At 49.6% G+C, this 70,006-nt stretch overlaps 4 protein-coding genes across 5 annotated transcripts in view; 3 read left to right on the plus strand and 1 right to left on the minus strand.

The window, feature by feature from the left end:
- LOC137153516 (killer cell lectin-like receptor subfamily B member 1B allele C) overlaps positions 1-2,553 on the plus strand; it is an 11,773-nt gene extending 9,220 nt beyond the window's left edge. Inside the window, exons 4-6 of the mRNA XM_067548969.1 lie at positions 1-92; positions 701-813; positions 1,992-2,553. The exon at positions 1-92 is cut by the window's left edge and continues 63 nt beyond it. Of these exons, the coding sequence (XP_067405070.1) occupies positions 1-92; positions 701-813; positions 1,992-2,115 (329 nt within the window). The 3' untranslated portion in view covers positions 2,116-2,553. The remainder of the gene's footprint in view (positions 93-700; positions 814-1,991) is intronic.
- Positions 2,554-6,949: 4,396 nt separating this feature from the next.
- LOC137153496 (C-type lectin domain family 2 member D-like) lies at positions 6,950-20,714 on the minus strand. The gene is made up of 6 exons (XM_067548921.1): positions 20,587-20,714; positions 14,119-14,344; positions 13,362-13,454; positions 10,877-11,064; positions 10,009-10,112; positions 6,950-7,206 (listed from the first exon to the last, which is right to left on the minus strand). The coding sequence occupies exons 2-6, from the start codon at positions 14,195-14,197 to the stop codon at positions 7,056-7,058; spliced, it is 615 nt and encodes a 204-aa protein (XP_067405022.1). The 5' UTR covers positions 14,198-14,344; positions 20,587-20,714; the 3' UTR covers positions 6,950-7,055.
- On the plus strand, positions 16,022-38,209 carry LOC137153500 (C-type lectin domain family 2 member B-like). Of its 2 annotated transcripts, XM_067548944.1 has the most exons (7): positions 16,022-16,114; positions 27,301-27,401; positions 30,531-30,605; positions 31,730-31,798; positions 34,667-34,842; positions 35,660-35,769; positions 36,926-38,209. In XM_067548944.1, exons 3-7 carry the CDS (start codon positions 30,551-30,553, stop codon positions 37,086-37,088), a joined length of 573 nt encoding a protein of 190 aa, XP_067405045.1. In that variant the 5' UTR covers positions 16,022-16,114; positions 27,301-27,401; positions 30,531-30,550; the 3' UTR covers positions 37,089-38,209. The 2 variants fall into 2 exon arrangements, with proteins under 2 accessions (XP_067405045.1, XP_067405036.1); XM_067548935.1 differs by lacking the exons at positions 16,022-16,114; positions 27,301-27,401 and having other exon boundaries at positions 29,930-30,605.
- Positions 38,210-69,817: 31,608 nt separating this feature from the next.
- Positions 69,818-70,006, plus strand: part of LOC137153464 (killer cell lectin-like receptor subfamily B member 1B allele C) — an 8,320-nt gene continuing 8,131 nt past the window's right edge. Inside the window, exon 1 of the mRNA XM_067548829.1 lies at positions 69,818-69,960. Coding sequence (XP_067404930.1) covers positions 69,876-69,960 — 85 coding nt within the window. The 5' untranslated portion in view covers positions 69,818-69,875. The remainder of the gene's footprint in view (positions 69,961-70,006) is intronic.

Here is a 70,006-nt window from a genome sequence, read left to right on the forward strand (position 1 = left end):
TGTCTAAAGAACATAAAGCCTGGACTGGGAGCCGTGAGGACTGCTCGCAGAAGAGCTCTCGCATGCTGGTGATCCAGACCCAGGAGGAGATGGTAACAAAATACAGGATCATAAACCTCCAGCTGGAGAGAGACAGGAGTCACTGAGCACAGTCCCAGTGCAGCGGGTTTATATCCAGCCTGCCTCGACCCCCCGCCTCATTTCTCCTTGTCCCCCAGTTCATCAAACGCCCACTGGGGTGTTTTCTCCCCTTCTTGGAGCCTAGCTTATGAACACAGAGTTCAGAGCAAGAACACCACAGATTTTCCAGCCCTGACGTCCCTTCCCAACTGGCTCCTGCAGCCTTTGCACCCCTAAGGGCTGCCTTGTAGCTGCACCCGGCCTTTACCTCTGTCTAGGGGCGCCTAGTCACAGGTGAGACTGAACCCAGGACCCCCTTAAAGGGCCAGCTCAGCCTGTGACCCCCAGGCCTGGTACTGGTGTTACCACGTTTGCACAGAGAGAGCCACATTTCCTGCCCCTGCCCTGGGACTCTGCCCGCCCAGGGGAGAGGGTGAATTAGCTCAGGTGTGGATGGGTTCTCCAGCTGCAATCATGGGCAGAGCCACTGTAGCCAAGAGCAGGTATGGAACGGGAGCGCTCAGGGAATTCTAGCCCGTTACGGCACATTCACCCCAGCCCTCGGCTTTGCACTTCCCAGGATTTCATACAGGATGTGATACGAGGTGCAAATCAGGTCTGGACTGGACTTAAAGTGACACCCCCGGAGAGGACATGGACCTGGGTGGATGGTTCCCGCTTGGATCAAACACTGTGAGTGCTGCCTGAGGTTTGCTATGCTTTGGGAAAGCTCTCATTGTATAACTTGCTCATTTTAAATGTACCACGTCTGTCTGTCAGAGGTACTTACCTGCCATGTCACTGTGGTCCCTGAGCACCTCACAATCGTCAGTGAATTAATCCTCACAACACCCCCGTGAGGCAGGGCAGTGCTGTTCTCCACATTTGACAGGTGGGTAAACTGAGGCACAAGGTGACTAAGTGACTTGCCCTAGGTCGCACCAGGCATCTGTGGCAGAGCAGGAATTGAACCCAGGCCTCACAGGCTAGCGCCCAAACCCCTGGACCCCACTTGCTCTGTCACACCCCTACTTCCTCTGAGAGTGGGGGGAGTTGACAGTCACCGTGTATAAGAAAGGTGCTGCTGATCCCACCGCTGCTAGGCAAGGAGGGGGGGGGGCATCAGTACAATGTTTGCTAGGGCAGTGGTGATGGGGGCACCCCATGAGAGGTGATCCCTAGGACCCTGCAGTGCTGTATGGGCTGAGCTGGGCTCCTGGGTTTTACACCTTGCCCCAGGCCTTTTGACTCCCAGGGTCAGACTGCAGGGGAAAGGTGCTGATATCTCCCAGGCACTAGCCACTTGTGGGGCCAAAATGAGTCGCCGCTCCCAGGAAATTGGGCCAATCCTCATCATGTGATAACCACTCTCCTTTCTCACCTTCAGACAGCCTTGACATTTCATTTATCTTCAATAGAGAGCTGAGTGGACATCCCACTGTGATGCATGTGGCAGTTTGCTCTCCCAGAGCGATTACTTCAGGCTCTCTGCAAACTCAGGCAGACTTGCTGCATTTGTTAGAGCTGGGTCACATTGTGCAGGTTTTCTTCCAATCCATAAGGGCCCGAGAGTTTGTTTCCAAAGGAAAGTGGAAACGCGGGAGCACAAGAGGGCAGCTTCTCCAGAAAAAGCACCAGTGGCTGACCCACTGTGATTCAACCCAGGTCCTTGCGAGAGACAGCCAAACTCACCCCCTCTCGTCCTGCAGTGCCTTTATCAACAGAAGCTCTGTAGGAAAATTACAGAGGAAGGACAATGCTGGGGAGCCAAGTTTCCCGTTAGAGTGACGGTTGAGGAGAAATAGCTGCTGCTGGGGCCGTCTCTTGTTAAAGGGAAGCACAATGACAGTGACTGTCGCTTCTTTCTGCAGCTTCCAAGTCTTGGGCTCTGCTGAAGGGAGCAGCTGTGGAACACTGAAAGGCAGCCGGATTCACTCTGAGACGTGCGATGCTGAACTCAAATGGATCTGCCAAAAAGAAGCTGTTGTGATATAAGCAGTGGGACGCAGGATCTGGATTTGTAATGCAAAGTGCCCAGCTTTAGTCTCACACGGGCTAGATTGCGGCTTTAGGCAGAGCTGTGAGGCAGGGCAGAGTATAATGCACATCACACCAGGACGCAGCGGGACTCAGGCACGCTCTAAATCACAGTTCCTCCTCGGCTTCCTGCTGACTCCTAGGTGCAGTAAAGGGACTGGCACATTTCCCCTAAACCAGCTGTAACTTACCCCCCAGCCGCCCCTTCTAAGTCCCACATTTGGGGTTTTTCTTAGAGCCCTGGCTCCTGGAATCCTGCGAGTGGGCCAGTCTCAGCACTCATGGTTTTCTTAGGATGGGCAGACAAAGGGGAGTCTTTGACCCTAGCAGAGAACGCTAGAAACCATGCCTGCCAATGGCTCACCACCCAGACGGGCAATAAAAAGAACTCAGCGTTCAGCATTTTTAAGTCTCGTGATTTTTAAGTGGATCTCTCAGTTTTGAGGCCTGACTCATTTGTAACTCGTGTTTATCAATACAGCAGGTCACCGAACACGCTGCCCGCCTGCAGGGAGGGAGCAAACAGTCACACCAGCTCCGCTTACTGCTGTGCAGCTGGAGCCAACGTCCAGGTAACCCCGGAGAGCTGCAGGGCACTGTTGTTATACTCTGCGGGGCCCAAGGGCTCCACTACTCTATAGGTGCTATAGAGGCAGAGCTACGTTGCCACGGTAACCCCCAGTGTAGACACAGATGACAGCGATGGAAGGGTTTTTCCATCGCTGTAGGAACTCCAGATCTCTGAAATGCAGGAGGTAGGTCATTGGAGGCATCACTCCAGACTGCTACAGGTCCATGGCCAAATGCTTTGGTGTTGGCACGTCAACGGTCAGCCCCTAGGAGTGGAACGCTGGGGGGCACTGAATTCTACTGGGCATAAATAATACACCTGAAATAACAGCTGGTTTTGATTGACCCCGGAACAGCTGGGGAAGCCCAGGGGTGGTACTCACACCCACAGTTTGCTCATCACAAGGAACACACGAACGTGTCAACTGCCGAGGGTACTGCCGCCTGCTTCTGCAGGCCTTGCTCAACCACAACGGTAGGTTTATGAATGCCAGGGTGGGGTGTACCAGGAAGTTGCATGGTGCCAGGGTACGGAGGAGATGTGGCTGTCTGATATGGCAGAATCCATCAGTGCAGAGCTGCAGGATCATTCCCTTGAACCAGTACATAGAGATCCTGTTGAGCAGGCACGCTGACACGTGTCTTGACCCACATGGGTGCTTCCTTTGATGACGCAGATTAGGAAATGCAGATTGGGACTGTGAATCCATAGTTGCTTAATGGCCCTGGCTTTGAAGTCAGCAACCTTCATTTCCATTTTCAAAGCTTCAATCTCCAATGGGTAAACCGAATGTGAGAGCCAGAAACAATCCTTCCTTAGTTTTCATAAAGTCTGCCCATCAAGTAAATTTCTCATTTTAACACACATTATTGTTCTGGGGTTAGTTTAGTGCAAGGATACCAATTGCAGGAAAATAATCGGCAAACCAATACTGTTACTTTTCTTTGCACTATTTTAACATACAAGTGAACTGATACACTTTGAGCTTCACACTCGAGAGAATTGTTCTGAGACTGTGACCTGAGCTGGCCTGTCAGCATCACAGGGCCCATTTGGGGAGGCTGAAGGCAAGCTGGTGCTACTGACAGAACTGTTTGAATGCCAGCGGTACTAACGCCAGCCATAGTGTGGCCTGCTGCAGCCTGCACAACATTTGTGGGGATCAGGGTGAGAACTTTCACCTGGAGTGGGCTCAGGACATTGCTGGGTCGCAGGCTCAGTACAGCCAACCAGAAATCCTCCCTGTCATCACTGGGGTTGAGTCCCGGGGAGCAAGAAAAATAGAGATGTCTTGTGCATCCCCCTTCTTGTATCAGAGGCTGATATGTATGAGGGAACATGGTGTTGTGTAACCGACATACCTATGTGCTACTGCTTTTCTGTGACTGTGGAGGCTGATGCTTTCCTAAAACCTTTGGGTACACCTTTCTGGCTCCCCTCCCTATCCCCCCAAGTGCACTCACACCAAACCAAACAACAAAGTAGCGAACACTGAAAAACCTTTGCAGGTATCCGAGCTGTGTGCCAGCAGTAGGAATGGAACGAAATGCTTGTTCGTCTCACCCGTGGAGAATGCATGGTGCGGATTGTACAGGGGGGTAGAGGAGTGGAATGAGCAGGGTGCATAGCCCTCTTTGAGTGATTCAGAGCCCACCCCACTATCCAGTGCAGGACAGAATAGCATGAAGACCAGGGGCCCTGCTGATGATGCTAGAGCTAGATCAGGAATTTGGTGGCCAGCCTTGTGAAAACAGGGTTACTTACCAGTAACTGTTGTTCTCCGAGTGATTGCTCATGTCCATTCCAATATAGGTGATTAAATAGCCATACCTTGGAGGTGGGTAGGAGTCAGCATTGAGCTGCTCTCATCAGCACAGCTCTGCCGAACCCCATGTTCTCAGGGGACGCCTGAGCTGGCCCTACGGGGTGAGCTAAGGGGAAAAAAGTTCCAGGAACCAGTGTATGGGGTGCGCACTCACCTATATTGGAATGGACATGAGCAGTCACTCCAAGTAGAACACATCGTGCTGCTGTGCTGTCCTCCCTCAACCTTCCCTCATGGGTGAGAAACCATATGATCTACCTGCACTTTCTCCCTTTCTCACTACAGGGGCTGGGGTACCCAGCCTGTGAGGCACCTTACCACCAACTCCTCTTAGCATGAGGGAGCCGTGTCCATGGCTGGCTGGGGTCAGCTCTGACATCACCTGCCTCTGGCAGCACAAGCCCAGCCTACACACCTGGCTCTCTGCACAGGTTACGATGGGCATCCACCAACCCCCCACAACCTCTGAGCATCCCCCCCGCGTGCTCTGCTCCCTTCCACCGAGCAGCCCACAGCAGCTTTTAAGATTCGCCTCAGGACAACCTTTATTTAAACACAGCACTTAGAAAAGAATACATTTATTACTGAAAAACCGAGTCAAGTGACAGTGAATAAAATATTGGAAAGCAATAGTTACATATAAAACAAAATCATGCTTTCCTGAGCAGGGGTTCTCCACTTTTTTTGTGACCTGAGAGTGAGGCCACCAACTCTTGCCCAACTGGCAATTTTTCCAAAAATTGTTAATTAACTGTAGGGGAAAAAAAATATGTACAGGGTTTTTTTTTGCAGACTCAATAAAATAAATATATGTACAATTCTGAACTACATTTAAAACTGCTTTTACATAATAAGTCCAAAACGTTTCTGCCAATATGTACAAAATTTCTTTCACAAACAGACAAAAATAATCAACAATAGTAAAAAACAATCTCTGGGCCGTCGCTGTTGTCTTATAAAATCGGTTTTTGGATGATATAACAGCCTGCACTTCTGAAACTCACCGTGGTGATTCTGTTCAACTTCCCTCCCACGAGTGCTATCGTGACATCACATTGCGTAAATTCTGATTTCATGAATTTCTCCCTTACAAACAGAGCACCCTGCAACTCGCTCAAAAAATCAGAAACACAGGAAACCGCATTTCCCACTGATGCTGAAATGTTGGTTCTTCCTTCCATGTTCTGCTTTTCTTAGCAGCAGATGGATTCTCCGGGACCATCTCTGTATCATCTTCAGGATCATTTTCTGGCACTGATTATTTGAAAAACTTGCTGATGTCCAGTTGCATTTTTAACTCTTTCAGCTTCTGCCACAAACAATCTTAACCTATCCAAACCCCACCGTGATCTTGCCATCGATGACGGCCAAGAGCCGCTTACAGAGAGAGCTACGGTAGCGTGAGATGTGAACATAGCGATTACCAACACATACGCTGCAACTTGAAAGAAAACCAGGCCTACGTAGTTCAGCTCTGCACGCTCTGTGCTATAACACCGAGAAGGAAATGAGCGCACACTATGATTTATGGCAGTTACAAGGCAACCTAACACTCAACATCTCAGCCATTTGTTGAGGCGCTTTGGAGGCTCTAAGGCTGCAAAACAATCTGCTGGTGGCTGCATTTGAGAAATGCTGTTCTAGAGCCACGGTTCCCAACCTGGGGGCGCGACACCCTTGGGGGGACACCAAAGATTCCACAGGGTCCATGAGGCTTCAGTAACATTTGGGTCATTCGGACCCCCGAGCTCTGCACTGGGTGCAAGTCTCAAGCTCTGCGCTGGCAGGTGCAACCCCTTCCAAGAGTTCCATGCTGGCTGGAGCAGAGGAGCAGCTCACCCCTAGCCCCGTACTGGCTGGGCGCCCGGCCAGAGAAGAGCAGCACCGCGCCAATGGGGGCCTGGAGCAGCCCTGGCCAACCTGCCACAGCCTGCCTCCATTATCCTCTGTCCATGAGGGATGGGAAGAGGCAGGGCCACACAGGGTGGGCAGCGGTGGCTGCGCCAGGGAAGGCTGAGTTTTTTTCTGAGGTAAAGGTAAATTATTAGGATTGTGTAATTTAGTGGTGTTATCAGCATCATGTGTGTTCATGGCTGGTGAGGGGGCAGGGCAGGAGTGTGGGGGGGGGCAGAGGAGCCGTGTGCTTTACCTGGTGCTAGCTAGGGGGTCTTTCACTCAGAAAGGTTGGGAACCACTCCCTAAACTAACAAGACCTTCCCTTACATTCTTTCCCCAGCATTTCCAAACAGTTTGGCTGAGATTCCCTCTCTGAAGCTCAAGCTCTCAGAGATGCAGAGAAAAGCTTGAAAATGTGACCCTGAGTTTAAAGTCAAATACAAAGAATTCACAGTTTAAGACACACACACACCCACCCACCCACCCTTGAGGGTCCCCACAGCCTGAGTTTTAGCTCTTCCTTGAGGTAGGCCTGGCTGATCAATGGGGACGTGGCTCATTCAAGTAGGTGTGGGCTGTATTAGTACAATATCTAGGAGACTCTTATCACAAGTTCCCTTCCAGTGCAGTCCCTTTTCCTGTCACATACGCTTCAGGTTTGCTACAGATCCACCGTCTTTCTATGTAGCACCGTGAGCTGCTAACTCCATTCACATCATTCAGATACGCGCAGTCACCGCCTCCTCTTATTGGGAACCTGCAACACAGAAGCCAGGGAGCTGGAGTCAGACAGAGGCTAGGCAGTTCACACCAGGGGAGCCATTCCCCAGAACGCAGGCCTGAGTGCGGAGCAGCTACTCTCAGCCCCTCAGGATCAGAGGGGAGGAAATAATGTGGTTCAGACCAAAACTGATGTTTTTTGGTTTCTCCCCCCAGTGAAATGAAAACATTCATTTCAGGTCACAAGGCACCTGAAAACAAAATGAAACACTGAGGAAAAAACTTGTGTTGCATCAAAAGAAACATTTCATTTAACCCCAAACCAAGTATTTCATTTCTATTCTGGGTGTTTTTCCCCTTTTTGGGTTTTTTTAAAGAAATAGCTAAATTTGAAAAAGAAAACATCAGTTCAAAACAAAAAGTCAAAATGTTTAGATTGGAAATGGCCAAAACAAGCCATTTCACTTATTTTTCCCATTCATTTTTCCCTCCAGCCAAAACTATTTGCTGAACTCCCAAGTAGTTACAGTGCCCCCAAAATGCATATTTCAGAGCGTTACCAGTTGCTGGGGAAAATATATGGCAGCAAATAGCTATAACCCAGCAAGTGAAAGGGCTAGACCAGGGGCTCTCTGGACAGAGTTCATCATCATCATCTACACCTTAAGGGCAGAGGCCTGTCAGGACAGGCTGCACCGGGGAGGGCAGGAGTGAAATGCCAGCAGCACCGGGGCTGCACCACAAACCCAGCAGCTGTTGTGTGAGGACATCAGCTCTTGCAGTGCTTCCCGTTAGAGCTGGAGCCACCACTTCAGACCTGGGTGACAAGCAGGATCAAGGCAAACACCCACATGGGGATCCCCACATTCCCACTCTGGCTAGTGGCAGGGATCACATATAGAACAGCCGTCTATGAGGGGGCCACCACCAACCTCAGTGGGCAGGGTGGGGTCTCCCCCTCCCCCAGGCCAGCAGTCTGTCTCCAGCTGGGTTGGGATCCATCCCAGTCAGGGGAGCACCCGCCCACCTGAGCAGAGGACTGTGTGGGATCCCCTGCTGACACCCTTTAAGTCAAGCCATGAGGAGGTGGCAGCAGAAAGCTCCCCACAGAGAGTCCTCGGCTGGGCTGGGCTTGGTGGAGCTCCCAGGCCAGCAAGTTTCAGAGATAACATCCCATTGAGATGCATGGGGCAGCTCCCCCTTCTGAGCTATTGGCTCAGGCTCTCTGCTGACTCAGGCAAGCATTGCTGGATTGGTTATACTCACATCACATTTCCCAGCATTTCTCAGCAACCACAAAGAACAGAGACTTCTCTTTTTAGATGTGATTCTGTTGCATTTACATGACTCCAGGATGTAGGGCCCAAGACACAGACGATAGCGTCTGGACCTCATTCCAATCCTGTCTGGGTATACAGAGTTATGTATCTAGATTTATATTGGGTACCTAACTAACAGTGGCCTGTCACAGTTTTGGAAATATGTATCTGCAACCACTCCTGGGTTCCTATTTGTTTTGCGACAGATTCTTTGATAGTGAATTAGTTTATCCATTGCTAGCAGGGTCCTGGCACAAAGTCCTATGTCTGGGAAGGTGCAGCAGGGCCAGCAGCAATGTAACGCCCCTGGTGGGAGAGTGGGGGCTTTGCAGAACCGCTGACTGTTAGGAACCCTCTATGCCCAGCAGCCCACAAAAGTGCTGGAGAACGGAAAGTTCCCAGCAGGACAGAGAATTTGCGAAAGGGACAGGTTCTCTAGCAAGAGGGGCAGACCATCGCCAGAACCAGACTGAGCAGGAGGAGTGGGGAGCAGGAGGGACCTTGCCTCTTCGAAACACTGAACAGAACCAAGATGACAGTGAAAGAGGAAAATACATTCAGGTGTTCTCTTCCATTGATCTGGAACTCTTGTGCTTTCCATTGGGTATGTGGGGGGGAAGGGGTGTGTGTAAGAAGTTCCTTTGCAAAAGGAACACATTCCTTGCTTTTACCTGTTACATGCCCTTACAAGAGTTACTCCGGAGTGGAGGGTGGAGTTCTAGGGACAGCATGCATAAGCTACTGGGAAGGTTTGGGAGAGTTAAGCACTGGTTTGGGGTCCTACAGTGCCTGGACTGTACCCCAGGAGTGTGCCACAGAGGCCCATCTGGTTGCCATTCAGACCCAGTGGGGCTGGAAGCAGGTGGGATCCGAAGGTTGGGTCCAATACAGCAGAATGGGGACTGTCCATCAGGGAGCACTCACCCAGCGCTCCAGTGGCTGGCCTGTGTAAGGGCTTGATCGGTCAGAAGGGTTTCAGGGAAGGAAGCGGGTTCTTTAGCTCCAGCGGCCGAGGTTCAGGCTTCTAGCGCTGAAGATCCAGGGTTCAAACCCTGCTCCTGGATCAGGCAGAGCTGGTTTTGTGATCACACTCGAAGGCCACTGAACTCCATCGCGGGGTGTTGTCTGGGCAGCCACCACTATTCTACCCCAGCCAACGGGAGCCCAGGAGCCCAGCCCCTGTGAGCAGCAGGCTCCTTCAGTGTCCTGCCAGGTTGTGGGTTCAGGGGCCTCACTGGCCAAGTAACTCAACCCTGCTGCCATCCTCCAGCAGGACCCGGACCCAGTTCAGGGCACCTCTGACCATGGCGGGCCCAGCACCAGGCCAGCACCACGCTGTGGGGAGGAGCTGAGGGTCCTGGGGACACGTCACTTCCCCACGTCTCTAACGCACACAGCAAGCAACCGGAGCAGGGCTGTGTCTGTCTGCTTCACTCACACTGAACGGTGCAGCCACCTGAACTCAACAGCTCACACACCACAATCCCCTGACCCAGGCATTAACAGAGGGGGAGACTCACAGGCCGTTGAATGCGGTGCCATCGGTCCATTTCCAAGGCTGTCCCTGCTCCCTCTGGAGGCCGATCCAATGGTCATGGACACCCTTATAGCGCAGCAGGAAAGTCTTAAAGAAAGCAGAGGGACGGCCTGGATCAGCCCCAGCTCTGGTGCACCCCCCAGGGCTGTGTGCGGCAGAGAATCCCAGTCACACCTTGACGGGCGCTCAGGTTATTTACAGGAGGGGCGGGGATTTTCCCCTCCCTCTTGCAAAGCACCAGGTCATCCAGACAGTAAGTATTACCCCCCCACTTCACACAGCCCCGCCCACATGCTACCAGTCACCTGCACCCCAAGTTCACCTGGGCTGGGGGCAGCTGCTGGGTCTAAGCTCTTGGCACAGACGTCTCCTCTCACAGAGCAGCCGCTGCTCCCCATAGCGAGGTACCAGGACGAAGAGAGTCAATCTGAACCGGGACGGGTCAACACCAAGGGAAGGCCCCCAAACCCCATCCTCAGGCCAGGGGCAGTGCCAGAGGAGCCCCCTCGTCCTCAGCTGGCTGCTCCTTTCCCACCCCCAGACCAGCAGCGCTGGCCGTGCTCAGTAACACCCCACGCAGGCAGCAGGCCGGGAGATGCTGGAGCCAGCGCTGCCCTAGAGAGGGCTGCCTCCCTGTTTGGGGTGAGTGGGGATCCCTGGGATCACACCCAGACACTAGGGCCCCGGGTCCAGCCAGGGCTGGGATTCAGCTGCTGGAAGTTCATTCGCTCTGGGCTCCCAGCACGAGAGGAGTCACAGCTGCTCCCCACCCCACAGGGCAGAGCCCCGATTCTACTGCAGCTGTCAGCGCTGTGCCCAGGCCAGGACACGGCAATTAGCGAGTCTCTCACCAATTCCTGCAAGCTGCCGATCCCAGCCAGGGAGGCGCCCAGTGAAGAGCAGTTGCTCTGGCAGTAGGTCCAGTTCCCTTCCGCATCTGAGAAATAGTGGCATTTCCTCTGGTAACCGACCCAGCCGTCCGGGCACGCGGGGCCAGCAGGGGGGCCCAGGTCAGCTGATGAAAGCTTAGCTAGCAATACTGAGAATGAGAATGTAACACGTGGGGTAAGAATTGCACCTAGAGCTGGGCATTTGACTGCTACAAAAGTAATTTGGTCAATTGACCAGTGAAATAGGGCAAAAATGATCAAATATTGTAAAACACCAATTTACTAGAACAGTAACAGAGAAGAGGAAGAGTTTCTGGTCTCCAGTAAGTTTAGCTTCAGATAGATCCTTAGGGCTAATTAAAAAAAAATGTACCTAACAAATATTGTAAATCAGAAAAAAACCCCACAAGCACGGCTCCAAGACGCAATAGAAAAGGCAGGCTGCCTCCTAAACCAGAGAGCTCTTGTTGGGTATTCGATAATATCTGACTGGGGCCAAGGCTTGCCAACCCCACTGGGACCCACAGCCAGGCACTGGCCAGTGCAATCCCACACAGGCTGATGGAGACGTTTGACACAGTAAATGTGCCTGGCAGGACGGGTTCCAGGGACACCCCCAGCCTGGGAGGGACTAACACAGCTCAGAGCATTTCACCAAGGGCACAAGATCAACAACTGGACGTTCAACCCAGCAACAAACAACGGTGAATAACTGGGGACGGGAGATAACTTTCACTCAAGGACATGAAATGGTCACAAGGAGGCGCCAGCAATAGGAAGTGGCCTGTTAACGCACACCATTCTCAGTGTAACTCACCTGTTACCTGCAGACTTCTCTTTCCCCAAATACAGCAGCAAGAAAGAACCTTGCTGGGAGCCCTCAGGGCAGCGTAACCCTTTCAGTGCCATGACAGAACAGCAATGGGGGGGTCGCCCATAATTGACACCAAAGGGATATTTGAAAGGCCAGGTCAGCTGGTGACTAGCTAGAGGCAGAGTTATGAGATGACTGTGTGTAAGAGCTGTGAAGCTGTTCTAAACCCTGCAAGAATCGCTCCTGCTCATCCTCAGCCCTAGAGGCATTTGCTACTGTTTCCTTTCTGTGGTTAGGAGGAGTCGGACTCAAATCCCTGCAGACATTTTCAAGCACATCATTTCTTTTGCACCACGGTAACTCAGTAGCTGGTTTTTAAGCCTCCCCGTGTGGCTGGTGCTCAATGAGGAACAGATGCTCTAAGAAGAGTTAGGAAACATGGCAGCTGTGAGCATGTTACCCTGGGGATTTAACTGTGCAGTGCATAGCCGCCCACCCCCCAACCCCAGGGAACTGACAGCAGAGAGGTCAGTGATAACCGTGGGTGACACAGGGTTTCTCCCAGCCATCTCCAGCTCAGACGCCACGTGTTCTGCGGAGCTCCCTGCACACGTAGGGGTGTGACCAACCCTAAGCTCGTAGGTCCCACCTTACCCAGTGCCAGTGCTGCCCATTGCAATAGCTGCCAGTACAGCAGGGAGCTGGGTTCAGGGCCCATCTGTACCAGAGCCATCTGCACCAGTGTAATCACGGTGCTGCAGTTACATCAGGGCAAACACCTGCTGTGGCTGCGCTGGAGCAGTGCGGTCACTCAGTGAACTGCACCAAGGGAAGCTCCTTTCTGCACCGCGCAGCACGTCTGCTTTAGCGATCTGCACCAGCTCAACCGCACGACGTCATGACATCAGCACCAAGGATTCCTAACGCCGGCTGCCTGGATTCAGTCCCCTCCGCCAGCTGCTAAACGCTCCTGGGGTCCAGTGAGCAGATCCCAGGGCAAGAGATCACTCCCACTCTGTGCCCATGTCCCAGCATCCCCTTCCTCAGATGACTGGCAGATACGGCAGGGTTCAAATTCACCAACAGCCGCCCTGTGACCTCGCCTAGCTGTCTGTGCAGACTGGGGCAGTGAATGGTGCTAAGGGGCCCTCATGGCCAAGATCAGTGACGGGGGGTTTCAGCGCTGCATTGACGGAGGTGACGACCATTGAATTCTCTGGCTCATTTCAATAACTCTGCAGCGCCTGCCGCCCACCCACCGGCATGCCCTGAAGATGCGGGAAGCCCAGGCTGCTAATCTCAGTGCGACACAGGGCAGGCAAAGGGCTCATTGTTGTGCTGTGCCTTGTCCCATCAGACACCCTGTAAGTGACTGCTTCATGGCGCACGGGAAAGGTGTCCCAAGTGCTCAGAGATCTGCTGGTGGGAAATAATGTCAGTCAGTGCATCCGACAGAGACAGCCCAGGTGCAGGGCCTGTGAGGGGCAGAAGGAGGGTCTTGGAGGAACATCCCCCAGGAATCCTCTGTCCCAGGGCAAAAACAAACTAACTAGGGGGAGAGATGGCAACTGTGGTTAGCTCCAGATGGAAAGGGATGTAGGGAGAGCGGGGCAGGGAGGGCTGAGAACTCACCTGCCAGGACAGTAGCGGCGATCAGAGCTGAGGATACGACTGCGAGGGCGACTCCGAGGGCAATGGTACATTTCCTGCAGTTACCATAAGTGGCTGAAAGAGAAAGACCCGTCAGGCAGGGCTGCGAGGACCCGTCTCACTGACAGCCCCAGGGCTGGAGCTGCCCGAGAACATGCAGCATCCTGTCCATTGCTGCTTCCGTCAGAGGCTCTGGGAGAAGAGCCGGGGGGCCAGGCAGGCTGGGGCTGGGGAACAGTCCCCCTTTCCCCTCAGCCCGGTGCCCTCCCCTGGCACCCCCAGCCACGCTGGCACCAGGCCTGGCCAGCTCTGGGTACAGAGATAAGGACCCGTCTGTTCCGGTGGCAGGAGTTCAAGCTGCCCCCCCTCCCCACTCCCGCTGTGCCCCTGCAGAGCGCTGGCTGTGCCCGCGTTGCCAAGTGCGCCTGTCACCGCACCCTGGAGTCTCACACTGGCCACACACAGCAGGAGGGAGGAGACAGAAGCAGGCAGAGGGGCCAGTGTTGTCACAGGGGGTCTGACACACACAGCCCCAGAGACACCTGCCCAGCCCGGCTGTGTGCACCAGACAGCAGCTGTGAGCCAGGGACCGGTGCCTGAGAGCCCCTGGCACTGATCCAGTCCCTGCTGCCCACAGACGGGGGTCGGGCACTTGCTGCTGCCCCTGAGAGCATGGCCCCATCTGGGGCAGTGTCAGTGTCTCTCTGCAGCCTGTTCCCAGCCAGCGACGCCCCATTACCTGGCTGCCCTCCAGTCTGCAGGTCTCCATCGCTATTAACAGGCACTTGGTTGTAAGTCGGCCGCATGACTTCCCCCATCGTCTCTGTCAGTGACACTCAGGCTGAAGACGCTGCAGGCGCTGGGCTGGGATCGGCTCCTCTCCCAAGTAATTGTGTCCCACCCAGGGGCAGCAAAGCCCAGCCGGGGCAGAGGTCCTGGTGCCAGCTCTGGACTCTCCAGCCAATCTGAAGGCAGAGACAGACCAAGCAGGACAGTTGGTTGGGGTTGTGTGTGTGTGTGTGGGTGGGGGTGGGGGGGATGGGGGGATTTGTGGTTTCTCTTTCCCCGCCTAGCAGCCCAACCCCCTGCTATGATGAACCCCCTTAAGCCCATCACCCCCTCTACCCCCAAAGGGCTTCAGAGACCTGCTCTGCTATGGAAACTGCCCACCAGGACTGGCCCTCCTGTGACAAAGTAAGAATTTTCAGTAATGTTTTATTAAGCCTATGTCTGCCTCAGTTTCCCTCTGTACCCTGCATTGTTACCCAGTGGAGGGGAAACGGTTAAGTTTTCTTTTGGGGGCAGGGCAGCACACGAGGCGTGGGTGTTACCTGAATGTCTGGGCTGCAGCAAACAGGATCACTAAGGAATTGGTTGAAACCAACCCAGAGCAACAAAGGGCCAAAGAGAAAATGGAAAAACCTCACTGAGCCCAGCACTGACGCTGGCCAACCCCGCCCTAAGGAGGTTTTCCTCCCGCTTCTCGGCAGAGACGCTGAGCCCAGACCAGCCTGAGGTCGAAGGCCTGAGCCAGGATCAGCAGGGATAAAGTGTGAGCCCCTGGAGGACGCTGGCTGCCCTCTGCCCCCACTGACTACGCAGGGGCTTGCTAGTGGTTTGCTCTGGCTTGCCCAGGCCGGACGCTGCTTTAACCTCGCTGTCTGTCTGTCTGCCAACCGAGAGACTTCCAGGGCCGTGCGCAGGTGACGAACAAACCCTGCCCTGCCATGAAAACGCTGCCTGTGTCACTGCCAGTTCCTGCGCGGTGCCTGCTCGCTGGAGCAGGACAAGTCCCTGGGCAGGAGTCTAAGGCCTTGCCTAGGCCAGCACTTCTGCCGCAAAGCTTCTGTCGCTCGGGGGGGGGGGGGGTGTTTCACACCCCGGTGACACCGTTTTGCCGGCAGAAGTGCAAGTGTTCGGTGTGGGCTAGCAGGGCTGGAGCCCAGGGGCTCAGGCTTGGAGGCAGTGAGGGCCTGTGACTACCGAGGTGACCAGATGGCAAGTGTGAAAAATCAGGATGGGGTGGGGGGGCAATAGGCAGCTGTGTAAGAAAAAGCCTCCAACAGCGGGACTGTCCCTATAAAATCGGGACATCTGGTCACCCTAGGCCTACCCTGGAGGGAGGAGACCCCTTAGCAGTCTGGCAGCTTGAAGGGCTTCCTCAGGAGATCGGGTAAACGCTGCATGTCAGGGTGCGCAAGACGTTGTTACGTGAAATCAGCTTAGCTTGACAAGAGCGAGGCCCTAGAGACAATTCTAAGCTTTGTTAGCAAGAGTTTAGCCTCCCAGGAACCAGACTCACAGACTGGCTTCTGTAAAGTCTCTAAAGGAAAGAGGAACTGTCCCAGGTCTGGAAAGTTCCCTAAACTGAAAATAAAAATCTGCTGCCCCTGTGGTCAGCAGAATAATCCCTGCTTCAGCAATAAAGATACGCAGTGTCAGCAAGACGACTAACTGTTAAGTAATAAACAACTAACGCCACCTTATTGCAAAAAACCCCTAACTAACAACCAATAGACTAATGAAAAACCAGGATAAGGCCCAATCCCCACAGGGATTGAGATGAACGTCACCTACCCTTAAGTCAGGCTAAAAAGTATAAGGCCTTGTGACCCCTCCCTGCCTGAGACTCTCCGTGGATGCGTGGAAGCACTAGCGAATGCCTCGGGCAGGACGGTTCCCTGGTCGCCACTCGCTTAGTAGAAGGAAGAAGGGGTCTTCTCGTTCTTGTATTGGTAAGCGCCTTCCTCCCCGCTTAGGTAAACCGGGACATAAGCGTAAGACTCCCCGGTATGCCTTGTTTAGGCTAATGGGCCCCCAAACCTATATTGCTGTGGGCGGCCTCTTGGCGGGTCTTCGCATTGCTCTCTTAATTGCTAGGTGCTGTTATTGTGCGGTCAACAACAACAACAACTGTGGGCATTTTCCCTCGGTGTCAGACGCCCGCTCCTACTTGTCATATACTATTTTCCGTGTTGGTCATAGATTGTGCCCTTATTTTGCTCCTTGTACTTGGGTTAGTGCTGAAACTCCTATGGCTTTATTGTCGAATGTTTCCCTTTCTTCTCTTTTTCACTACCTCCTTTAGTAAAGTAGAAGCTAATTTGAAATCATTTTGTCTGTTTGCTCCTTCCCGCCACCAAGACACACTTACAAACACTACACTGCACAGTAGCTCTTGTCCAGGGGATCCATGTCACTGCCTCTCACAAGTGTCCATGAGGGGATAGGGGAGCCCCCCCCCCACCCAAACACGCACCCTTCCTGGAGCCAGCCCAAGTGGAGAATCCTAATGGGGGCAGCCAGCAGGCAGCAATGGAGGGAAGGAAAACCTCCCCCACACCACGTGAACGTTCAGAGGCCGCACATCCTGGGGTTTCCCATGGGCAGGGGCAGTGCGGCTTCTGGAGGTTAGTCCTGAGCTGCAGAGCCTGATGGTCACTTGGTAGGTTTTTTTGGTCTCTCCCCTGAGTATCTGCTGAAAAGAATTCAAACCGGGGACAAGCCTGGCCCAGGGAGGACGAAGAGGGTTATACGGCATTAAACCTTCATCCAAAGATACCAACATCAGACCGCCCTTGTCAACCTGGTACCCAAGATTAGTGACTAACTGTCTCCCTGTGGTGTCCCCTACTGACTGTGCCTTTACACGTTACCTGGCAGTGAGGGGACAAGGGAAAACATCTCATGTGTATGGAAATTCTGGATGTGCCACCGTGATACCCTAGTGATGGCACCGATAACTGCACAGGGCGGTGGATGGAGATGACGTAGTGACAGTGGCCATCTCAGAAAGGCTGGACAACCCGGGGAGCTTGGCAACAGCCATTCTGAGGGAGGCGGAACAGCAAGGAGGAACAACAGGCGACTAAGCGATTTCTGGGAAAGGAAAGAAATCCTCCCATGTGAAGCCCTGCCCTGCCTCTCCTCCCCAAAAAAGAAAGATATGGCCACAAAAGAAAGTAGGGTGGATAAAAATTGGGTGGGGAAGGAATAAATTTTTTAAATTACTTGGATTTTTAATAAGATTTTCTTTTTAAAAACAAACCCATTTAAAATGAAATCTGAATTTAATATACAACATTTAAGGCCTAAAATTATAATCTCTTAAAACATTTACATAAGTATGCTGAATCCATGAGTCTTTATCAAAAACTTTGAGATAAGGCAGTTTTTCTGTAGAAAGAAGGAATCGGGGGAAACTGCAGAAAGAGAACTACTGTATTGCCAATGGTACTGAAATTCAAAAATAGTTTCAAGGCGTTGAAGACAAATGCTCAACCACAAAGTTAAATTACAGGCAGTGAAGATGTGGATGAATCAAGCACTTACTCCACTTCATTTTCTTGCTAATATTCTCAACCTAAAGTACCTAGAACCAGAGTTTGTTAATGTGGTAAACGAGCTTTTTGACAGCCACAGCCTCTCCTGCAGACCCAGAAAGAATATTTTCTTCATTCAGACAATTTATTCAAAGTTGAGAAATCAACTGGGAGTTGAAAAAGCAGGAAAACTTAAAAATGAGCAAGGATGGGAAGGGATGAAATCTACCAGTTTTAAAAATAACTGGAGAGACTTTGATGCATTTGAAAGTTTTCCCAGGCTAACCTGATAATCCATTTAATTCACTGACTGCAGTTAGTCCCTCTGTTTAATAAGTCATTTAATTGTAAAAATGGAACATCACTCCCCATTTCTAATGTACTAAAATGCACAACTATTAAGAATCTCAAAATATTAAGCCATGTAATTGTTTAAATGAACTGACAGTTACATGCTCTCTCCTGGTACAGCTTTTTGCTACCAGATTAGTGTAAAGACTATTTAGTTGTGCATCCAGATGTTGTGATGGTTCTATCAACCAATGAGAATGCACCTTCCTTTAGAAAATAACTGAAGAGCCAATGGAAAAGCTGATCAAAATCTATCATTTAAACCAAGGCTTTCCACTTGGTGATTTAAGTTGCCTTGATTTAAATCTACCCGCCCTGTGCACTGAGAACTGATTTTGTGAGGATGGCAGGGGGTGGCCACAGCAGGAGATTTGTTAGAGGTCAGGATCTGATTCCCCTCCCCCCCTTGTACACACTCATGTAACCAAACAGACAGTAACAAGCAGAATTACATGATTTCAGTCTCTGTTGGTGCCTCCCTCCCCCATTCTGTGGCCTTTCCTCTCATTGTTCCTCTTTTCTTGCTAACTGCATCAATTCGGCTCTGGGACGAGCTCATGGCAATACAGAGCCTCTGTTACACGGGCAGCAGGGGCTTGCCTGAAGAAGAGGTGAGGTCTCCAAGACATCTGCAATCCTAGGTCCTCTCAGTGGGACTACAGCCCCTGAGCACTGTCCCCTGCCATATTGGATCTTCCCCATTAGCTCCTCCCCAGACAGGCTTTTCTTCATGGTCTGTACAGTAGAACCTCAGAGTTACGAATACCAGAGTTACAGACTGACCGGTCACCCTGCAGCTCATCTGGAACCGGAGGCAGGCAATCAGGCAGCAGCAGAGACCCAAAACAAGCAAACCCCGCACAGCGCTGTGTTAATATAAACTACTGAAATATAACGGGAAAGTTGAATACAAAGACATGACTAGGTTAGGAAACTGTTTCCATGCTTGTTTCATATCACTGAAAATGGTTAAAAGCAGCAGGTTTCTTCTGCACAGTAAAGTGTCTAACCTGTGTGAGTCAATGTTCAGTGGTAACCTTTCCAAAAAAGCATCACGTTTATTCAGAGTTACAGACATTTCCCAGTTACAAACAGCTCCGTTCCCCCGGTGTTGGTAACTCTGCGGTTCTGCTGTACCAGGTAATGCAGTGAGTGATACCCGAGCCCTCTGTATTGCTCCTGCCATCATTCTGCTGCAATTTTGAGAGTCTGCACTAGGGGCAGCATTACACAGCACAGCCCGCTCCTGACTCCAGAACACAATTGTGTCAGTGACTCCAGGGAGTTGTTCCAAGGCCTGTGCAAACACTAACGGGTTATCAGTTCTGTGCACTAGTGCAGAACCTGTCACCCATAGATCTCAAGCTGCTTTGCAGAGCAGGGTGAGCATGTAACATCCATCGCAGAGAGGATGAAATTAAGGCAGAGGCAATAACCAACACACACCCTGCCGTGTTCACATCATCAGTCAGGGGCAGTCCTAGGACTAGAACCCAGGATCCTGACTCTGTCCTGTGCTTTACCAATACACAGCTGTCTGCCAGAGCTGGGTTTAAAGTGTGTGCTCTGACCACTAGACCTCACTGCCCTGCCCTGGGAAAAGAACTCAGGAGTCCTGAGAACCAGCCTTCTTCTAGTCCCAAAGTGAATCAGGAACACCCCCACCACCGCACACAAAGCAGTGACTCCTGTCCTAGAAGTCCAGTTGTGTGTTTGCTCTGCAGATCCTGGTGAGCCCTTTATCCCTGCACCTAGGGCAGAGGGAACGAGACACGCTGCTCCTGCCTGCTTGTCTGCCCCACAGCATCCCGAGGGACATCACATTTCAAAGTGATTCCCTGCTCCAGGAAGGGAAATGCCATAAAAAAGGGGGTTGAGTGGGGATGTTTTTGCCACTAATAAGAAACATGATGGAGAAGGAGATGCAGGTCTGGGGAGCCTCCTCTCCCGCTCCAACCATGTTTCAGCATGTGGGGGGGGGGGAGGGGGGAGGCACAGCTGTTGCAGTGAGATTTGGACACATCGTCCATTCAAAGTAAAGGAAGAGGAGTGCACAGCAGGGCCCTGACCTCAGATGGGTCAGCTGGGCACTAGCACAGTGCAGATGGTTAGGTTTCTAAATCCCCTAGACACTGCTGAGGAAGTCTCAAACCCTGATGCCAGCTGTCACATGGTTTGAGGGTCATTCGGTGCAGGGAACCTGCCGTAACACACTCCCGGGGTGACCGACGCGCACCGCTGTCACGCGCTCAGCGCTGAGGTGAGGTGAGGTCTCTGCCCCCGCGCGCCGATCTCGGCTGGTTCCCGCGTCTCAGACTCGGGACCTCTTCGCAGCAAGGACAAGATGGCGGCCGGGCCCGTGCAACGCCACCAGAGCCCGCGCAGCAAAGAACAGGAAGAGACACAGCGCCGCAGAGCAGAGCGTGTGCGAGCCGCCCGCTGTCTGCAGGGCTAGATCTGCCCCCCCCCCCCCCCGTCCCCCGCGTGTCTGCGGGGCTGGTCCCGGGCAGTGCCAAAAATAGACAGTGACTCACCCGCCTTACTGCTGGACGTTCGCTTTTTTCCACTTCTCCTCCTTTTCTGCGGTCGGGCGGGGCCGTTACACCCACCCCGTGACCTGCCCTCCCGTGTCCGGCTGCTGGATCTCACACTCACGTTCCGCTTTCGTTTCCTGGCTGCAGTTACCGCACGTGTGTGCATCACTCACGTCCATTGGTTCCGCGCGCGCTATTGAGGGCGGGAACTTATGCAGCCGACTTCCTCAGACTTCCCGGCTGACCATCGGGCCGCGGTGAATGTGCTGCCCCCGCTGTGCACAACTGTCAGTATCGACACACAACTCCTGACCTGTTCTCCGTACCGGGGGCTACTGGCTCAGGGTACAGATCTCACGTGCACCCTTTGATGAACTACCATGTGGAGATCAGCCTCGGGGGATCCCTGTAAAACCCCCTGTGCCCCCTGCCATTTGGCACCAAGGGCTCTCTGGGTCACACACACCTCGGTCCCCAAACGCCCTCTGTCCCAGCTCAGCAAGGCGGGAACTGGAGCCAGGGCGCTGCTATCGCGCTGTCTGCAGTGTCCTGAGAGCGAGGGCCAGCCCAGGGCAGAGTGCTGGGAACCAAAGCACAAACCCCAAAGTGTTTGTGATCTAGACTGAGATTTCACCATCAGTGACCAAGTGTGAACTCCTTAGATCCTGTCACACCCTAACCCGGGGGACACAGTCCCTGTGGTGCTCAGATCTGCCTCACCACCCGGGTGAGCCGCTTTTGTGATAGCAGGTCCCTTACACCTAGAATCACAGCAACGTTCAGGTTACCCCCAGTCCCAAAGATCCAACCACTTACCCCTGGTCAACAGCACCTTAGATCTCACACCAAAGACAGACAACGCTTGTAGCCAGTCTTATAATGAACAATATGTAGGTTTATTTAAAAGATTTGTTATTGACAAATTGATTGTTGTTCAAGCAGGTAAACAGATCTACACACGAGTTACAATCGTATGTTTCTAAGGTAATGGAAGTTTCTATAACAAGCTCCATGTGTGCTTTAGGCCTAACTCAAGCTAAGCAGCTGGGATCTTGCTTACAGCTAGAGACAACTTGCTTCTCCCTCCCAACCTCCCCCGCACGTCCAAGCAGCGCAGAGATAGATACGGTTCCTTCTTCTTGTTAGGGTTTGTATCCCACCTCCTGCCTTGTGCTCTGAGCTGTTGGAGATCAGCACTTCACACGCGTTAATGCCGCTCTGCTCTGGTGTTACAGTCACAGGCACCAACACAAACACTCCAACATCACCTTACAACGTGGGATACGGTGTCAGAACCGAGATTAATCCTGCCGCAGCTCACACGCATTCAATACAGGCTAAGCACTTTCCTATCATTCTAACAGCTACTTTAGCACACGGGTGAGCCAGCCTGATCATTGGGTGCCTTACACTGCCTTGCTGAAGTTGCTCGCACCTGGGCCCACCCCAAACAGCCTTCTCGCATGTAAGACAGGATTTTCAGTGAGTAGGAGCAGAGGCAATAAACAAAGATCCGGCACTTTCTAGCACTACAACAAACGACGCTGGATTCACCGACAGTTTTCTGCAGTAAAAAGCTTTCCTGGGGTGCTGCTAGGACAGTGAAAGCTGAGGCTGGCGTCGTGGCTCTTTTCTCAGGCAGAGTCCCTGGTGCAGCTGAGGCTGGGCTAGAAAGGCTGATTTGAGCAGTTTTACTGGCAGACAAAAGAGGTAGCAGAGGTGGACGTGCAAAATGTGCAAACGGCTTTTCTAGTTTTCACCCAAAGCGACCGTGTTCTGCCCAGGGATGCTCAGCCCATTCCCTGCTCTTCTGCAATGGATCAGACGGGAGGTTGACGAGAGATCACTGGCAGGTGTTTCCAGGACTAGTCTTAGAATACTCTTGTTATGAGCTGCCATCCGCAGCCGGCTCCTTTGCTTTTGTGAACACATCGGGTTTGGTGCAGATCCAGTATTTCTCACTGGTGCACAGTGAGGTGCTGACCCCATTCTGATCGTTCAGATACGCGCAGTCACCGCCTTCTCCTATCAGGAACCTGCAAGACAGAAGCCACAGAGCTGGTGGCAGGTGGGAGTTGGGTGTTTCCCGTAAGTCACAGACAGGAGGAGACATTCCCACAGCGCAGGGAGCTGCTGCATTCACAGCCCCTCAGGATTCCCCTTCCTGCAGCAGCAACAGGCCCCAGCCCAGCCCCCCGGCAGAAGGGGGCAGGTAGAAAGGGGGCAGTGGGGCAGCAGGGCCAAGAGAGGGTCTAAGATCAACTGGCCTCCATGGAATCTTTATGCTGGGTGGAGATTTTAACCCCAGTTCCTGCCCCCCCCACCCAGCTGGGTTTAGAGGGGCCCTGCAGGCCCAACCCACCCAAACCACCCAAGGGGAGGTTCCAGGTGAGGCAAGAAGCAGCAGAAATGCTGCACAGAAGAGCTGGGTGCAGGACACCCTGGGCAGTTCTCATCAGCTGTCAGGGCAGACTGAGGGGAGGAGGGTGGCTGGAGCGAAACGCCAGCAGCACAGAGACTGCAGCACAATCCCAGCGATCATTGTGTGACCCCAGCCATTCACGCAGCGCTTCCCTGAGAGCTGGAGGCCAGCGCATCAGAGCTGGGAACAGGGCGGGATCCAGGCCACAGGCAAATCCTCCCCCATGGTACCATCCTGCCTACACAACAGCCACATGGCTGCACTGGGAGGAGGCCCAGCACCACTCCTTGGGCAGGCCGGGATCTCGCCTCCCCCAGATCACCAGCCTCTGACTGTAGGTGGGCTGGGATCTGTCCCAGAAAGGGAGAACGCAGGCCCCACCCACCTGAGCAGATGGCTGTGGGTGGGAGGGGCACCCCACCAGCATCATAAGGACCCAATCGCTCTTTGGCTGTTTCCATAACATGGATTGGTGGGCCGGGCTGAACTCAGTATCGCAGACAGCGGGGACCCACAGCCGGGGAATTCATAGAGAGGGAGAAAAAGACTCATAGGTTGTTGAATTCGGTGCCATTGGCCCATTTCCAGGGCTGCCCCGGGTCCCTCCGCAGGCCGATCCAGTGGTCGTATTTCCCTTTGTGACGGGCCATGAAAGCCTACAAACAGCAGAGGGAGAGGCGGGGTCACAGCCCGGACCCTGCTGCTCCCCCAGGCTCTGGGCAGGGAATCCCAGTCCTACGCTGGCTGACGGGCTGTTTCCAGGGAGTGGCTGGGGATTTTCTCCTCCCTCTGGCACAGCTCTGGGTCATTCAGTATTAACCCTCCCACTCCAAACAGCTCCCAGCACCCCCATTTCCTCTGGGCTGGGGCAGCTGCTGGGTGCTGCTGGGTCTAAGCTGTTCCCTCCACCACCCATGCAAGGCCACGGCTGTGTGCACCAGATAGCAGCTGTGAGCCAGGGACCGGTGCCGTGAGAGCCCCTGGCACTGATCCAGTCCCCGCTGTCCACGGACGGGGGTCGGGCACTTGCTGCTGCCACTGAGAGCATGGCCCCATCTGGGGCAGTGCCAGTGTCTCTATCCCGCCTGTTCCCAGCCAGCGATGCCCCATTACCTGGCTGCCCTCCAGTCTCCAGGTCTCCATCGCTATTAACAGGCTTCTGCAGTGACACCTGGCTCTCAGTCGACCCAGCTGCTGACACTATTGTCTCTCTCAGCGACACTCAGGCTGAAGATGCTGCAGGCGCTGGGCTGAGATTGGCTCCTCTCCCATGTAATTGTGTCCCATCCAGGGGCAGCACAGCAAAGCCGAGCGAGGGGCAAGGTCCTGGTGCCTGTTCCCTGCTCCGGACTCTCCAGCTGATCTGAAAGCCGAGGTGGACCAAGCAGGACAGTTGGTGCGGTGTCTGTGTGTTGATTAGTGGTTTCTTGTTCCTGGCCCAGCTGCTCAACCGTCTACCAGAGGTGGTGCCATGATGATTAAACCACCTTAAACCCCTTCGGCCTCCTCCACCTCAAAGGGCTGCGGAGACCTTCTCTGCTACGGAAACCACCCACTGGGACTGGCCCTGTTGTGCTGAAAGCGGAGAACAGACAGATTTCGTGATTCAGTCTGTACTGAGCATGCTCAGTAACATCTGCTGCAGCCGCTGCCCTCACCCTGCCCTTACGGGGAGTCAGACTCCGTTGCCCACTGTTTAGAGGGGTAAAAAGGGGCAAAGGGGGCACATTGGAGGCGGGGATGGGCAGGATCTGATCAGGGGACAGAATTTTTACTGGCCTGGGCGGTGAAGCCGATGGAGATGGGAGTAGAAGAGGGGCTGAGGAGCAAAATCAGGGGCAAAGGGGGAGGTAAATGAGCCAGGGTTAGTGCAGGGGTGAGGCGCTGCCAGCCCGTGGCAGAGGCAAAACCCCAGCCCAGGGAGGGGTAGAGCGGGCAGCAGTGACCCGTGGGGATGAGCCACCTGTGACCTGCCCTGTGTGCACAAATAGTTCATCCCACGATGAAACCCAGAGCTGCCGGTAGCAGCAGCCCCGCAGCCCGGCCTTCAGTGGGTCCGCTTCACAGCAGCGCAAAGCGTTGCCGAGGAATAGTGTCACACTACACACACACACACACTAGACACACACACACGCGCCTGTCTCCTTGAGTGGTGATGTTGACCACAACAGCTCTGGCAGCGGCGCACACAGCAGCAGGTGGTAACTGCTGAACTAGGACCCAACACTGGAAGAGAAACTCCCTTTCCCCCCCCCCAATGGAAAAATGTTAACAAAGGGGGTGGGGAGGGAATGAATTTGACCATTATGGTTACACTTAAAAGCAATCCAAACATCTTAAGGTTTGGGTGTCCGAATTCTCTGCATTGTCCCATTTTTTGGCCTTCCCCTGTAATTTGATCACTGCGATCTTGTGTACCTTTGAGTATACATGTGTTTTTAGGATTAATGATCATTATCCCCCTCATTATTTTTCATAAAAGACAGATTCTTCATCCGAAACTTTGATTCTGCCCTTTAGTGACGTTACAAGGACGAGACAAGTGAAAACATTGAATGTCTCTACAACAGGACGGCTAGAAACCACTTTTTAAAACCACAATGAAATGTTAAATTAAACACAAGTTTGCTTTTAAAAGCAAAACCCACACACAATTCAATTTGAAATTATGACACCCTGAGTTAGAACCTACATGTACTATATTAATTAACGAAACAGAATTAAGCTGAACTTGTTTTCTGCAAAGTTGTAAATAAAGGCACCACCAAACTGCTGGAAAGCGCTGGCGAAGCATCAGGAACCAGAGTTTGCTCACTTTTGACAGCAGTAGCCTCTGGTGCAGAGAGAATGTTTTCTTCATTTCAATTTATTCAGATAGTTCAGTTCAACGACTAGTTCCTTCATAGTTAAGAAAACTATTGGGAGTTGAAAATATAGGAATGCTTCTTATTCCTCTCCCGATCCAAGAATAACAGCTAGATTTTTGCAGTTTTTTTAAAGTTAGGCATGTTACTTTTTACAATCTTAGCACGCCTGACTGAGCTGATGTTGGAAGGCCAAGGCCTGGTACCCTTGGACCAGCCCAGGGCCTCCATGGACTCATTTTCTTCTCTCCCATGGACAGCGTCCCCTCCTAAGGGTTGGCTGCCCCCACAGAGATGGACAGAGAGTCCGTGAACCACTTGTCTGCAGAATACTCCGCATGACGCCATCGGGCCCCAAGTCAAGTCCTAGCCCCTTAGGCAGAGAATTATTGATTAACAAACACATATTGTGGCCCATTTATGTTCTTTTTTATGTGATTGCCAAGTGCCCTTAACCGCAGATGAAATGGATGTGGAGACTTATTACGTTTCTGCTTTAAATTTGACAGGCTAGCCTCTCCAGCGTGCCCTGGGTGCTGATTTTGTTCCAACAGAGCTACTGTTTCCTTAACAGATTTCTTGCCCACCCTATATTCCGAGGGTAAGGTACTTTATAACGCTCGATTTACCGTGAGCTGTAGGATTTTAACCCAGTTTTTTCCTGGGAAGCCAAACACTTCTGCCGCTGCCTGTACACGTTGTGCATGTACTGCAACAGAAGAATTGTTTATTATTCCTACTTGCTTATTAAGGGTTTTAACATTTGTAACTACTGCCACGGGATAATTTGAATCTGAGGATTTCCGGGGTTTGACTCCCCAAATCAGGAGATGGGGCTCTTCTCCTATCCTGCTTAGTACATCCATCATCAGAACTTTCCTTTGAACACAATTCTAGGTTTGGGTCAGGGTAGCTTTCCATTACATTTCTATGTTCCCCACTTAAGTCTTCCCCATGATGGCGCAGGGCATGCCCTAGTTCCTGAAGAGGTGTAGTTGGGTGCTTTACAGGTACAGCGGGAGATACCAAGGGGGTGATCTTGGTCCCTGAAATGTAAGGGATTTAGGTCGTGCTCATATGATTGTTCAAATGACACCAAGTGACCACCTGAAGGGGTTAGATCTTTTGAGCTACATGGTGCCAATGTAACATTAGGTGGGGGCGCAGTGATAGCATCCCTGGGCTCTTGTATTACTTCCTGTTGTAGTCTAGGGATTACTATATCACAGGCACTAGCTGCTTGTGAAACTGCATCTTCCAGTCCCTGCACAATCACAGACTTTAAAGACACTTCCTTGTTTTTAATGAGGGCAGATGGTAACAGAAGAGAGATTTTCTTCCTTGTTGCTTCGCTTGTTTCATCCTGAACATCACCAGTCACTCTCTTTAAGATGAGGTCTGACTCCTCCTGCTTCTGTGCCACTCTAGGGCTCCCTTTTTCGCTGGCAGACTACTTGCAACTGCTTTACCACTAACTTCTGGCTCTTTTTGCGGTTCCTGAGACTTAACCTCCGACTTCGCTTCTAAAGGTACCGTGTCGGATCGAACTAACTTTTTTGCCCTACTTTTAGTAATTGGTTCTGCAAGTTGATCTACCTCCGTCGGTTTTACCATGCCAATGGGGGATAGGAACTGATGCTCCATTGTTCTTTAACTCATCCCCTATCTTTTTTACAGTCTGTGTTACCGTTTGCCCCTTTTTGCTTCTGCTTTTTTTCAAGGAGCTCGCAGCTAGAGTCTCTGCAGCCCGGCTAAACTCTGGCGATGCTGTGCGCTGATTTATTTCTCTCTCTCTCTAATACTTTACAAAGCCTTTCCAACTCACTGTCTAACGACAGACCATGCTGCGATTTATAGTAGACCTTCCAGCTTACTGATTCCGTTCAACCACCGACCATGCTTTCATCTACAGTCATCCAGCGATTTAACGCTGGCAGCTGCCTGTTCCTGCCACAATTAATTTTTTCATCTGCTTCCTGCACCTGATACAGACTTTGCGCCAACATTTTCTCCAACTCCTGTCCTTTGTTAACAATGACTAATTGGTTGTTTGAAACTTGACTTTTGAAACTTGTGGCTTTTTATACTTAAAATAGGGTTTTTACAAATATATTGAAAATAGGTAAAATTAACAGATAAAATGGTCAGTGGAGAGGTTTTACAAACAATCTTAAAACAAATAGAATTATAGAAAATAAAGACAGAAAAAGGCTGAAGTGAACATTTCAAAGGGTAGAACAGTAAGAGTCAGTTGAGGTTTTAGCTTTTGGTTAAAGGTTCAGTATATCAGGCTGAAGTGCCTCTTGGTAGAAAGGTGGGGAGTGTTTGTGGTTTTGTTCTTTCATGTATTTTTCAAAAACAAGGTTTGGGCCAACATCGGGACCTACCAAACAGCCAGGATAAGCTGGTGATAGACAGATCCAGGCACAGCCCAGGAGAGTTGTAGGGACTGAAGATACTGTGGCCTTTCTGGCAGCTTCAACAAAACAAAAATCAACTCCCCTGCCACCTCAAAGTGTGGGTCACTGGGCCCCGGTGCTACTGCAAATACTTATACTTCTGGTACCTCAATATCAATACTCCAAATGCGTGTATCACTTTAAACAGTACAGCTTTTTCTTGCAAGATTAATTGCTACTCATAAACATCTGACGAAGTGGGTGGCAGCCCAGAAAGCTTATGCCTGCAGAAATGTGGTAGTCTTTAAAGTGCTACAGGACTCTCCTTGTTCTTGCTGTGCACAGACTAACATGGCTACGCCTCTGGAACTTGTTACTCATAAACAGATGCTATCGTGCAGTGAAGAACAGAAAAACTTCTGGGACCACTGCCAAGAAACAGTCAAAGGAAATCAAGTTTCCGGTGTTTCAAGTTTCAGACACAGACAGCCTTCTTGCTCTCTCTTTTGCTCAATTTACTTCAGATAAGTCTGCCAAGAGACCTAGATTTCCTGTCACACACTCCTCGAGCCTTCTGGCTGGCTTGCCAGTTTATTGCCTGATTTCAGGGTGTTTAGGAATTTGAATAGGGTTATAGGCTCGCCAATTGAATTGATTAGAAGATAATGAGGTTTTAGTCCCGGAATCAGGCTCCAGAAGAGTTTTATAGGGACCCCCAGGGTGCACGACAGGAATGTTTACTCTGATAACGCATGGGAGGTTCTCCAAGGCAAGGGTGATCTATTTAACCGAAGCGACGGTTATCTTATTTAGACTGATAGAACTTGTAGCACGGAGGTCTAGAATGAGGGAAACAGACAGGAGCAATCTGCATCCCGGGTGTCTGAGCAACGTCTCGCTTACACTGCCCAGCAGCCCACACCACTAAAGCCATGGGGTGGAAAGGAAATGCCGCGTGCTCCCTGAGTTAGAGGCGGAGTGCGGGAGGAGATCACATTCGTTAATGACTTGAAAGTAGCCTTGTTGATGGAGTAAATGAGGGTTGGGAATTTGGTGGCCCAGAGACCAGCGGTTTGAGCCAGAAAATGTGCTGTTCTAGGGACGGGAGCTGAAAAACTCAGCAGCACTGGCCCATTGCACTTACTAAACTCTTGGGGGCTGGGAACCCTGTGCACCCCGTTACAGGAAGGGCCCCTTTATCAGCAATGAGCTCTCCTTGATCAGTGGCATGTGTCCTGAAACCCACTAAATTGTTTGTTAATATAAAGACCTTCCCCACGGGCTATGAGCAGGGTTTTTGAAGTGGGGACCTTTAGCACCACAACATAGAACTTCAGGTGGCAGCAGTAGTAGGTTGTTATCCGCTGTGTGAACTGACCACTGGAGAGGTACAAGATTCTCCCTTTGCAATGTGTTACACTCCCCTTCACAGCTGGGTAAAAAGGCAGGTTATTCTCTCAGCCTGGGGGAGTAGGGGCTCATGGTGAATAAGCAACTCAACATGAGTTCTCAGTGCAATGTTGTGACAAAAGTCGCTAATGCGATCCTGGGATGTATAAATGGGAATAGTGAACAGAAGGCAGGTGATTTAACCTCTGTATACGGCATTGGTAAGACCGAGACCAGAATAGTGAATCCACTTCTGGTGTCCAACATTTTAAAAAGGATATTGAAAAATCAGAGAGCGGGTGGAGAAGAGCCACTAAAGTGATTGGTGGGCTGGACAAAAGGCCTGACGGTGAGAAACTTAACGAGCTCCGTCTGTTTAGTTTCTCAAAGAGAAGATGGAGAGGCATCTTGGGGCTTTGCTAGGAGGAAACGCCGGGTACTAAACGGCTCTTTAAACTAACAGAGACAGTTCAGAACGAGAACCAATGGCTGCCAGCTGAAGCTAGACAAATAAATGAGAAATGACGCACAGTTCTTTTAACAGTGAGAGTGATTCACTGTGGGAACAAATTCCCTAGGGAAGTGCTGGCTTCTCCCCCTCTTAATGTCTTCTGGCCTTAAAATCTAAGAATCTATCAAAGAGGGGTGCGGACTGTCAGGTTTTTGAGTATATTAAGGCCGGGGGAAGCCTCAACCGTGGGTCCCACATGGTGACGGACGCGTTGAAAACACCTAGATGGACACAGTGAGGGGTTGGACGGGGCATTGTCTGTTTCGTTTGGCACATGGTACGTTCCTGATGGCTTTAAAGGAAAAGCCCATGATTAAAATAACCCGTCTTGAGTGACGGTCTCGGTTCCTTCCCGGCAGGTGGAGACACAGCAGTCTCAATGCTGATTGGCCAGGTAACGGCAGACGGGCACACCCGAGTGATGAATGATACAAGTAAATAATTAATAATTTCTTTGGTCTTAATTAAAAGAGAGCCTGCAAGGTGGTTGGCAGAGGGGCAAAAAATGTGTGTGGGGCGGGGGTTTCCTGCTTTTATGAGGGGAAAAGACAACAAGAGGAGTTTTTGTTGCGGTTGGTTTCATTCTTGTTTTTTACGTTAGCAATTTGGGTGTTTTCTACCCTGAAGGACTCTGTGGCCAGCTGGAGATCTGGTGTAGTGAAAGGCTGAAAATCTGGACTACGGTGTGCACCTCATTGCAGAACTAGAAGGGTTCAGACAAGCATGACGAGAAGGATCAAAGGCCTGGGCAATCTCTCATGTGAAGAGATCAAAAAGACTGGGATTGTTACCTTGGAGAGGAGACAGATACAAGGGAGAGGATAAATGTCTATAAAATAATGGATGAGATAGAGAAGGTAGATCCTTGTCTCGTAGCAGTAGCACAAAGGGGACAGCAGAAGTGATGCGTGGAGGGGTGGGGGCGCATGGGGTCATGTGCCCACCCAGATTTCTGCTAGGGTTTGCCATCTGGGCCCCCTCCCTGTACGGCAGAGCCTGGAGCTGGCAAGCTGCAAGCTATGGTCATGGGAAGGGGCAGCAGCAAACAGCTGGGAGCTGCAGGGAGGGGCTACCGAGGGTAAGGGGGAACCTATCCTCCAGAAAATTATCTAGTTCATATTTGAGGCCCAGTGATCCTTTTGGTCTTCACAACATCCCATAGCAGTGAGTTCCACAGGTTAACTGCCTTGTGTGGAAAAAGCACTTCCTCTTGGTTGCATTAAACCTGCTGCCTATTAATTTCATTGGGTGATTCCTGGTTTTTGCATTGTGGGAAGGGTAAATAACCCTTCTCTAGTCACTTTTCCCACACCCTGCATGATTTTGCTCATATCCCTCCTAAATCGTCTCTTTTCTAAGCTCAACAGCCGTAATCTTTTTAGTCTCTCCTCCTGTGGAAGCCGTTCCATGCCCTTGATCATCAAACAACTAGTTTTATCCACTCATGAGAGGAAGCACTTAGCAAAACAGTGCAACTTTCATGCTCCGGCCGCGTTGGCTGTTGATACGTTGGCTGCCTGCCTTCATCTTGTTTCATGTCTTTTTTTTAATTTTGAAGATAAACGGATCCTGATTGCCCTTGCTGTCGTCATCATAGCTTTGATCATCGCTGTGATTGCACTGGCGGGTGAGTGCATTGCTAACTCAGCTGATTCTCCTTTCCTTGTCACTGATTCTCCGTTGGTTGCTTGTCCTAGACACGGGACCAGAGTGCCTGCTTGTGTTTTCCGCTGTCTCTGCTCACACCGTCTTTGCCCTGCTCCGACTCCTCCGTTGAAGCAGGTTTCCCTTTTCAGAGGGGAAATCTCTTTCCAGACCCTTTTCCCTTCCTCCCCCCATCCCTCCCCGCCCCCCCAAAGAAGAAGGATGTAGGTTTCCAGCTCCCACAACCCCACCAAAGCCAACAGGAACGGCCCTTGCTGAGCACCTCTGAAAATTCAAGCACTAGGTGGCGCTCCACTCCATAGAACCCACCCACTGACTATGAGACCGGACAGCAGTGTTAGCTAATGGATGCAGCACTTCCCTGGCACGCAGGAGAGCTGGGTTCTCTTCCCAGCTCTGGTACGGGCCCTGCTGTATGACCGTGAGTCAGTCACTGCCCCACTCCGTGCCTCAGTTTCCCCATATATAAAATGGGAATAAGATACTAACCTCCTTTGTAAAGCACTTTCTGACCTGCTGGTGAGGTCTTTGGCAGATGAAGGACCCAACTAAGTGACTCCTCTCTGTCTGGGGGGCTGTGACCTAGTGGTTAGATCCTTCCTCCCCCCCATGCATGTATTCAGACATCTACCAGAGTGGCACTAGCACAGCTGAGAATCAGGCTCCCCGTTCACTGCTGGAATAGCTGCAAGCTCTCAACCTTCCCTCGATTCTGGATCTCCAGGGAGCTGCTGTGAAGCCATCGCCTCGGCACGTCGGCGGCCCTTTAGCCCTGTCCCCCGTCCCACCCCCAGTCCAGGGGCGCGTTGCTGGAACACGCTCTGTTATTGCGTGGGAAGGCAAGGTGAAGGGTGAAAGCAGGAGTGCACCGGTGTCCTCGGTATATGCTCAGGTTCCCACTGCTGTATTAACTCCCCCAGCACGTCTGGATCAGCTCCAGGCCACGCACGGTGTCTGCTGTTCTTCCTGTACCGTGGTAGATGGTGTTTGTGCAAGCTGGGAGCGCACTGGCCTTAACCCTCTGCTGGCTGTTCTTCATGGATAATTACAGCCTGGAGGCTGCTGTAACTCACACCAGGGGAGTGGCAGGGTCCTGGCTGCTCCTAGCACACTGGGAACGCAAAGTCAGCGTCCCTTCAATACGGGCCAGACGTCGCCACCTGCCCGTTTTGCTACTGAGCACGTGCAAGCATCTCTGCCCCTAGTTAATGAGTCTGTGCCTTGGGGGAATCGCAGGGCTGCTAAAAGTTCCAGCTGACCCGAGCTGAACTCGTTTCTGGCTTTTCCGGGGCACGAAAATGTTCCATGTTTTGACTTTTCCCCCCGACTTGGGGGGGGAGGGGAGGGAAATTCTTTGAAACCTCCAGGGTTTTGGCAGGATGTTGGGAAAACTGTGACCTGACCTGCAGCACCCATGTTAGGTTTCTGCCCAGTTTTAGTGACTGCTTCACCCCCCCGGAGGGGAACTTATGGGCGCGTGCATGTGACAGGCCTGCCTTTGGGCCCGTCCGCAGAGAATATGAGTTGTTCTCGCCCCACCTAGGGGTGCTCGGCTCTGTAGCATGAGCTGTAACAGGCTCTGACGGGCCCCAGTTTTAGCCCTGATGTCGCAGCCCTCACACGTCTGCACCGAGGAGGACATCTCAAGGGGGGAGTCCAGGAAATGTGCCCCCCCATTTGAACGGGCTGCCCATCCTGACAAAATGGGGCACCCTACACGCCGGTGACGGAAGTTGGGATGGCGGCCGGGCCTGTCTGAATGCACGGACACAGAGGGTTGTGATGCCGTCTCAGCCCCACGCTGTCTTCCACACCTACCTCGTACAAATGGTGGCTGTGCATACAGGACCGGGGGAGACTCTATCCCGGGAAGCCGCGGCTCTGACAAAGATTTGGGGGTTGTGGTGGATAATCGGCCGAACTTGAGCGGGACACTGTGGCCAAAAGAGCTCATTCATTGATTTGGCATACGCTATCCGGTCAAGCCAAGCCACGGCATTTTTATCCACTATGTTCACAGCCCGAAGACCTCCGGGAAATTGAGTCGTTTTGCTGTCCTTGACCATATGGGGCATGGTTTGAGGCTGTCCATAGTGGACTGTCTCTAAGATGCCATTGAAAGAGTTAATGCCATGCTGTAACGCATAAAGAGGGGAAACTCCGGTGGGAGTAGAAAGGTTATTTTAGATCTGGATTTGGCACGTGTGTGACCACTGCTGGAATCCTGTGTTCGGGTCTGGTGCCACCATGCAGGAAAGATGTTGATAAATTGCAGAGGGGTCGGAGAAGAGCCATGGGAACGATTAAAACCTGCCGTTGGGTGGTAGACTCCAAGAGCTCGAGCTATTTAGCTTAGCAAAGAGACGGGGGTGACTGGATTCTGTCTATCTAGCAGAGTCTATAAATACCTGCATGAGAAACAAATATTTGATAATAGGCTCTTCACGATCCAATGGCTGGAAGTTGATGCTAGACAAATTCACACAGGGATTAAAGCATCCATTTTTAACGGTTGGTGTTATTAGCCATTGGAGCGATGTACCGAGGGTCGCGGTGGATTCTCCATCATTGGCCATCTTTAAATGACGATTGGATTTTTGGTAAAAGATCTGCTCTAGGGATTATCTGGGGGGCAGTTTTCAGACGTGTCATGCAGGACGTCAGACGAGATGATCACACGGGTCCCATTCAGGTCTTGGAATCTATGAAAATTTGTATCCCAGGCCCTGGATGTGTGTATCTTAATACCCCATCTGGTGGGGATCTCCACTCAGACAGGCAGCAGCTATAGGGTCCATCTGTCACCACTGTGCTACTTGCTTATTTTCAGCCAAGAAAACTCCCTCCTGCCCGCCCCATATCACTGCTGGGTGCCTGGACGGCTGGATTGGATACCAAGGGAAATGCTACTACTTCTCGGAGACTGAAGGGAACTGGAGTGTTAGCCAGCGCCACTGTTCTTCACACAATGCCTCCCTGGCTTTGATTGATTCCCTGCAGGAGCTGGTAAGGAAGAGACACGCACCCTTCATAACCACAGCTAAGGACGTGCTAGAGGCTGTCACTCACTGAAGGCCTAAGGAAGCTCCTTGATTCATGGAACACAGGCCCCTCCACAGCTGGCTGGAAAATGGAAATTGGCAGGCAGGATTTGTCATTTTTCATTTTATAAACATTGATTTTTTTTCCCTCAACAATGTTTATTTCATTTTTAACTTCAAATGTCATTTCCTGTGGGGTTTTTTTTTAAACTCCGAAATGATGTTTTTCAAAACCACCCCCTCAAGTGGCTCGTGCTGCGTCGATGGGAACACGGTTCCCGTCAGCGCAGTGCAGCGAAGACGCCGCGTAAAAGAGGAGTTACGAAGTAGATGAAGCGACTCCGCTTAGCTTGCGTAACTCCCGTCAACCGCCGCCGAATTTGAAAGTTAGTGAAGACCAGGCCCAGGTTGGACAAACACCTGCCAGAAAAGGTCTGGGTTTATTTTGTCCTTCCTGAGCCCAGGCGGCTGGACTTGATGATCTCTTGAGGTCCCTCCCAGCCCAACATTTCTATGATGCTATGATTCCCAAAAGTGGGGAAACTGGAAGAAAATGGGGAAAAAAAAGTAGTTTCTTTTCCCTGAATATTTTTTTTGAAAAATAAAAGTTCCTTGGGGGAAAAAAAATCATTTAGATGAACTCTTGTTTATTTCACTGGAAGTTCTTTGGGTCAGGGACTGGCTTTCCCAGTGTGTACAGCACCTGGCGCAAGGGGGCCTTCATCTCCGTTATGGCTGTTGTAATACAAATAAAGATATCAAGTGTGTGTTCTTTTCCACAGAATTTCATGCTGCGCTATAAAATGATCCCTTACCGCTGGATTGGCCTCCAGAGGGAACAAGGCCAGGACCAGCCCTGGAAATGGACCAACGGTACCGTATTCAACAACCTGTGCGTCCTTTTTCCTTTTTCACTTTCTCAGTCATAGGACACAGAGAAAAGCAACAAAACCCTGGGGTGGGTGGAGAACATTCGTGCACAATGACACCCCACTGATGGCATCACCAAGGCTACGGAATGGGGCAGAAGATGCGGCAGCTCAGTGGGGGAGCAACTCGGTAACTGCGTCAGGGCCTAGCTAAGCACACCTGGGCTCTGGCTGCTCGGGGCAGAAGAGGAGGAAAGCAAATGGATGGACAGTGTGGAGGAGGACTTGACACCCAGGGGGAGGAGATTATGAGAGGGGGCAGATGGGGCAGCAAAGGGATATTGGGGGAAAGACGGGAAATTGCTAGAAGAGGTGAGTGCAAGCAGAGAAGAGGTTTGTTTCCCCCGGGTATGGCCTGATTTCCAGTTTAGCTGCACTGGTACGTACAGTTCTGTTCATCTGTATTCAGGAAAGATGCATGCAGACTGGTGCAGGTGCAGAGAAGAGCTGCTGGGATGCTCAGGGGAATGGAGAGTCTCTCTTATAAGAGGAGATTGAAAAAGCGTGGCTGGTTGAGCCTAGCAAAATGAGAGGGTGTCTTATGGGTCTCTGTGAATACATCGGGGGCGTGGAGGGGGGTAGACACCAGGGAGGGAGGAGAGCTACTGACGCTAAAGGATGCTGTCGGCACAAGATCAGACAGGGATAAACTGGCCATGAATTAATTTGGGGCTGGGAATTAGCAGAAGGTTTCTGCCCATCAGAGGAGGGAGGTTCTGGAGCAGCCGCCCCGTAGGAGCGATGGGGGCAAACAGCCTAACTAGCTGGAAGACAAAGCCTGAGAGGTTTATGGACAGGATGATATGCTGGGGTTGCCTGCCACAGCAGGGGGCTGGACTCAGTGACCCAGGAACTCCCTTCCTGTCCTATGTCCCCTCGCACACCGGAAAGACCTCCAAGAAACTCGGTAACCTCTGTTTGCTGCCTGATTTTCAGGTCTCAGCTCCCCCTGCGACATTTACAGCTGGAAGTGACTGGCTCAGGGTCATGCAGCTGGTTAGCAGCAAAGCCTGGCAGAGAACCCAGTTCCCCTGGGTCGTACGCCACCGCACCACGTCGCCTCTCTGTACGTGAGCAGGAATCTGCCCCTGATAACCCCCACGCTGCTTCTCATTGCAGGTTTCTGGTCAGAGGGGAAGGGCAGTGTGCCTACCTGAATGATCATGGGGTTAGCAGCTCCAGATGCTACTCGGAGAGACAGTTCATCTGCAACCAGCAGGAGGAGTGCTCTAGAATGAAATTAAGCACTGCAGGAGGGGACACTATGTCTGAGATCACATAAAGAGCCAACGCAGCCTCTTCAGTGGATGCACAATTTGCAAATTGGTCATCTCTTGTGGAGCATCCTACCTCTGCAACCATTGCTCCTTCCAGATCCCTGCTGCTGGAACACTATGTCCTTCTGCACTATGGCACTGGTACTGTTGAACGGGTATTTTAAAGGGCTAAATCTAGGCTTCCCTTAACATAATTGTGTAAAGTGCACAACTTATTTAGGCAATGCAGAATCCCAGTTTATATTTGAAAAAAGGGCATGTTTCTACACCATGTTCGAACACAGGGTTGCTCAGAAATGTCCCTGCTACCAGAGCACCTTGGACTGAAGATCAATGATCGATTTTATAGTCGCTTCATCAGACCTAAGACCGTATGTTCTGGACACCCGGGTGAAGAGGGGAGTGTTGATGGCAACTGATCACTACTTGGTGGTGAGTTGTGTGACGCCGTCTAAAATGTAGGGGTGTTCATTTATAATATTATTGATATTAATATTGCAAAATTGCAATAATTTGTATGAGATAGACCATGTCAGGTACCATTGGAAAGATTATAATTTGCTAAGTCTGATAATATTGTGTGTGTGTGTGTCATATGTGTACTGAAAGTTATGGATGTGTGTGATATCTGGCTGTATCTAAAACTTGTGCTGTGCTAATGCGTCACACCCCCACAGGCAGATTAGCGTCAGCACTGATGACTCATTGAGGGCCACCACCTTTACGATGAGCCCAGGGAGAGAAGCCGGGAGTCATCAGGACGTTGTAGGGTCATGCCTGTGGTCTGGTGGGACTGCAATTGCCTTTCCCTGCTGGTGTGCTGTGAGCTTGTGTTTGAAACAAGCCACCTGGCAGACCAGAGACTATAAAATGCAGCTGCACCATCCCCATCATGTCTTCCTTCTTGCTTCCTACCTCTGTTTCCTACCTCAACTCACCTACATTTGAAGAGGTACTGGGTGTACACCGGGGGGACTGTGCGAGCCTGCAAACCACACAATTCTGCTGAGAATTTGATACATAGGGACAACATTTGTTGTATGTATTCGATTGCTTTGAGCATTTAACACCCGCTTCTTGTTTGTTTCTTTCCCTTAATAATAAACCTTTTGTTTTAGTTACTGAAGGATTGGCTGGCAGCGTGGTGTTTTGGGTAAGATCCAAACTTATCTTGGTCTGGCAATCTGGCTGACCCTGTGGGGATCAGGAGAACATTTTTGGTAAAGGGAACAGAGTTTAAATAACTGGTCTCTTTCCTGGACCTAGTGGCTGATTGGGAGCCAGAGACTGAAATGCAGTAAAGGGGGCTGTGTGTATTTTTAGTTTGGCTTCTTGCTAACCAGTGTGGGGAATCAGAAGCACTGTTTGTGGCTGGTTGGGAAGTCTGACTTCAGCGTCACCCACCAGAGTTGGGAGAATCTGCTTTCCTTCTAAAGCCTGCCCCGACCTTGGCATTTTCAGGTTGGCCACCCTAAGCATGGACGGGTCAGAAGTGGGATCCAAGGCACGGAATGCTGGCTGGATAGACGCGGGAGGCCCAGACAATCAGTGCAGGTCACCTGGGAACATCTGGCAGAGGCCCCTGGGAGGAAAGACTTGAATTCCCACTTCTGGAAGAACTTCTCTTGCGTTCCGGGCGAGGTCGTGGGACATTGAGTCCGAGTGGGCCGTGTTCAGGGCCTCGGTCGTTGAGGCAGCCATGAAAAGCTGTGGCCTGAAGGTGGTTGGGGCCTGGCATGGTGGCAATCCTGCTGCTGGTGAACACCAGTGATGAGGGAAGGTGCCAACGAGAAGAAGGCCTTCCGAGAAATGCTCGTGAATCAGACTCCGGATACGACTGAGAGGCACCGGTGGACTAGGAGGGCTGTGGATGTGGCTTTTTCCGATATTTGTGTGACGTTTACCAGTGACAACCCTGTTTATTGAGTCCAGACACCGTTAGCTTATTCATTTTAATGCTGGGTTCTTGTGATAGGACAGCTCTTACTTTAGACAGAACGTCTCAGAGCAGGGCACTTGGTTATTTTTAATCAATCTAGTTTTATTCATTCCTTCACCAAGAAACTTACATATATACAGTCAATTGCTGAAAGAAGGTTTATAAAGCAAGTTCGGATGCACAAAATGTTTGTCACTTATAACAGACACAACATACAGTCTTGCAAGCGATTTTCATAGACCAGCGCCCCAGGTAAGCACTTATATAACATCACAACGTCATCAGTAATTCTTACATCTATTTATATTTACCCATCATCAGTTTCTTTAGTACTTCTAATATATCCAACACTCCTCAAATAACTCTCCAAGGAATAAAAGTTGCCCTTTGTCGTAATGTGTGCCAGAAACGTAGGGGAAGATTGTTAAAGTATTTAGGTACCTAAAGCTGCAGATATGTTCCTAGGTGTCCGACTTTTGTTGATTTTTATGTCTCACAGGCTGAAGTGTCAGTCGTCCCTTCTCCTGGCTTCTAAGTATGATTAGAATCGAATAGGCATTATTTTGGCGTAAATATGGAGCAGGGAACAGACTCAGAGATTTTTTTTTATTTGAAGGCTAGAAATTTTCATCGAAGTTTAAGGACAGAGGCGACTGTTCTGAGGAGCACCATTCTGACCGCCTTCTCTATAACACAGACCAGAGAGTTTCACCCACATACCCCTAGATTAAGCTCACAGACTTCAGTTAGACCCCAACATTTCAGTCTTCAGGAAACTAAATTAGGCACCATAGACAGAACAGAAGGGGACCGTTCTGATGCCTCCTGGAGTACACAGGTCATGGGATTTCACTCAGTAAATCCTGGGTAAGCTAGAGCATCTCCTAAAAAGATAGGCAGTCTTAAAGTCTTGGTGCTTATCCCTTTTAAAAACTGTAGCAATGAATGATTCCGAGTACATTCAGGGTGTATTTGACAGCTGCAGGGATCACACTTGTTGCTTCTCATCTTGCAGTGGATAGAGCAGGCACCTGACATGGAAAGAGACCAGAGCGCTCCCTCCAACTTCACGTTATGTGCATCCCCCCGGCCAAGGTCCTGGAGTGCCCTGCATGGACATTTTAGTGAAGACCCCCGGGACATTTATTTTAGAATAAAATTTGCCCCAGTGCCCTCAGAGCGTTGAGGATGAAAGGAGAGAGATTGATGCAAAAAGTTGCAAAGGACCAGTGTGTGTGTGTGTGTTTGTGTTACTGCCCCCTGCTGGGGAGAATCAGATCTGCTGTGTGTGCACATGTCCAGACTTACTCTGTGCATGTGTGTGTGTGTGTGTGTGTGTGTGTGTGTTACTGGAATCAGACCTGATCTGTGTGTGTGTGTGTTACGGCCCCCTGATGGGGAGAATCAGGCCAGCTGTGTGCACATCTGGACTTTCTCTGTGTCTGCTACCATCCCCTGCTGGCGGGAGGCAGCAGACCTGGGCTGTGTGTGTGTATGGGGAGGTTACTGTATTACCCTCTACTGCAGGAGTTCTCAAATCTTTTTTTGCTGGGACCCTTTGAAAATATTTCAGGCTGTGATGACTCCCCTCCCCCATGCCATGCCACCCTTACCAGCATGCACAGGGGCTAGGGTGCCCAGATGGCAAGTGTGAACAATCGGGTTGGGGGGTTATGGGCTGTATAAGACAAAGCCCCGACTATTGGGACTGTCCCTATAAAATTGGGACATCTGGTCACGCTAGTGGGGACTGACAACTTGCACCCCCCCGAGGGGTCACGACTCCCAGTTTGAGAACCCCTGCTCTAATGAATAGAAATCCATTAACAGTGTATCATAGCCCCTATACTGCTAATGGCTCTGAGCAATTCTCCTTTGGCTCCAGGGTCAGTTCTTCAGTAACTGGCATCCTTCCCCTGGTGTTGCTGGGGTGTTTCGAGCGGCCGGTGGATCAATGTGCCCCTGACAGCCAGGGCTTTCTTACAATCCGCTTTTTTAAAATGACCCATCTTTGCAACCGACATTTACTTCTGAGCCCTAATTTTTTCCCTCTTGCAACTAAAAGCTGCAATTTGTAGGGCGCCGTGAGTCTTGAATCCAGCTCAGCCCAGTCACAGACCCCTCCAACCTGCCCCTTAGCATGACGGTTCTCAAATGCAGCCTCCAGGGGGTTTGTGTGTGGCCAGGAGCAGCTGGGGAGGGAAGCGGGCAAGGATCCACCCGGCCCAGCCAGGTTTTCCCTGACCACAAGCCGGGACTTGCTGGGAGCAGCCCCCGCAGGGTGAATAACCCCCGGCCCTTGGCTCCCAGAAACACCTGCTGCCGGACTGCAGTGCCAAGGTGAGTGACACCCCCTCTCCCCCCCGTGTGTCTGCCTCAGGGTCCGCACCCCTCCCCGCCAGCCACTGGCTGCCCATCCGTGCCTGGGATCCCGACTCCCTTCCTGCTTTCCTGACAGCCACCCCCGGCCCCCGGCTGCATCAGTGGCTGGGGTGCAGACTCCCACCCCCTTCGCATCCTGACATCCACCCGCCTTTCTTCCCTGCCAGCCGGAGCCGCTCAATTGCCTGCAGGGTCCTTGCATTCACCCGCTCACCCCCCTCCCCCCACAGCCGGGCAAGTGACCCCCAGCAGCTCCCTCCCTAAGCTGTAGTTCTCCCCCTCCTGCCAGGTGGCTCAGGGCAGGTGCTGCACGTGTAGCCAGGCTCCCTGCTCTGCAGGGAAGAACCGGTAACTCCCTCCAGCCACCTGGCAGGAGCTGCAGTTCTTCCTGCACCTCACTCACCTGAAAGGTAAGTGGGGCAAGCGAGGCAGCATTTCCATTCAAAGAGCTCCTCAACTTTTGCTAATATTCTGATCCACACAATTGATGCATCAAAACCCAGAACTTCTTATTTGTGCGTGTGCATGTGTGTTTAATTTTCCTAACGGTAACGGAGCGTATCAGGGAAAATTGTCAACGCAGCCACCAGCAAGAGTTGGTGCCGCACTCTCAGGCCACCGAAAACGTTCTTGTGAGAACCACTGACCTCGCAGTAGACGTGAGTGCCCTCTTCCCTGCAGCCCACAGGCACTATGGGAAGTCCCGCCTGAAAAGCCTGATTGGCAGCCACCTTGGGGGCTTCTGATTGGCCCCTTGGCCCCATATAAGCCCAGCATACCAGGAAGTGTCCAGGGAATAATGTGGCTGCTTTGTGAGCTGTCACGGCCAGCTCTGCTCCTGACTTGGGCTCTGACCTGGATTCTGACCCTCAACATCAGTTCTGCCCTCTCGTATTGACCTCGGCCTGGAAATCTGCCCTCGAGCCCCTGCCCCAGGCCCTCCTGAAACTTCCTCAAAGTCAAGCCCTCGCACTGAACAGGATGAGCTGGAGGGCAGAGGGTGCAGCCTTTAAAAATAAATAAATAAAATAAAAAAAAGCATGACACCGGAAAGCGTCTGAGGGAGGAGAGACCTCAGCAGGAAACCCCAGCTCTGGGCAACTTCCCCAGGCGTGGAGGAGATGAGAGCCGGAGCTAGGAGAAATTGGTTGATCCTGGAGAGCAGGGAGAGGCTTGGAGGAGGCGTGTCTCCTGTTGAGCTGGTTGGCGCGTTATTGCTCTGGGGGTGTTGTGGGGGAGTGAAGGACGCTTCAGAGAGTTGCATTTCTCAAGTCTGTGCTTTAGGTCTGGAACACAGCTGCAAATCTACGGCCACCAGAGCAGACTCAGGACTGGAATCAGATACCAAAACCAGGCCATCACGGCACCTGAATATAAAGAGAGAAGGGAGGAGAACTGATGCAAGCCTGACTCCTGAAATTAAATCTGCAAGGTCCTTAATGGTATCTAGCTAGCCACAAGGTCTCTCTTTAGCCCAGGTGGCCTCAGCAAGCCAGGACAAAGTCCCAAGCCACGGCAAGAAATTTAAAAAAAAAAAAAAATTGAGTGCAATTTTGAAGGGGGAGGAGGTTCTTCCTACCACCCAGGCTCTGCCCACTCCAGTCAAAATTGAAACTACACCCATGGCCCGTGCAAATCTTCACAGAACGGCCATTTCCTGTGCCGTGACTGGCAACAAAGTGTTCACCCAGGGTGGCGTTTCAATTGTCATCACTAGGCTTCAGAGTCAACAACACGCCGGCAGGGAGGAGATCATGTCCCTTGGAACTATGGGGGTGAGACACATTGTTCTTCCTCTGGGTGGTGATGTTTCTTGCCAGAGACTTTGCTCCAGCTGTTACCTTCCTGTAGAGCCCATGCCGCCGATAAATGCAGGGGAAAATCTAGGAGGGGTGAGCTGTGTTTATTTTTGGCTTTGGGCAAATATCTCATGGTGGGAAGGAAAGCCTGTCTCTCTCTTGATCCTGGGAGGGTGAGAGGGTGAACCTGATTGCTCCCCGGGAGAGAGAGACGCAGGAATAGCTCCTCGTGGACTCTGAACAGTGAATTTTGCATTTTGGTGAGTTTGAGGCGTTTACGTTGGGCTCATCATATCTTAGCCTGTGGGTGGCCGTACCGCTTAAGGAGGCTGGACAGCAAAGCACTTCGGCTTCATTATTATTTACATTTCAATAGCACCCAGCTGAGATCAAGGCCCCCTTGTGCCGAGCGCTGCACGGACCCACAGTGAGAAACAGTCCCTGCAGTGGTGGGTCTCTGACGCCCGGGGTCCAAGCCTACATTTGCACCCTTCTCCCCCACCCCCAGGCCTCACTCACCCCCTCTGTGCAAGACAGGAAGGGTCCTGACACCGCCCCCAGCTGCTCTGGGGAGGGGAGGCCTGTACAGCTGAGACCAGGGCCCCCATTTTTCACTGACATGGTTTAAATTGCCCCAGCCTAAATAGCCAAAGGAAGGATTATTGTCCTCATGTGACAGAGGGAGGGAACTGTGGCATAGAGAGATGAAATGATTTACCCCAGATCACACGGGCAATCTATAACAGAGCTGGGAACTGAACCAAGTGTCTTCACTGTAAAGCCAGCCTTTCTCTCTTTCCCCCCCCGAATTCCTCTTACTCTGTTTGCTTTCACTTACCCTTTGGATTAGCGCTGTTTGGGGGTGGAGGATCTGGAAAGAGACAAGACAGAGCAAAGGTTTCTCAGGGAGACGCTGATCAGGAGGAGGGATCCCACTGAATAACCTTGAAGTGTTCCCCGCTCATTTTATTAGGGTGTCTCTGCCCGGAGAGGGCACAACTGCTGTGGAAGACCAGCAGGTTGCCTGCGTATCACAATACGCCGCTCAGCCCCACAGAGCTGCAGCAGGGAGCAGGGCAGATGCGGCGTTAGATGGCGAGAAAGAAGAGTGTTTAATGCATTCTCCTTGCTTCATGGGAGCTGAGGGAATGCAGCAAGGCGTCCTGACCCATAGAAAAAAAATGTCTGGATGTAGCTTCACGTGCAGAGGGGTCGGTTGGAAGATTTTCATCCTCTAATTGCAAGGGAAAATTCACAACCTCCATCACCAACCCCAAGGATTAAACTGGGACACGGAGCGTCCCACAGGCGGAACTTACCTACCACGCTCAGCTTTACATGAGCCAGACACATTTTATTGATGTCTTGAAATACGTAATTCCCAGCCGCCTCTGCGCTCACGTTCTCCACCGTGAAGTTTCCACCAGAGATCGAGACGGTCTCCTTGAAGTAGCTGTTGAGCTTCATGGGACCCCCGAAACAAAGCTGTAGATGTGATCCCATTTCGAAGTCGAACCGTTCTGCTTGCAGAGATCCAGGGTGGTTTCTGATAAGTTCAGTGGGATGCTCACCAGACTCCCTTTGACGGCAGATCTGGGCTTTTCTGGGCAAGCTTCAGGACATAGAAGGAAAAGCAAAATGCAGAGTTTGGCTTGGTGGCAGAAGGCTTTGGACGAAGCAGAAACTGATTGTAAGGGGGTTGGAGCAGCGGGAATATAGATGAGAACATGGTGGAGCAATGAACTAGGACTCAGAATGCCTGGGTTCCAACCTGAGCTCTGGGAAAGGAGTTGGGTCTAATGGGTTAGAGCAGGGGGGCTGGGAGTCAGGAGTTGTGGGCTTCTGGTCTCAAGGGGTCAGTGTTGTATCCGGCTTCCTCCTTACTTGACACCACACATGTGTCGTCAGAGACAGCTCTGAAAATCAGTGCGCTGAGCAGAAATCCCGTCATCCAGGAGTGTGCGTCCGAGCTCATGGCAGTCATAGCAGGGGATAAAAGAGCTGGAGTCATTCAGCCGGAGAAGCCGATCCTGTGATAGGAGAACAACAACAAAATCCTGCTAGAGGGAGTGTGAAAGGTTCAACGGAGAGATACCGACCATGGAAATGGGACGTCTTACTGGATAGATCAAATGTCAGAGAAAGCAAGCCAAGTTGCTGGCACCCTTTATGGGAAAAATGTTGATTGTGAGGCAGATGATACCTCTGGGAGATGGAGTCACTCTAGTTTTAAGCCATGGTAAATAAGATCAGAATCCCAGCCCTGACCCCGCACTGACTGCCGGAGGGTCGCTCTGGGTTTTGTGGTAGGGATGGTTGAAAATCTTCCATCCAAACAAGGGAAAACTGTATTTTTGACAAAAATGAAAATTTCTGCAGCACGGGTTTGCTCGCCTGGCCATTTTTTTTTACTTCTAATTCAGAAAACCAAAATATTTTCCTCTGCCAAAACCAGATGTCCCAGCCCCGCTCGTGTTTCTTTGATTTTCAACCAAGTCAAAATTTTCCACAGTGGGAAAAGGGGGGTGGGGGAGGAACCATTTCCCGACCAGTTCTAATTTGCATCCGTTCTACAGTCCTCTTTTAAAACTCCATCATTATTGGCTCACCATGCTGGGACATCTGAGAAATAGGTAGGAAAAGAAATCCTTTTAGAACTTTCAGAGTCCTGCCTGGGTCAGGTACAGGCAGAGACAGCTCCTAGTCCATATCCGAGTCTTCCAGTAAACATCAGAAAAGCTCAGATGTTCATGATGCTTTGAGATCTCCTGATGGAAAGCACTAAGTAAGAGCTAGATATTCTTATTGCTTCAGAAACACCAGCTGAGGATCTGGCGCCTGGATCTGAGAGGTGCACACTATTCACCGCCTCCCAATCAGTCCCCCTAAACTTGCCTGGCTCTCTTCCCGGGCCACCCCTCCAGCTCTGGGGATGGAGGAGACAATCGGGGGTCACTTGGTGACCCTGGTTTCTTACCTGCGTTTTGCGTGGATGTCACTAGTCTGTCCAGAGCAGGAACTCTCCCTTGATCTGTATTTGAAGTGGGAAGCTGAAAATGCAGAAGAGGTGGCAGCTGGGCTGCGAATATCAATGCACATGGAAGAGGAAACTAATCTTGTGAGACTCAGTATTTCCCCACCAATGACGCCCTCATAGATTCATAGATTCCATGGTCAGGAGAAGATCGCTGAGATCATCCGGTGTGAGCCATGAGACTTCCCAGAATTTATTCCTGTTTGAACTAGAGCAAACCTTTTTTTTTTTAATCCAATCTCGATTTTAAAATGGTCAGTGATGGAGAATCCACCATGACCCTGGGTAAATGGTTCCAATTTAATTCTTCTCACTGTTAAAAATATGCACCTTATTTCCACTCTGAATTTCTCTCGCTTCAGCTTCCACTCCTTGGATCTTGTTAGATTTTTCTCTGCTAGGTTATCAAATATTTGTTCCCCATATGCAGACTTAGAGCCTGAGATCAAGTCACTTCTCTTTGCTAACCTCAGCCCATCTCTGTGACTTGCACCAGGGATTGTTGGAGACCCTGTGCAATTTGAGTTGCTTGAGCACTGGTTTGGGGGCTAGCATAAGTTAAGTTGCTTGCTGGTCATTTGGCTTGAGTAGCCTGCCGTCTTCCGCTTGGCAGAGCCAACTAGGACTATTGAGTGACCTTGCAGATGTTTCCATTTCTGCAGCGCTTGGCACATAATAAGATGAAATACATAACACGTATGCTTGCAGCTGCATGTAGATAAGGGTGAGGGAAATAATAAATTATCCTTGAATGGCCAGGGGAACATTTTTCCACTGCCAAGGGGTGTATTTTGTTTACCGCCCCTCTTGTTACTAAATGTTGTTTTAACAGCCCCAATTATTAGAATAAAAATAAAATATAGTTAAAAGTAACAACCCAAATATAGAATAAATAAAATAAAAATGGTGCATTAAAAAGTCACCACAAAGGGGCGCACTTCTTCAATGCATGATTCCGCGGGAGCTGCTGCCGGTTGGACCAGATGGTACACCGGTCCCTGGCGGGGCCCCTGAAGAAAACTGTTCCTGTAGACAGCCTTCTGAGTGACTGCTTAGCTCTCCAGGCTTAATGAGTATGATGTATTGTAGTTCATTTTAGGCTTTGTATTTAACTAGTGTTTTTATAGAAAACCTTGCACATTAAACCTTATTGATCTGCAAATCGGACGTACCGTGTCTCACTGGTATCCACTCTGATCACTAAGTGTCCGGTATCAAAAGGGATGAGGTACTCCATACATCCCACTAAATAACAGCACCGATCAGGAGAAGAATACATATTGGAGTATTCCAGCCCGAAACCCCTACTTTTTAGAGCAGAAGGGTGGTGTGGGATGGGGAGACTGCCTTTAAGGGCTGAGCTTCCCAGACAGAGTCTCCAAGAGAGAGACACTTTGTACCCCATTCATTTTAGCAAATGTTACCAGGAAACCAATTAAAAACAAAAAGAAAGTGGGGATTTCTAGAGTTATGCAACAGAAGACACGAATCGGCTGCCAATCTGAGAACTACCATTCCCAGCAGTCTTCCTGCTGACCTATAACCTTCCAGAGCAGCCTATTCTGGGGAGCAGTGGGTTTATAATACTTACTTAGTCCTGCCTTGAGTGCAGGGGACTGGACTAGAAGACTCGTGAGGTCCCTTCCAGTCCTACACGTCTATGATTCCTTAAGCTCCCCATCAGAACAAAAGGGAGCTCAGGCGGGGGCACCACAGAACCCATAAATAAATTAATTACTTGGGACTGGGTGAAGGAACAAAATGGGGAAATCAGATGGGGAGGCCAAGCAGGGAACCTGTCCATTCCACCTTCCTCCTCCTCAAGGCCCGCCTCTTTCTCTGGGGCGGGGCTACAGGCCATAGGAGACGACAAAGAGAAAAGAGAGTGAAAACAGGAGCAGGAGGGTCATCCCTTCAAAACCAGGGCACAGGACAATGAACACTGAGCACAAGATCCTGGACAGCACCCACCGCCCTGGAAAGGAGGCTGAGGAATCAGCGGGGCCCAACCGGGGTTGGAAGGGGAAATCTTAGAGAATGCAAAAGCCCAACAGTGTAGGGCATCAGGGCTGTGACCTATAGCAGGCTCGTTCCCGTGGGAATGTGGGTGGGGGTTTGGTTTGCAGACTTCCCTGTGCTGGGGCTGTGGGTGGGGGGGAGGAAGGAGTGGACTGGGGGTGAGTTGGTGGACAGCAAACCAAACCCAGGCGAGAGGCTGCAGACAAAAGAGGAAGAAGAAGGGCCGTGTCAAAAAGGGACTTGTCACGCTGGCTGGATTGGGGGGAGGGGGGCATTTATTGTATTATTTAACATCGGTATGTCAAAATCATCATCATTCATGTGAGAGATGCCGTGTCTGGTACTGTTAGAAAGGCTGTAACGTGCTAAGTAAGATGATGATGTTCATGTGTTATATATGTGATGGAAGTTATGGACATGGTTGATATATCTGTGTTTCATATTGTGCTGTGTCTGGGTCACACCCCAGGCAGGATGGCTGCAGCACTAGCCTGTTTAATGGCCCATTAAGACATTCACAGGTACAATGGGCCAGGGGGAGAAGCCAGGGATAGACCTGATGAGTCACCAGGACTTACTCATGTGACCCTGGACTCCATCTTATTCCTGTAAAGTTCCACAAGCAGCACGGCAAAGGCCAAAGGACATAAAAGGCAGCTGCACCACATCCATTTTGTCTTCAATCTTCACCTACCGCTGGATCAACTCATCTCCAACTGAACTGAAGCTGTGAAACAAAGGACTGAGACCCAGCCAGGTACTGGATGTACACCAGCGGGACTGTACAACCCTGCAAACTCCACAGTTCTTCTAGAAACCTGATATATATATATATGGACTTTCCAGTTATTTGTATGTGTCTGATTGCTTCACTCCTTTAACATTTCTCTTATAGTTTGTTTGTTTCTTTTAATAATAAACCTTTAGCTTCAGTTACTAAAGGACTGGCTGGCAGCGTGGTAGTTTGGGTAAGATCCAAACTTATATTGATCTGGTGCTGTGGCTGACCCTTTGGGGTCAGGAGAAACCTTTTTAGTAAAGAGCACAGAGTTTAAATAACTGGTCTTGTTACTGGACCTCGTGGCTGATTGGGAGCCAGAGGCTGAAATGCAGTAAAGGGGGCTGTGTGTATTTATGTACTGGCTTCTTGATAACCAGCGTGGGGAATCAGAAGCACTGTTTGTGGCTGGTTGGGAAGTCTGACTTCAGTGTTGCTGCTGTTATGTCTGCAGACAAAATGGGGGCTGTGAGCTCTGGTAGCATCAGTGTCTGCAAAATGAAAGTGCAGCACTTCACGCCTCTGCTATCAGCGTTTGTGTCCCACTGACCCACAAGGCCTTGCAGGAAACTGTCTTCGGGCAAGAACGCCGATGCGAGCTGACCAGCCCTTAGCACCCACAGGTTATCAGCTCTTGTTCATCAGTCGACCTCTGCACGACCCCTCCTGCGTCCTACTTCTTCAGCTGCTGGGATTCTCACCGTGTTGCAGAACAGAGCCTCCTGAAGCTGGGGGAGAGGGGTGCTGCAGAACGGTTTGCTAGAGCCGTTTCATAGCCTCATAGAATCACAGCAGATGAGGGTTGGAAGGGAGCTCAGGAGGTATCTAGTCCAAACCCCCTGCTCAAAGCAGGACCAACCTCAGCTAAATCATCCCAGCCAGGGCTTTGTCAAGCCACAGCTTAAAAACCTCTAAAGAAGGAGATTCCACCACCTCCCTAGATAACCCATTCCAGTGCTTCACCACCCTCCTAGGGAAAAACTTTTTCCTAATGTCCAACCTAGACCTCCCCCACATTCAGTGCATAGTGTAAGGTCTGAGGCCTTGTTTTTTGACTAAGCAGTAGCAGCCATAACAGAAGCAGCAGCAGCCATAAGCTAAACAGCATAAAGACACATCTTCACATTCCTGAAACTACTTCAAAACAGTGTAATATCAGGCTGTTAAGAAGGTGCTACTGTCTTAGTAGTACCGACCACCACCAGATAAAAAAATTGATCTTAAGATGCTTAAGAAAACTTTGCTTGATAGCGTTCTGTCTGGAAAGGAATCACTTCTCAACCATTGTGGTTGTAAAAGCTACATTTGTTGTTGTTTTGTCTTTCTGGAACCCAGTTCTCTATTGTTTATCTGAATGGTTTCCGTCTCATTCTTTAATTGTTTCTGTCTGTCGCAGGATTAAAATACCTAAATGTGATCAATTCAGGTGGTCAGGAGTCATTGGTTAAAGAGTTATTTTGCAATAGGTTAGGATTGGTCAAAGAATTATTTCATAAAATGATTGGACAAGGTATAGTTAAGCAGGACTCAAGTTTCACTATTAAAACCGGGGTCCAAGAGGGAGACCAGCCGGGAACAGAAGAAGAAAAGGGGAACAAGACGGATAAGAAGGAGAGACAAGAAGGATCCGCCTCCAAGACACCGCCCAAGATCAAAGTTGCTAAGATCCTCTGCACGTTCGTGACGTGCAGCAAACAGAATCCAGACGAGACTGACCTTACCTGGGCAAAAGGGACGTCCGCCTGCGCCTGCCTATGAATATGGGAAAGCGTGTGGGTACTTAATATGTGGACCAAGTTAGTTTCACCTGGAGCCTTACGGACTGGTAATGGGTGACCCTGAGCCCTAAAGTGTGACTTGAATAAGGGTAGGTGCCTTCTCCCCCTGGAGCCCTACGGATTGGGAAAGCGTGGAGGCGGGGCCGTTGATCCTTAAGGTGTGAATTGGGGAAGGGTGGGGAGTGCCTAAATTAACCCTACGGATTGGGGTAAAGGTGGGTACCCTAGTGTGTGGGTAACAATAGTCCATAAAGCAGTATAAACTAGTCATTGTCTGTAAGAAATTTTAGTTTGTACTGACTTCGCGAGTGCTTTTTGTGTAGCCGCTTGTAAAACGAGGCAAATATCTAGATGAGATGACCTCTGTGTGCCCCCAGGAATACGCGTACCCCTGGTTGAGACCCAGTGCTCTGTGTGGATACTTTTATTCTGGAACAAGGGTGTTCACACAGGGGGTTTACACCAAAATAGCTGTTCCAGAATACTAGTTGGGTAAATTTCCATGTGTAGACAAACTCTTAGTTGAAGGGCTAAGGCCTAACAGCGCTGGGAGCTGAGAGATCCATCCGAAGGGAAACTGAGGCAGCGGGTAGGCCTGAAGTCAGCTAGGGTAGGTTCTTTAAAGGGAAGTGGGAGTAAATAATTTGAGTGGCAATTCAGGTGATTTGACTCCTATTCCCAGCTCTGCCACTGGTATGCTGGGTGACTGTGGGCAAGTCACAGACATGCTCTGTGCCTCAGTTTCCCCATCTGCGAATGGAGATAACAATACCAATTTCCTTTTGTAAAGTGCTTTGAGATCTACTGATGAAAGATGCTAGATACGAGCTGGGGATTATTATTATTATCTTTCTAAAAACATCATTTAAACAACAGCTTTAGGTGGCGAACAGGAAATTAACTACGCCACAGTCATTCCTATCAAGCTATGGCAGGCTCTCACCCCAAAGAGACAATCAGGCTGCTGAGAACAATTGTGCAAATAAATAAACAACTAGATGTCATCGGATTATGAAAGCAACAGTCACAATCTCAAAAGGAAATACACAGTCAATGACAGCAAAACACAATTCTGGAATTAGTCATTGGGCTGAATTAGATAATACACTGAAAGAAAACAATGGGTCGTCATAAATAACCCACAACATTGATCGAAACCAGGAGCAACATCTAGGTGCTGGGGTAGGAGCTGAAACTACTTTGACCTCACTTTTTGAGTTTGAGTGCAAGTGGCTGGCATCCGAACAAACCTGAGATTTTCCAACGTGCCTAAGGGATTTCCAGGTCCAATTCTGATTGATTTTGTTAATCCAAATCCTCTCTGCTGAAATCTCTCTTGACATAACCACAGTGAATGAAGAGAGCAACAGCACCCACTTCTAAGAGAACTTGCAAATTATTTCACACTTTGATCGTGAGAAAGATATGTTGGGTGAAATCCTGGTCCCACTGAAGAAGTCAACGGCAAAATTCCCATTAGCTAGGATTTCTCGTGTATAGTGAGCATAGGCCAGTGTTTAATTTGTTTGACTGAACTGGGGAAAGGTTGCAGATCCACTTGGTTGAGGCTTATAGGGGAAAGTTTTTAAACTACCAGCCATTTAATGCGATCTGCTGCATTTCAACAGCACACACACACACACACACACAATTTGCTCTTCAGAAAAATGATTTTTATAAACCTCGGAGATAAGATATTTCTGGCAACGTTGACTTAGCAGCATCTAGACAGGAGGTAATGCCGTGTGAGGCAGGGAGATCACCCCGAAACATACAATTCACCACACTGAAGGATCTCCTCAGAATCCTCCCAGCACCCCCCAACAAATCAAATAGTAAAAGAGGAAAATAAATCCAAACAAACTGGATTTACCACTAGGAACAGACACAGCGAAGGGCATTAAAGGGAAGCTAATGTCCAAAACCAGCCTTTGAACTGAATTCAGCATGTTACCTTGCACTGGTCAAATTCCAACTGAGTGTGGATCAACTTGCATCCGTGTCTTCCCTTCTGCAGACCCTTTGTAAGCCAGAGATCCCATATACCCCAGTGTCTTCTCCAGCCTTTGCTTGTCTCTGACTGATCTAAGCAATACTGCAAACCACAAATAGAGAACCACTCATATCAATGACTCAGAGGGAAAATGAAACTGTTTTTCCCCCCTCTTTGTTAGATACCTGGTTAAATCTTTAAGATGCTCATCAGAGCGGCCTACATTTTCACCAGGGTCTTTACAAAGACCTGATGGCTTCTTCCCATCTACCTGGAAGCCAGGAGGTGGAGTTTCTCTCTGACGTGGACCATGCTTCAGTGACCCCATGCCTTTGTCCCTTCCAAATTAACTCCACCACCGAAAGTCCAGCTGCAAATGGCGGCGGGCGCAGAATATAGCAATCCATTCGGTAAGGGAGTAGAGGGTCTCATCAGGAGGATGTAGCAGTGCCCCGGGAGCCGAGTTCGAGGAGGAATTGAAGGTGCTGCGTTTGACCTAGAAAGCTCTAAATCTCCCAAGGCTCTGGCTAGCTGAAATTTTTTTGACCAAAAGGCTGAAAATGCAGATTTGGCAGCATGAAAATATTTTTCCCCATGGTCATGCAGGGGCAGGGCACTTGAGCAGAGAATTTAAACACAAGCTGGCCTCCTAACTGTTGAACTAGACTTCCTCTGTCCGGAGCACTAGTCCCTGCTTGGAGCCCTTGAGGTTAAATGAATAATGACACTTAACAATGATAACAAAAATTAAACCCTGATCCTAGTATCACTGCCTGGGGCCACCTCGAGGTGACGGAGAATGGTCCAGTCATTAAGGGTACGTCTACACTGCAATGTAAGCCCCGGGTTAGTAGAACTTGAGTTAGCAGACCTTGGGCTTGTTAACTAGGGCTTGAGCGTCTACACGCGTTTGTCACCCCAGGTTAGGAATTGTTGAATCCTGGGTTCCAACCTGGGGCTCCAGGCCTGAGTCCAACCATCCCTCTCCCAGACTTCCTGGCGCCCTCCTGAAATGTGGCCACTCTAGATCTTTGCTCGTGGTTCATGGTGGGAAAACGTGATGGTCCACCAAACCCGACTGTCCAGAGGACAAAGAAAGTTGGATCGTGGGATACTTTTGGCAGCCATCTAGAGCATGAGTCCAGTGGGGCTGCGTCTACACTGCAAAGCAATAGCCCTTGAACCCTGGATCCCAGGTTGACTCAGGCTTGGACCTTCTATCCCTTCAGGGCCTGGGGATGTTGGACCTGACTGGCTCGCTGACCTGAGTCAGACTGATGTGTGTGTGGACAGAAGGGGGGCTTGGGCACAAACCTTAATCAGGGCCTGGACTTAATGTGCAGTGTAGATCTAGACAGAGGCACTGGCTTCGGACTTGGATGACCAAGGTTCACGTCTTTGCTCTGCCACAGATTTCCTTGTATGAACTTTGGCAAATTTCTTAGCCTTCCTCAGTTCCCCGTATGTACAATGGGACTCATAGAGCTTCACAGGGGCATTGTGAGAGGAAATACATTATAGTCCGTGAGCTGCACAGATGCTACAGAGATATTGGACAGATAAGTACCTTAGACAGCAGACACCCCATTGCTCACCTCCTTGCCGTGATTAAAACGAGCCATTTACTCTAACTCTTCTGTTTCCTGTCTCTAAAGTTCAGCACCTCAAAAAGCACTTCCTCAATTTATATGAAGAGGTCAGAGCAAATTTGAATGGTCGAGCACAGAATCAAGAGTTATTTATCGTGTGGAGTGGTGGCGTGGAGGTTGGAATCCAAATCAGACTCACCTTGAGGTTGGAAAGAAAATCCTGCTTTAAGAAACTGTGAAGCAGCATTTTTGACACTACCTATTTGAGAAGTAGGAGGGGAGGGCACTGAGAGAGAGAAATTGCTTTTGATTGGGAGAGCTGCTGTATTCAGGGCTGTGAGAGCAAACTTTTCTTAAGGCTCCACGTGTAAATAGGAAACCTTAAAGACCACCGCCGCAAATGAGCACAGAGGCTGTGGTTTCTACATCTGCAGTCACAGCTGTGAGAGACAGACAACAAAAGGCTGTTGGTCCTCTGCTCTTTCCATCTGAGAACCTCAGCTTGCTTTGCAAGGTTGGCTAACTTCAGTCCCAGCTGAGTTAAAGGAAGACCAGAGAGTTTCAATGACTTGTCTCCGTCAGTGGGGAGTAGAAAATAGAGCCCAGGTGTCCTGACTGCATTGCCCTGAGCATAGCATTTGTCTTTTATTGTATCTTTTATCTCCAACTCACCTATCGCCGTAGGACACAGGCAGCATTTATGTGAGCCGAGGTTTGCAGCAAGATCTGTCTGCTGCTTAGGAAATTGAAGTCCACCCTGATGTGGTCTGCACGGCAGAAACAAATGGAGCTGTCTGTCTTTCTTTGTCTGTCTGTGTTAATCTTTCTGAATCTCCCACTCTTTCCATATAGGGCCAATTTTCAAAGGTGGACACTTTAAAATGAGACTCCAAATGGAAATTCTGCCAACCCGCAAGAGACTCCCCCGCTGTTTGCCTACAGGCAAGCGTACAAGGGTCAGACGGTGCTGGTGCTGGTGATCTTCGGCTGTATTCCTTAAAGAAGGGAATCAGGAACGGGAACTGGGAGGCGATTTCACCTCTGTATCCCTCACTGGGGAGACCAATACTGCAATAGTGCGCCCGCTTTGGATGTCCACATTTGCAAAGGGATGTCGGAAAACTGGAGAGAGTGCAGAGCCACGCCAACGCTTCAAGGACGGACACACCATTGAGACAGATCACTGCATATTTAAAGGAAACATGTTGATGCTGCTGCGCTCATCATTACGGTCACTATTTTACCCCTACCGATTACACACGGTATGTCGCACGCTCACAGACTAAAGCACTGGTGTAGAAAGTGACTGTCACCACGCACTGAAGCACGTGGCCGGGCAGCTGAGTCAGGGTGGGTGGCCGGCTAAGGGCAGGCCAAAGCATAAGGCAGTGATTTTTAGAGTCCTGCCCCTCCTCAAGCATGGTAGGTCCTGGCGGCTCCCCTAGCAGTGCCTCCCCCCACTCCAGCCGGATGGAAGGAGTTGCAGCCTCCTGGCTGATCTCCCATCTCCCTGGCTGCAGCAGGGAAACCGCACGCATCCTGTAACCCTGTGCGCTCCCCCTGGGTCCCTACGCAGTGGCTCCTTTCTGCAGCCACGGGGGACGGGAGGTCAGTGCTCACCTCTCTCTGGCTCTAGCAGGACCCCAGCACCTAGGGACCCAGGCTTTGCCGTGCTCCCTGCAACACCCAGGGGGAAGGGCAGTGCTGATCTCCCATCCCTTTGGCTGTAACAAGGAGCCTGCACCAGTCTTGTAGCCCCACCGCAACGCGCACAGCCTGATTCATTCAGCAGCAGCTCCCTTCTGCAGCCAGCCACTTTAAAAGACCCCGCGGGCCACAGGTTGGGAACCACTGGTTTAGAGTATGAAAAAGAAGATCAGTAACCAAGGTTTCCATAATCCAAACGGATTGAGATGACTTGGTGACTGGGCATTAAGTATCTTCACAGGGGGAAATGCTAGCTGCTAAAGGGCTCTGTAATCTAGCAGAGAAAGGCAGACCAAGAACCATGGGCTAGAAGCTAAAGCTGAATAAATTCAAATGGGAAATAAATTGCGGATGTCTAACGGTGTGTCAGTCATCAGTGGAACAGGCTCCCAAGGGAAGTGGTGGATTCTCTATCTCTTGAGGTCTTCAAATCAAGATTGGCCGCGTTTCTGGAAGAGCTGCGTTAGCTAACAATGCAGGGGTGACTGGGTGAAATCCTCTGGCCTGTGCTCCGCCAGAGGTCAGACTAGATGATCTGACGGTCCCTTCTAGCCTGAACATCTATTAAGAATGATCCTGTTGCTAGACAGACAAGCACCCATCACCTCTGGCTGTAGGCGTCCGTGATTGAAAATATGTCTCCCCCGCTATCTGTGCTTGATCTCCTGAGAAGAGGAAGTGTGACCTCTGAATAAGAGACTTGCACGCACAGAGAGTAAAAGAGGTGATGAGGAAGTAATGGGTTGAGGTTTGGTGGCGTGCGTCTTTCAGTCAAGAGGAAAGGAGCCCTGAGCTGAGGTTTGCTGCTCTCTGTCTGCCTAGCAATTGTCTAATCTCAGAAAGTAGAACCAGTTTAACTCAAATCATGTTTTAAGTCAGTTTAGTGAAACTGGTGCAAACTCTTGCCTTAAATAAGTTTACACCTACTTCACAATGATGTCGCCTAATTCGTTCATTTTAACGTGGCTCCGTCTCTTTGAGGTGGCTGGGGAAACTGATCAAGTGCTTCCTTTTGTCAGCGTTTTATTCACATTCAAAGGCTTGTGGTTTTGATTTAATAACAAAAATGCACAAAACCAGATCCCTCCAGCTTCCCCTGACACCCACACACTGAATGTGCTAATTCCTGACTTACCAGCTCTCATGATTTCATTGCAAGTCTCATGATATTTGGCGTTTTACTTCTTGGTGAGTAGAAGTAAGTGTCTAGCACTCGTGGTTAGCACTAGTCAGCAATTTTGTGACGCATCGTTTTTTAGTTGAAAAATACCCAGTTGTCAAAACTAAAACTTTTGCAGAGATGAGTCAGTGCTGACAATTTTTTCTGTTTTGAAAAAAAAAGTTTGGAAATTGTTGAAATAGAAATTTAATTGTGGTCAACATGTTTAGTGGGGGAAAAAAGTAACCATTTTCCAACCTGTTCTAATTTATAGCAGTTTGACTCAACTCCATAAATGTAAAGGGACAAAATTAACCAATGAAGTAGGCTTGGCAGAATTCAATTTTCATTTTTAAAAATAATTTTGATGGATAATATCGATGTTTATTTTAAGCATTTTTGTCTGTTTTTAATCTATTTGAATTTTCACAGTTGTGCAAAGTTATGGGCTTTAAGCTTTTATTTGTATTGATTTAAATTTTCACAGTGGCAGGAAATTATGGTGGAGGAGTCAGAGAATAATTTTTTAATGACAGGAGATGTTGAGATTCAAAAAGTTAAAGCTTTATAGCTCTTAAAACACAAACCGTCAACATTATATGTCAAAATATACAAAGTAAATATCCTTCAATCAAACGCTAAGTTCACAAGCCGCATTTTTTTTTTTTTTACTTTTCCTATCTGTAAATTTTGATTATTATCTGTGAAAATACTTTGTCCTTGGTTGGTGTGTGTGTGATGGACCGTTCACCGACATTGACCTATAAAAAACTACAGCCTAAATGTAAGTAGGCTGATTTTTACATTACAGAGGTTTGCAGGAATTTAGCTAAAACTGGTTCTATTTAAACGAGTGCAGCTTATGTGTGTAAACAAGGCCTGGAGCCCCAGTTCCTGGGGTCCCATGATGATGTCAGAATCTCAGCTTCCATTGACAAAACAAAGAATTGTCACGTCTTCGTGGTTACACTAAATAAAATAATCATTTGAAAAAAAGATTAAGTGTTATACTGCAGAGTTTCTCAACTTGTGGAACGTGTACCCTGGGGGTACGCAAAACACAGGCAGGGGGTACACGGTGAAAAACCCAGTGAAGGGAGGTGAGTGGCAGCTGCCCACTTCTGGGGAAGCCAAATGGCAGCTGCCTGCTTCCTGCCCGGTCCCAGCTGGGAGGCAGGCGGCCCACACAATGTGATTTGCCCCAGGTCTGCACCCCCCTAGGGACGGCCATGGGGAGCGCTGCTATCCACTCTGGTGGGCCGCTTGTGCCTGCTCAGACCTCACAAGTTCCCACCTGTGTGAGGAGAACAACACCAGGTGACCCTGTCGTCACACCATAGTGATGGGCTGGTTTTGTCCTTTGCTCCTGTGTGGAGGAAGGAGGGGAGAAACAGCAGGGGGGGTTGTGATCTGTCACAGCACTCAGAACTCTCCCGCTTTACGAGAAATCCAGTCGTCCAGCGGTAAAGGGGAAAAAGACTGTGTTTCTCAGAGAGGACAGTTGAGTGTTGGGTACTTCTTACAATGTTCAGAAGTTAGGGGGTACCCAACTCCAATTCCAATTGATGTTTGCTATGGGTTCTCATTAGCTGGCCAAACCCTTAGGACTGGGTCCAAATTAAAATAACGTTAATGGGACGAGTCAGCAGGAGACATTGTTACACCTAATCTTCTGTGTTCTTAGCGTGTGACCGAGTGTTTAATCTTTGCAGACGTGGTGTTCTGTTGTTGGTTCTGTGACACACACTCTTGTGGAGGCAGTTTATTGGTAGCAGCAAGAACATTTGCTTCCTCCTTAAATCTCTCTAACTAGAATAAATTCTTCCTATTATTAATGGTTCTTACATAAATGCTTAGGAACTCAACAAGATTGGGACCCCATTAAGCTACGCACTGGTCAAACCCTGATGTGCTAGGCACTGTACAAACACAGTGTAGTAGTAGACAGTTCAGTTCTTGGGGTTGACCCGAGCATTGGTGTTTAGGCTGAGAATATGGAAAGGGGATAGCCTGTGTGTTGTTTGTGACATACCTGTTCAAGGACTATTGTATATAGTGTAAATAAACAATTCACACTAAGAAAATACATCGATTCTACATCGCTGGTTTTTCCGCCAATGGGAAACTGACCTGTAAGGCCCTGAATTCTACTTGGCAGAGAGATGACACAGGATACCGGAGTCAGAAGAGAAACAATAGAATAATAGAAGATGAGGGTTGGAAGGGACCTCAGGAGGTCATCTAGTCTAATCATCTGCTGAAAGCAGGATCAACCCCAACTAAATCATCCTAGCCAGGCCATTGTCAAGTTGCACCTTAAAAGCTTCGAAGGATGGAGAAGTGGTCTGTAGTCTAGACAAGGTCTCGGTCAGAAATAACAACAAGGAAGGAATGTGTGAAGTCACTCACCAAACCTCACAGAAATGTTTTCAAATTATTTTAACAACACTTCAATGTTCCCCCCCCAACTCCCCCGAAACAGAACAGTTAACATGCAACCAAAACACTGCTCAATTATAGCGTTAAAAGTCTTCTTAACACGAAACCACATCCAGAGGCGTTAACCCTGAGGACCTCTCTCCACTGTCTGCGTTCAGTTAGCGCATTAACATCAGCCACAGGAGATCAAAACCCACCAAAGTATGTTACAACACAAGTGTGTGGCAAAGGTCTATTCAGCTTTTCCAGTGTCACCACTGAGTCACAACACAGTGCCGTGGCACAGGCCCACATCAGCTGCCAGCTCAGCTGCCTGCTCTTCTGTGACGTTCAAGCACACGGCATCATGTATTTCTGTGGCCCATCAGGAACCAGGAACGGTGTGCGTACAGGTGGGGCCCGGCTTTGGAAAGAAGTTCTGTCCTGTGCCCACTCAAATATTCCTGTGTAGCTTCATCTGCGTTATGCAAAGCACAGCATGCTGTGATAATCTGTGGTGGCCACTTTTGGCAGTCAGATGGGTCTGGAGAACAGGCTTTCAGATACCCAAAGGCGCACGCCACTCCCATTTTGCAGCTCCTTGGTCTGCAGTTGCATGCCCTTTTTTCTTGGTCTATGTGTTTATTCTACGTTCACCAGGGTGCTAGGAGCTCAGGATTGTACCGCAAGGGGGAAGAAGGGACGTTATTAACCAGAAATGACTTGATTATGCATTCAGTTTCTGTGCTGACATTTATTTTGGGAGATGCCTGCATACCTGTTCCTATCAGGGCTCTTGAAGCCATACCCGATCATCACCGACCCAAGCAAAAGAAATAAAAAGAACGCCAATTTAAAAAAAAAAAAAAAAATCTCATGATTTTTTAAACAAATCTCATGATTTGTTGGAGTCTGATTCCTTATGTCTGAACTTTTGGGGTTGACATCGCTTTTTGAGCCTTAGGTTATACATCAATTTTTTCTCTGTGAACACGAAAGCTAGAAACTTACTAGTTTTTTTGTTTTGTTTTGCTTTGTTTTTTAAACCTGGGATTTTCACATAATCCACATGCTTCCAGAAGATTGGTCTTTAAGAAACACACAGGACTTGTGAGACAATCACAAGAGGTGGCAACACTTGTTCCCAAGCGTTTTAGGTGTAGCTTGTAATAATAATAGATACAAAACTGGCAGACAAAGGAGATGATTTTGTAAGCTGATGGTGTTTCTTTAACGGCCGTGCAGCAAATACAATGCTGTATTTCCTGGGATGACAAGACATATGCAGGACGCAACTGGCGTATTCTGCAAACTCACTCCTTACTGTGAGTAGCTTATAGCTGTGGTGGTTCCAAACATTTCTATTCTCATCAGACTCTCGGTTCTTCTCCAGCGCTAAGAAATAAATGCAAGGCTGAGCCTGTTCTTTTTTATACAACAACCGGGGCTGCAGGGGACTGAACCAGTCGGTTGCAAATACAGGGGATGGCTCAATCAGGGTTTTTTTCTGAGCTGCAACTTCTGCTTTGCAAAAACTGCGGATGTTGACTCTTATTTCAAAAAGCCACTCAGACGGCGAGGGGCCGATCAAAAAAGGGATCATGTCTGGGAACGCCCAGACATATGGTAACCCTCATTTTGGGTAAAATTTCCCACCCAGGAGTCATCAGCACCAGCTGCGTCAGACGAGGGCCAAGTGCACCCACATTGCATCTGGAGAATTACACAGCGCTGCAACCAGAGGAAAGTTCTCTTCCTGGCTGTCCCCCACTGTCACCTGATGGCCCTTGAAATGTGACTGTGGGCCCAGTTCTGGAAGCTGGCTTCAGAATAGAAGTTCAGCTCTTTGTAGGATCAGGCCCTGTACATCAGCTTAGCAAAACTTGAAAATAAAAATAGCCAGTTTCAGAGTTTGACTCGAGGAACTCCTGCAGCAGCAAGTTTCCCAGGTTAACTAAATGCCACATCATTTTTTTTTTTCATGCACCATGGGACTGCTTATCTAATCTGCAGCTGTACCTCACAGCTTTGCCTCTGAGTTTGTTTTATGTTGTTACTTATTGGAGCAGGTCGAAAGGTGCCAATTATTTGTTTGTGATAGATTTGAAGAAAAATATTTCTTAATTCCTGCCATTTGTCTGGTCAAAACAAAAAGCAAAACAAAAACCAGGAACAGACTTTTTTCCTGTAATTTTTTTTCCTGTTTTCAGAAAAAATATTTATTCTCTTCAGTTATTCAAAATCTGAACTTTTCTTGTAATCTAAAATGGAACATTTTTTTATTAAAAACAGAAAAGTTTTCCTAAAAAATGTCTGATTTTCACTTTCTCAAGAACCCCCGCCTCCCCCATTTTTTGTGGGAAATTGTTTGATTTTTGGTTTCTGTCTTTTCAATGAAAACCCAGGACATTTTGATCAAAGCAAAAATTGTCCGTGAACATTTTTGTTTTGGTTGAAAAGCTCTTCTTCACTGGAAAAAAAAAATTTAGACCAAAAATTTTCAACAAAGATCTACTCTTTATAGCCGTGCCGTTTCACAACCCCAGTGAATGTAGTTCCATTTCTTCCCCCTCCTCCCTAGCAGTATGAGAAAGTGACAAGAAAATTCACTACTCATTTATAGCACAAAACTCAGAGCAGAACAGTTCAGCTTTACCACCACTAGAGAGAATTATTGCTGAATTTCTTTACTGTTTTTATCCACTTGGTGGCAGGGTTTGACTTCCCACCAGTGGAGACTGGGCTCAGTCCAGGAATATCTGGGTGAAATTCTCTGGCCTGTGTTATTTAGGGCGGTCGGTTGCAACACGTTTTAATTCCTTATGTTTAATAATCTCTTCCACCTTGTTTTTGAGCTGTGACACTCCGAGGACCTTTCCCAGGACCCAGACCTGCAGAAGAGCTCTGTGGACCTCGAAGGCGCATCTCTCTCACCAACAGAAGATATAACCCCAGGCGATGAATGAGGTGAGGCATAGGGGGGTCTACATCCCCCTCTCCCGGATTTGCTCCTTGACTTATACTGAGCATGCTATCCCAGACTGAGCATGCTCAGTAACGTCGGCTGAAGCTGCTGCCCTCGCTTTGCCCCCCCCCACTATAAACTGGCCAGCAGGAAGTTTAGACTTGAAATTAGACATAGGTTTCTAGCCTTCAGAGGAGTGAATTTCTGGAACAGCCTTCCAAGGGGAGCAGTGGGGGCAAAAAGCTTAGATGGCTGCAAGACTGAGCTTGATAGGTTTATGGAGGGGATGGTATGACGGGACAGCCTGATTGGGCAATTAACTGATCTTTGACTACTAGCGGTAAATATGCAATGGGTGATGGGACGTTAGATGGGTTGTGAGTTACTACAGAGAGTTCTTTCATGGGTGTCTGGCTGGTGAGTCTTGCCCACATGCTCAGGGTTTAGCTGATTGATCGCCATATTTGGGGTCAGGAAGGAATTTTTCCCCAGGGCAGATTGGCAAGAGTCCTGGGGTTTTTTTGCCTTCCTTCGTAGCATGGAGCACGGGTCACTTGTTGGTGGATTCTGTGTGTCTTGAAGTCTTTAAACCATGATTTGAGCACTCCAGTTACACAGTCCTAGGTTAGAGGTTTATTACAGGAGTGGGTGGGTGAGGTTCTGTTGCCTGCGTTATGTGGGAAGTCAGACTAGATGATCATATCTGTCCCTTCTGACCTTAAAGTCTATCAGCAGCTGCGGGTCGTCTCTGGATATTACCTTATACCAAATGTCAGATTAGACGACCTAGTGGGCCTGTCTGGCCTCAAACTAGGCACAGCTACAGACTGGGGACCGACGAGCTAGGCAGCAGTTCTGCAGAGAAGGACCTGGGGGTAACAGTGGATAAGAAGCTGGATATGAGTCAGCAGTGTGCCCTGGTTGTCAAGAAGGCTAATAGCATATTGGGCTGCATTAGTAGGAGCATTGCCAGCAGATGGAGGGAAGTGATTATTCCCCTCTATTCAGCATTGGTGAGGCCGCATTTGGAGTATTGTGTCCAGTTTTGGGCCCCCCACTACAAAAAGGATGTGGAGAAGTTGGAGAGAGTCCAGCGGAGAGCAACAAAAATGATGAGGGGGCTGGAGCACAAGACTTATGTGGAGAGGCTGAGGGAACTGGGCTTATTTAGTCTGCAGAAGAGAAGAGTGAAGGGGGGCTTTGATAGCGGCCTTTAACTACTTGAAAGGGGGTCCCAGGGAGGATGGAGCTAGGCTGTTCTCAGTGGTGGCAGATGACAGAACAAGGAGCAATGGTCTCAAGTTGCAGTGGGGGAGGTCGAGGTTAGATATTAGGAAAAAGTTTTTCCCTAGGAGGGTGGTGAAGCACTGGAATGGGTTACCTAGGGAGGTGGTGGAATCTCCATCTTTAGAGGTTTTTAAGCTGTGGCTTGACAAAGCCCTGGCTGGGATGATTTAGCTGAGGTTAGTCCTGCTTTGAGCAGGGGGTGGGACTAGATACTGCCTGAGGTCCCTTCCAACCCTCATCTGCTGTGATTCTATGAGGCTATGAAACGGCTCTAGCAAACCGTTCTGCAGCCACCCCTGTCCCCCAGCTGCAGAAGGCCCGGTTCTGCAACACGGTGAGAATCCCAGCAGCTGAAGAAGTAGGACGCAGGAAGGGTGTGCAGAGGTCGACTGATGAACAAGAGCTGATAACCTGTGGGTGCTAAGGGCTGGTCAGCTCGCATCGGCGTTCTTGCCCTAAGACAGTTTCCTGCAAGGCCTTGCAGGTCAGTGTCACACAAACGCTGATAGCGGAGGCGTGAAGTGCTGCAGTTTCATTTTGCAGACACTGATGCTACCAGAGCTCACAGCCCCCATTTTGTCTGCAGACGTAACAGCAGCGGCCGTGAAGGTAACCCTCACGCTGCCGGGTGATGTCTACACTTAACACGTGACAGCTGGGGTTGCCACCCGGCTGATTTTTCACCCGGCCAGTCCGGGTTTTGGCTCATGCGTCTGGATGCCCTTGGACAAGCCCGGATGGGCAGGTTTTTGGATCTGTGGCACCCCTAAGCAGTAGGAAGGGGGCTGTGTAGCAGCAGCTGCCACCTCCGCCACCTCCAGGGCCAGGCTGTTCGTGTGCCTACCGGCGGCACGTGGCATGCAGGGGCGGGGCCTTGGGGGAAGAGGCGGGGTAGGGGTGGGGCCTCAGGGGTCCTGGTACCAGCCCTTAGAAAGGTGGTAACTGCAGATGCAGCTGCAGCATTTCGGTGTGGACACTCAGTACCGCAACGGGAGGGTTTCCCTCGTCGTGGTAGTTCCCCAAGAGGTGGTAGGGAGGGTGGCAGACGAATTCGTCCATCAGCCTAGCAGTGTCTACCCTCGGGGTTAGGTCGGTACAGATGCATCTCTCAGGGGTGTGGGTTTTTCACAGCCCTGAGACACGCCGCTATGTCGCCGTGTGTTTTCAGTGCAGACCAGCCCTCCATCTTTCTTGGTTCAAGCTCTCTTCCAGGAGCAGCGCGCCGCCTCTGCTTCCCTGATCTCTGCTTCGTCGGCTGCAGAAACATCCTCTCGCTACAGCATGAGGTGCCATACCGCAGGCTCTCAAATACTCCAGGGCTGGTGCTTCGGCCTCACGGATGGAAAAACTCATAGCATCACGGCGGTGTGGTCCATTGGTTGGGGCTGCACCAGACTGGGATTCAGTAGACCTAGTTTCGTGTCCTACCTCGGCCGTCTGGGTGACTTTCGGCAAGTCATTTCACCTGTTTCCTCTCCCCCCCAGTGTCTTGTCTGTTCAGATGGAGGCACTTCAAGAGAGACGGCCACTTACTATGTGTATGTAGAACAGTAAACGGGCTCTGATTTGACCAGAATCATGTTGGTGCTACATTATAGAGTCCCAGTATCATAGAAGAATAGGGATCAGGAGGTAACTAGTCCAACCCCCTGCTCAAAGCAGGACCAACCCCAACTAAATCATCCCAGCCAGGGCTTTGTCAATAATATAATAATAAATCCTGTCGGGCAACCTCCATGCAGCCGGAGAGATTATTCCCTCTTCCCACAGGTCCCCAAATCGGCGGGATTTCTCCCACAATCCTGAGCAAAAAATGACCCACAATGCAATGAGGCTGGGATCTGATTGCACAATAAGGGCTTACAGCTGGTTGGAAAACGGATGAAAACTTCCAAGTTCTTGAATCACGATTGGATCTTCATTAATTCCGGGGAGTTCTGTGGTTTGTGTTATACAGGAAGTCAGGCTTGATGATCACAATGACCTCTGCTGTCCTTAGACGCGATGGAGCCTTCTTCATTTTTGAAGGTTTTTAAATGTTTGATCTATTCACATTTTTTGGAGGAAATTTTCATCAGAAATTTTTTAGAACTTTTTTATTTTCAATTTTGTTCATTTTTCAAGGTTTTTTTTTAGTGTGTGTGTTCTGTCCCCTTGTTTCCATGCCCCCCCTTTTTTTCCTTTTGTCCTTGAAAAAAAAGGAAGGAGGAAAAAAAGGGGGAACAGGAAAAATGATAAATAACTAATTTTGTTTTCCAATCCCTCCCCCCGAATTTCAAAAATACATTTTGGATGAAAATGGCTGGTTTTGAAAAGGCCATTTTTTTTCTCAACCCCAAAACATTTAACACTAGAACTTTTGCCAAGCCTGTAGGGCCCTGTAATTGTGTGATAGATCTATTCACCATGGAAGAAAGTCTTGCCAGCTGTCATTAAACTGAGGCGTCTTTCTAAAAGATACCCACAGTCTCAAACACTTGCTATGGATGTGATGAAGACACAACTGATATTCTCTGGCCTGTGGTACAGAGATTCCGCACGATGACCTTTAAATCTATGCAACTATTAGTCATTCTTCAAGGCCATATTCACCAGCTGTTTTCATGTTAGGTGCTAAACCTCCCCCTAGGTTACCGAGGTGTAACCTCACATTCAGAGCAGTGGGTGGGCTGGAAAGGTTTGCTGCGGTGGAAAGAAAAACTTCACTGATGGGGGTGTCATTTTTTTTTCACCAGCTTCTATCTAGTCAATGAGCAGGGAGATTTGAAGGGCATCTGGGGGCACGTGCATGAGAGTAGTTCATTGCTAAACTCCGCTTCCACTTAGCAGCACTGCTTTTTGGAAAGATTCATGCTAGCATCGTGTGAGCTAACATGCGAAAAATTGCAGGGCAGCTGTTACGGTGCTAGTGATGACAAATGTGGTGAGCGCAGACCTGGGGGGGGGGAGGGGAGGCGTGCAGAGGTAGACTTGAGCTGCTAGCCCAAGACAACCTCCACGTTGCTAGTGTGCTAGTTCCAGAGAAAGGAGTGTGCATTGGTCTAGCAGACACACTCCCAGATGCAGAGGACACACCTTTTGGCACCGCCAACCTCGGTTTGGTTTTGCAAAGCTGAGCTGCCAATCTTGCATTTTAGTTTTTGCTGACGTGAAGATCTGAAGCTGATTTTTTTTTTTTTTTACTGACACGGTAAACTTTTTACTGCCATCGCTAAAAATACCATAAATGATACAATACACAAAAGTGTGTACCGGCTCGCGATATTCTGTACACAGGAATTTGGAATCACACATTTGTTTTAGCTGTCGGGTTCTTCGTGCGTGTGCAATAATAGAAAACTGGAAATTGATAAAGTCATGGTGAGTGTAGTTTTTATGATACAAGAAGTGATTCTGAACCACGACAATCCATATCAAAATACAACGTTTTATTTCTACCCAATTTCATGGACATTTTCATTTATTTACAGGTTTACGTACAGTGTTAAAATTGTACATTTTTTTACTGACGGTTGGCAAACCTGCACAAGTCACGGACCAGGCCCCCAATCCGCTGCGGGCTGTATAAACACAGAACAAAAAGACTGTGCTGATAGCCCGTTGAATTCAATGGGATTAAGCAAATGCTTAAAGTTAAGCCTGGATTTATGTGCTCGCCAGAATCAGGGTCTAAAACTGGCTCCGAAAAAAAATTAACTTTAGTTAAATCACCCACACACAAAAAAATTACGGGAGGGAAAGAAATTGAAATTTTCATTTCATTTTTTTTTTTTTTTTTTGTAATTGGTTTTCTATTTTTCTACATTTTTCTCAGAGTTGTTAATGAGACCCCCCCCTGCCTTTATAGACATTTATGCTAAATCAAAAACCACTGATCACTCTTCTGTTTAGAAAAAATGAAATTTGCAAGACAATATCAAACTTCTCGGGGAACTAAAGCGAGGCTTTTCACAAGGGAGTGATTTCAAAACAAGACTGAAATAAACTTAAAAAAATTCCGCCCTGGGGACTACATTCTTTTCAGGCCATCTTTCCCTTTTTACTGCTTGATCCTGGGTGTGGAGCTTTTGGTTTGTCAGCTGAAATAATGAGCTGGCATCCTTAGCGCAGTGGTTGGGAGATTTGAGTGGGCCTGAGGACATGTGAGCTCTGTGATGGACCTAATTATTTCGCCTCCCACCCTTTGTCTAGCCTGGTGATTCAGTCTCTCAGTAGTTAAAGGTAACGGTTTGAATAATGCACTAGTGAGTCCCTGTTACAGGTTGATCCGTAGCTATCTCTGATCGCTCCTAGTATTGCACTTTAGCTCAGGCTTTTACCTGCAGTTCAATCCTTAGTGTAAAGTTCCAGAGGGGTAGCCGTGTTAGTCTGTGCACAGCAAAATCAACCAGAGTCCCGTAGCACTTTAAAGACTAACACATTTCTGCAGGCATAAGCTGTCGTGGGCTGCAACCCACTTGGTCGGATGCATGAAATAGAAATCAGATAGGAGGTATATATACATCCAAGGGTAAGAAACAACAGTGGGGAGGGGAGGTGTTAGCAAAGTCCATTCAGTTAGAGTAGCTGAGGCCTATTCACAACCATTGATTAGGAGGTGAGAATGTGTGAACAGTGACAATTACTTCTTGTAATGACAGAACCATTCCAAGTCCCTGTTCAGACCCAGTTTGACTGTGTCAAGTTTGCAGATCAGTTCCAGCTCTGCAGTTTCTCGCTGCAGTCTGTTTGTAGAAGTATGGCAACTTTCCAGTCAGCTACAGAGTGTCCTGGGAGATTGAAGTGCTCTCCCACTGGTTTATGGATGTTCCCATTTTTATGTCTGAATTGTGTCCATTTATTCTTCTGCGCAGTGACAGTCCGGTTTGGTCAATGTACATGGCTTTTGTCTTGAAACTATCTATTGCAGAAGTGCCTTGTGGTTATAATTCTGCTCTCTCTCACGCATGCACACTTATGGCATCTGCAGAACATTTTAGAGGGGTAGAAGATGACGACCTTCACAAGATCCACCCTGTTAAGTGGGAAACCACAACTAACATCACCAACTTAGCAACTGAATGTTGGCTGTTGACCTCCCAGTCAAAAAAGCAACACAAGAAGCCCAAATGGTCGTAATTAGAGATGAGGACTCCATCGCGCTAGGTGCTGTACATATAATGAAACAAATGCTCCAAGGCCTTTATGCAAATAGTTATAAAAGCAACAATTTCCTGCCCTGGAATTTCCTGGGTTTCATGATTTCCTGGAATGTGTGGTCAAACTGTGCCAGAAAAGTTGGATTTCAAAAATTGGCAAATGCTGTTTATTTTTCCCAAGGAAAATGTTGGCAGGAATGACTTTTCCCCCATCCATTTTCAGTGGAAATGTTCCACTTTTTGTCCAACCCCTTTTACCCCCCTCAAGTCTTTTGGCCCAAAAAATTTGGTAACATTCCAAAATTCCAAACTTTTTTGAGGAAAGCGCCTGCTTTCTGCAAAAAACTTCCTTTGAGTGAAACCCCCAAGAAGACACTTTGATCGAAAAGTGTCCACCCACCCTCTTTTCAAGCTCATTTCCGCCTCTTCAGATTGAAAAAGCAACACCGTCTTTGACAGCCCCCTCAGAGTCCGTTTCTTCTCTGAACACAGACAAAAGCAAAGGGGCAAGAGCTGTGATTTTAGACACACGACTGTTTGCACCGGCTCTGCATGCTGCCCCAGGCTGGATTTGCTGCCTGAGTTAAGATCTCCACTGAATCTGAGTAGACGTTGGGTGCCCAACTTTCTTGGCACTTTTGAAAAAAAGCAGCCGGGGAAGAGAATACAACCTGTTCGCCAAAGCTCATGCAGTGTAAGAAGGTGGCAGATTTCATCAGAGACAATATTTCCTGGTAGAAGAGGTGTTGGTCATCTTAGCACAAACACAGCTGGGTCGCTGCCTTCACACAAGCCTCTTTGCCAGCCATGGCTGACGGAGCAATCTATACCTTTTTAAACATGCCAGCAGACCCTCTGCCCAGCAACATATCAACTCCGGCTCAGCATCACAGTGAGTGCATTTTACTTCATGGCGTTTTATGAAGGGTGTGGATTTT

The sequence above is a fragment of the Emydura macquarii genome, unplaced genomic scaffold (genome assembly GCF_026122565.2).
Source record: "Emydura macquarii macquarii isolate MOO-44397 ecotype Brisbane River unplaced genomic scaffold, CSIRO-AGI_Emac_v2 contig_246, whole genome shotgun sequence".
NCBI lineage: Eukaryota > Metazoa > Chordata > Testudines > Chelidae > Emydura > Emydura macquarii.

Coding starts and splice junctions, on each gene's coding strand:
- LOC137153496 (XM_067548921.1), bottom strand. CDS start 14,197: ATGGGGGAAGTCATGCGGCCGACTTACAACCAAGTGCCTGTTAATAGC. Junction 13,455..14,118: donor GCAGACTGGAGGGCAGCCAG/GTAATGGGGCGT, acceptor TTTCTCTTTCAG/CCACTTATGGTAACTGCAGG. Junction 7,207..10,008: donor GGCACCGCATTCAACGGCCT/GTGAGTCTCCCC, acceptor TCTGTGTTGCAG/GTTCCCAATAAGAGGAGGCG.
- LOC137153500 (XM_067548944.1), top strand. CDS start 30,551: ATGCTGATTGGCCAGGTAACGGCAGACGGGCACACCCGAGTGATGAAT. Junction 30,606..31,729: donor CCGAGTGATGAATGATACAA/GTAAATAATTAA, acceptor TTAATTTTGAAG/ATAAACGGATCCTGATTGCC. Junction 31,799..34,666: donor CGCTGTGATTGCACTGGCGG/GTGAGTGCATTG, acceptor GCTTATTTTCAG/CCAAGAAAACTCCCTCCTGC.